Source organism: Durio zibethinus, chromosome 2 (assembly GCF_047325235.1).
Source record: "Durio zibethinus cultivar Kanyao isolate XHJ-2024 chromosome 2, ASM4732523v1, whole genome shotgun sequence".
In the NCBI taxonomy this organism is placed as follows: Eukaryota; Viridiplantae; Streptophyta; class Magnoliopsida; order Malvales; family Malvaceae; genus Durio; species Durio zibethinus.
Window position 1 is genome coordinate 31,725,967 of NC_143163.1, and position 72,089 is coordinate 31,798,055.

Below are 72,089 nucleotides of genomic sequence, written 5' to 3' on the forward strand. Positions count from 1 at the left end.
CCATTAGTCCTTCAAGAAAATATTTCTCCGCATCATATCCACCCTTATCATCATGCTATTAGGTGGAAGGTATGTCTTCAAAAACCAATTATGGGGGTTAAAAACCAACTCATCTACATATTCTTGGATTCACCATGTTCTCTCAGAAGTAGTTAGATGCATCTAAGTGTTAGCTGCAGCACATCCCCATCTTTACCAAGTCACCTCTTCTCGTTCATGCCATATCTATTGTTACATAAAACAAATGGTCAATACCTTATCTCTCAAAGCAATTATGCAAATTAACTTGAATATTTAATGTGTTTCATATTGATAATGAATAACACATAAATATATATTCACATTGGTATTGAATTATAAACTTATTTCATTATTTTAAGCTTTCATAAATGCAAATATGGAAGCTTTAAAAACATTCAAATTTGCATATTTAGAAACCTTTAAAATTTTAAAATTTACAAATCCGAAAACTTTCAAAAATTCTAAAAATGCATTTTCGAAACCTTTTGAAAATTTTTGGATATATAAATTTGGAAGCTTTAAAATCTTCCAAAACTGCAAATCTAAAAGTTACTAATTTCAGTAGTAATGTTACCCAAATTTACAAAAAGAAACAAGTAAAATAAAACAAAAAAAAAATTACCTCTAAGTTAAAGCTCAATTACTTGATTAACTCTAAATCTTAATGATTTTAGGAGATTTTTGTGTTAAAAATTGATAAGGAAAATTGATTTTAGGGTTTGAAATGGGTTTAAAGTGTGTTGAGTGTAAGGGAGGATGTTTATGAGAATTGTGGGTTTAGGATATGTTATGTAATAAGTAAAAATTTATTTTTTAAAATTTTTGAATTTAAGGTATATTTAATATTTAGGTGTATATAGTATTTATTTTGGTCTAAATAGAATTTCTTTTTGTTCTTTTTTGAGTTTTTTTTTCAATAAAATTTATGTTATATTAATATTATTTTAACTAAAAATAAATAATTACATAATTAATAAAAATATTAATTGATATGTTACTATCATTTTTATTAATTTTTAATTATTTATTAACAAAATTATTATTTGACATAAAAATAATTTTTTAATTATTTATTAATTTTATAAATACTAAATAATTAAAATTTTTTATTACATATAAAATTTAATATAATTTTTTTAATAGTAATTTTTTTATTTTCACTATAATTTACTTATCATTATTTTTACTTTTGTATTTAAATGTATATTTTATCATTGATTTTAATATCACCACTACAATAATTAATCTTATCTTTATTGTTATTTTTAATATCATCGTCTATTCAAATAAACTAAAAAAAATGAATTTAGGAAAAATAACCAAATAGAAAATAGAATTTAGGCTTCAAAAAACAATTTTTTTTTTTTTTTTGGTTTTGAAGACTTTAGACTTTGTAGGTAGTTTATTTGGCAGCTTACATGTCATGGCAATCACATTAATTTTATATCAATAATTTGGATAAAATTTGTTAGGCGACTATATTTAATATATTTAATAAATATTAATGATTTTAGTCAAACAAACTAAAATTCAATGTTTTGTTTGAAAATTGAATAATAATGTATTGATCCCGTATGAAATTTATCCCAAATTTTGTATACTTAATTACATTTTTTTTTAATAGAAATATTAAATTAAATATTTTTTAATACTTGAAGGCCGAGGAGAATAATCTTAAAAATTTTCTTGTTCTATCATCAACGTACCAAAATGCAAAAAATTTTACTAGTTAGAGAAATGCCTGACGATTAGATGGGTTGTGATTTTTCTTCTTTCAAATGCTAAGGCTATAGTCACGAATGAGTACCATTAGAATGGATGATAGTACAAGAAGTGGTATATGGACTAAAAAATGACATCTGGTATTTCAATTCCAGCCAGACTCACACTGTCATTTTGGTGATGGTTTGATTTTGTACTCCAAATTTTTTGTTCAATGGGCTACCGATGTAATGCAACTAACGTACCATCTGGCCCAATCTCATTTTCTGTGTGGAAACTGCGAACTGCAAACTACAAAACTGACTGCGTAGCAAGACTCAACGAAAAGTTTGTAGGGTCATTTCCTGCCTTGCAACACAAAGTACCAAAAATTGAGCCACAGAATCACAATTCACAATACGATATCACAGCATGGTAATCCAAGCTATGCCTATGGTTATGGTCATGTTTATGGTTATGTGTCCAAGCCCGTTGCCCAGTCTAGATTTTTCTTTATTAAGGGATGCCCTGACAAACATAAATAAACCCACTCCTATGAAATGCTGCAAAACCCCATGTCAATCTAAATGACAAAACTACCCTTGAAATTCTTTTTGGTCTCCTAGCCTTCTGCTTTTTGGAAGCTACCTGCCACCACCTCCCTTCATACCTCCTTCCATCAAAAAAGCAAAGCTTTCCCAATTCCTAGATATAAAAGAATTAATTGGAAACTCTCCAAGTTCTAAATGGGGTTCACTGGTACACACATTGGATCAACTTATTATATATGGGGTTCCAATAATGGCTGATTTTTCCAGTCCAGTTTCTGAGGTAGGTAAACTAAAACCTTGACTCAGTTAAAAGTGTTTGAAGAGTGTTTGCCTTGCGTTCTTGTTACACCAATCACTAGTACTTTTTTTTTATTACCAAGTCTTCTACCTAAGTAATTCTCATTGCTTGTATATCTTAATCAACGTTAGATTTTTTCCACGCATTTTTGGCTGAAATGAGCTGGGTTTGTTGTGGGTGCAAGAAATAACGTGCCCATTGCTTGTTCATTTTAGTTTATGAGCTGGGTTTAATTTAAAAGGAACCGAGAGAACATGGTTTCCTCTCCTGAGATTCCATATAGGTGACTAAAGTTTGTTTGATCCAAGAAGGTTGAAGGAACAGGTGTTTCTGGCATGCCCATTTCCTAAAATGCTTTGGATACAATCTCAAATGAAGCTAAAAGATGGTAGTTTGAGTTACCATCCTTACTCTCTACTTTCTTCTTATTCTTCTTCCTCCTCCCCTTCATTGCCATACGATAGTGGTTACCAAAAGCAACCAAACCCTCCATCATCATCATCATCATCAGCTAGTAAAATAAGCCCAGCTGTTTTGTTCATCATAGTTATTCTGGCTGTTATATTTTTCATATCTGGCCTTCTTCACTTGCTTGTCAGATTTCTCATGAAGCATAGGTCTCCCTCATCAGTATCTGAATCCAACAGATACCCAGAAATGTCAGGGTCTGATGCTTTCCAAAGACAGTTACAACAACTTTTCCATCTTCATGATTCAGGTCTAGATCAAGCTTTTATAGATGCTCTACCTGTGTTTCTTTATACGGAAATAATGGGGTTGAAAGAGCCATTTGATTGTGCAGTTTGTCTTTGTGAATTCTTGGAACAAGACAAATTGAGATTACTTCCTATGTGTAGTCATGCTTTTCACATAGACTGCATAGACACATGGTTGATGTCTAATTCTACCTGCCCTCTTTGTAGAGGAACCATTTTCTCACCTGGGCTTCCAATTGAAAATCCAGTTTTTGACTTTGAATATCCAAGGGAAGAAAATATGTTATCAGGCAATGGAGGAAGTGGGGTGTCGCGTGGTCCAAAACCAGCAGAGAATGACATTGGAAAGAGGGTGTTTTCTGTCAGATTAGGCAAATATAGAAGTTCAAATGATGGAATAGGAGAAGCAGAAGTAGGAGGAGAAGGAGAGACCAGTAGCAGTAATTTGGATGCGAGGAGATGTTACTCGATGGGGTCATACCAATATGTGGTTGCTGATTCAGACTTGCAAGTAGCTCTATGCCCCAGCAGAGGAGGCAACGATAGTGCTAGTATGAAGCTTGTGAAAGGAAGAGTTGGACAGAATGGGAATTCATCAAATGATACGGATGTAGAGGGAAAGAAAATTAACATGAGAAGTAAAGGTGAAAGCTTTTCTGTTTCCAAAATCTGGCAATGGTCTAAGAAAGGTAAATTCCCAAGTTCTTCAGATATTGGAGGCTCTTCCTCCGTTACTATTGGTTTGCCAAGGACTGATACTAGAACTCAGGTTACTTGAAGGTATTTACTGTTCCTTTGTACTTCATTATAGTGTTATATCATTCAATGAATCTACTTATTAAAAGCCTTTCCTTTCAAAGAAATTGATTCTTTGCTAGCGCAATGCAACTTATGTGCAAATATGCTTCTTTAATGTTCTTACTTGTATGGTTGTACAAACAAGTTCCTAGTTTATGGCAAATGGCAATGTCCTTGGTATTTTCAGTAAAATTCCATAAAGTGCCTAATCTTGAAGCCTTTGTTTTCATCCTGTGAACTGCACATATTGAAATGTTGATAAAGTGATTTCTACTTTTTACTCTAGCTCTCGATCACTCTCTGTCAACGATATAGACCAAAAAAGATTATAAAACTGAAAAAGAAAGATGGGAATCACTGTGAGGTCAAATCATGAACTGCTTTCTATGAGCATCTCTAGGGCCTTTTTTGTTTTGTATGACGAGGGCGGTGGGATCCCAAAAAAAGTGCTTTGAGGAACTCTTGTGTGTAGCCATTATTTGAAAAGCTGACATCAGACATGTCAGTGGATTGTGGGGTCATAAGAGTATTATCTCAATTAATAAAGTCCCAATCCCAAGCTTAATACATAGTAATTAAATTTCATTGAGTAAAATGTTCATTTAAAGCACCACCTAGTATGCAGGTGGCAGGGTTGCTGTGATACTTTCACACAAAAAGGGAAAATCATGCAGTTGGAAAAGAAGTATGTTTACCCCCCATATACCACCAAGGAACAGACTTGCCGATGATTAGAGAAGTAGAAGATAAAACTGCTTGAGTCAAATTATTGTTTTGTTCCAATAAATCATTAGATAGCCAATGGAGAACTGGCACATGACATGGAGTGCAGGAGTAGGAGTAAGATGCCAGCACGTGAGCCAAAAGTCAAATAAAGGGGATGTCATGAACAATGCATGACTGGCAGGCAGACATGAAGGATTTGGTAAGCTAAGACATCACAATAGTAACTCCATATGAACGAGAGAGAGAGAGAGAGATAAGCACAAAAGTCAAATCATAGCACGCTCAAGGTCAAGGGTTAGAGGGAGAAACCGATAGCAAGCAAGGATTATGGAGTTTTGTGTTGAATTTATTTAGTATTAAATATGTATAAAATATATAAATTATTGTATTATAATTTTTATAAATACATTAATTATAAAACATATTTTTTTATTAAATTCATATATAATATTTATCAAAATCTTAAATTACATTTTCTATTATTTTTATATTATGGAATCATATTTGAAATTATTATATCTAAATTCAAACTTTAATGAAAGAATGTAAATTCAAACTTTAATGAGAGAAAATTCAAACTTTAATGAAAGAATGTAAATTCAAACTTTAATGAGAGAATGCAAGGCTTATTATGTCGGTTATTAATAAAATGGATTTTAAATTAGTACTAGAAAAATTGATATCTTTTTAGCTCTACTTAGTATTTTGGACTTGAATTGAAGTTAAAGTTAGTGCATTTGCTTCTCCGGCGCGTGTTTTCCGGGAGATAAAAACGTCCCATGTGCAATTAAAAGAACAATTACAACAGTGCTTTAATTTGCTTCAAAATGCTCACTGCAATCTTCCCTTCCAAATTAAAATAGGAAACTAAATTCTACCTAAGCTCATACTAATCACCCGACTCTAAGAAATTCAAACGCTAAAAGTGATGTAAATGGCCAAAAATTTTTAAAAAAAAAAAAAGTTAGTTCTGCAGCTGTTACATTTTAAAAATTTATTAGAAATAATTTAGATTTACCAAAAAAACAATCAGGCAATACATCGCTAGAAGTAGAGAGAAAAATATTATCCTAACAATTCAAACTTGATGTAACAAACATTATCCCTCCCAAGATTTTGAGTTATGTCAATGACTTGGAACAAGAATAGAACAATACACATTAGAATATACTCATCAACCAGGCAGTGAGTTCATAAATCCGGTGCTTAAATTGCAACAACAGCATACTTTGTATTCCAAAAATATAACAATTTTCTCTTTTGTGGCTAAGGCAAAAATTCAATTCCCACGATTCCATACAGAAAGGGTTTATAATAATTTACATAAAATCACCTAAGGGGAGAAAATTTTTGAAGAATAGTGTGACTAACCCCATTTAACACAACACAAACCCCAACCAAAAATCTCATGCTATTCACTACACACTATACTCGCCCATCTCCCCACCCCCAGTACAAGAATTGAAACAAAAGATTGCACTATCACTACAAATTGTGAGAAGGAAGAAGTTTCTCAGAGATAAAAAGAGGAAAAGGTGGTACATGAACATCTTCAACATCTCTGTGGATCAATCAACCTCATAAATCGCGAGGGAAATTGTTGATTTGTCCTTCTTCCAAAACATCTTTATTGTTCATCTTGTAAGCTATCCTTATGCGCATCACCAACGATTTCTGAAAGTAAACCTCTGTTAAAGACCCTTGAAAGATGGGTAGCAGCAATGAAATGATTGACTAACCTAAAACTAAATAAATAAATTACATAGTGGCATACCACATTGAGAATTTCTTTCCAAACAAAGGTAGCAGGGTTAAATTAATTGTTACAGGTTACTGGTGAAATCGACCTCTGGTATCAGTTTTTATTGGATATTAGCAACCATGTCATTACAAGTTATTAGAATCTTTTCTTTTGCTTTCTTTCTTTCAATTTTTGAAGAACTCCCAGCACTAAACGGTGCTTTTCTTTTGCTTTCTTTCTTTCTTTCACTACAATTTTGCTACAGCTACCTCAAGGCTCCTGACATAAAATAACATTTTAGAATTTATCAGCAGGTCTTTCCTAGGTTCTTGATTTCCGCTTTTTAGGGAAAAAAGTAAAACCTAAAATCTAGGGAAATAAATTGTGATCACCCCCGAGCCTAAACCACCCTTGTCTTCTCCATAAAAGAGAAAAAAATGCACATACATTTCAACTCTTGGCTATAATGGAACTACATACAAGCATCACCAAACACATGATAAATCTAAAGACAAATACTTGTAAAAGTTAAATAGTGATAAAGAAATGAAATAAAGAAGCCCAAAGCATTAATAAAAAGTAATATGAAAACAGGCTTAGTCAAAGTAACACTTGATTCTACCAAGTGCTTAAACCCCTATGATCAAAAGTTAAAAGAAAAAAAGCTTTTAAATGATGAAAAACAAAATACCATCACAAAAAGCTGTAAGTGAAGGATGGCCGTCACAATTTGCCAGTTAGGACAGAGAGCACCACTAACAGTTTGGTAGAGCAACTTTAACAGACTAAAACAACTAGATAAGTGAGATAATTTACTAAAGCTTTCTCTTGTACTAAAGCTTTCTCTTGTACTAAAGCTTTCTCTTGCTAAGCCGTGAGAGTCAGAATGAGTAACATAAAGATTAATAAAACTCAGTACACATACCTTCCCTTGTTGGCTATTAGTGACTTTCAAATTTTGTGTGATGGACCCATTACCGCTTGCAGGCAAAGTATTGCTGCTAGCAGGATCCAAGTGCAGCTGAAGAAACTGCAGAGTTTAAATGCAGCAACTGCATCAGCATCGCACATAATTAAAGGAGAAGTATGCAAAATTCTAAATAATAAGATTTGCAAACTTCAATGGTTATTTTTAACGAACATTAACAATAATCTAAATTTTGTGAAATTAATGAAGCCTACAAAAAAAGCCTAAATAAAAGAAGTATTCTTGAGGCATGTAGAGAACCACTAGTAAGGACAGCCTTTAAGTTGCAAATTGCAAAGTTCTTTGATTTTCAGATAAATCCATGATAGATAAAGCAACAGAGAGAAAACTGATAATGCAAAATCCACCTCTAACAAATGGCACCAAAACCCACTTATAAATTTCTATACCATAAGTACAGCGAACTCAGTAAATGACCATCTTTAGTTACCTTTGGAACTGCTGCCTGGAAAAGAAAATCATTATAGACATTAGGTGACAGATTTGTAAAAGTAGCCTGGATCAACGTCATTTGTGGGTTTCCTGGTTGCTTTGAGAAGTTGAATGTCATCCTTAAGGAGCTGCTCTCATATGCAACTAAAGATGGATAAGCTGGACCATTTTCCTCTGCGCACAGAAAAGACGACTATAACTACTTTGGCAACTACAAGGCTACAACATCTGCCAAACAGAGTTCCAAACTTTAAAACTTACCATGCTTTTGAGGAATGGGGCCAAACCCATCCAATAAATCCATCATTGGAACAGGACTTGCGGGAGAAGTGGCATTTGCAGGAAGTGAGGAAAGCGATGCAAGGCCATTTAAATTGGCAAGTGGTGCTTTGTTGTCTTGACTGGAGGATAATATGTCAGATGCAGATGAGCTGCTTTGTGCAGGAGGTGATGTTCCAATTGACAAAAGATCCAGCAGAACATCTGTGCCAGCTTTTGGAGGCTGACTTGTGCCTAAAAAGTCAGAATAAAATCAGACTTTTTTAATCAACAGGAAAGAAGCGATCAGCACTGAAAATAATTCACTTAACTGTGATCACATTTAACATTTTTATGCCTGTGCAATACAAAGTTCTCTTTGGACAAAGATGGCCATAAAGCAACGACAAGGAAATAACTTATTTTCTTTTGACATTGTTACACTCTCAAGAATGTCAACTTATGTAATTATGCAATGCAACCATCATCACAACCATTATACATCCAAAACCAATTTGGAATTCATAATTATAAATATAGAAAATCAAATAAATAGCTATTTTGTAATGTTCTTCTATAGAACAATCCAAAATTTTGGCTTGTTACCACTAATTTAAATAAAGAGGTGTTTGCCTGAACAGTTGTCCCATATCATTATCAGATGTAGATGATCAATCCTCAACAAGTAAAAGATAAGTAAAAGGATAAATGGACTAAATATTGGGCTCTTGAACAGACTTATTACTCTGAAAACGCTAATTTCAGCACTAATGCTGCAAAAGCCCAAGAATCTTGAACAATAAGGTAATTCAATTGATGCAGAACACATATAATCTAATTGTGGGATTAGTTCACTTAGGCTTCGTTTGGTCAGTGCTTTTGCTTTTTGCTATTTGTTTCTTGTTTTCAGTTATTTTTAATTTTTGCTTTTCATTTCCTATTGAAAAAAAGCAAAAAGCAAATCATAAAAGCATCAACCAAACAGAGCCCTAAGATTTTATTTTGTTACTCTTATTGTATTTATGGGGCTAATTGTAATATCTTATATATCAAGGGTTATATTTGGAATTTTAGATTTATATTAGGGTTTAGTATCTTAGTGTAGTTTTCTTTATCCTATTAGATTTTGTTTACAAGTCAAGTTTATTAGTTTTTCAACTGACATAGGACAGCTTAGGGGGCTAGGGTTTTACAATAACGGTAATTTAAAATTCTTAAGAAAATAGGGAAAATTGAATAAAGAAAAGAAAAACAGAAAAGAATAGATAACCTAAGCTTCACATTTAGGGTTCCTTGATTGCATTACACAACCAAGAAGAAAGAAAACCTAAGCATCACACCTAGAGCTGATTGCATCACACAATCTGAATAGCAATAATGCTAAAAATATTCTCATAATCATAATCAGTCCTTTAAAAGAAAGAATATATTGATATTTATATAGGCTACTAGCCCACTACCAACCATATTCCTAAAAGAACCAGAACTCCTATCCTAAGTTGGACTTAAAAGGAAACACTTAAGACTCTTATAAACACAACCCTAATAAACTTGACTTATAAACAAAACCTAATAGGATAAAGAAAACTACACTAAGATACTAAACCCTAATATAAATGTAAAATACCAAATATAACCTAGATCTAGGCTCGACTCTATTAAGGAGTACTTTAATTGGTATGACATGTCAAGTGCTCGAAGAATTCTGTTTGCAAAGATGAAGTTTGTAAGGTTGGCAAAGATATGGTGGAATGGCACTGAAAGAAACGTAACCAGCTGGGACAGCTACAAAGCAGGACATGGGATGAGATGAAAGCCAACTATAACCATAGATCTATAAGATATTACAATTAGGCCCATAAATACAACAAGAGTGACAAAATAAAATCTTAACTAATCCCACAATTAGATTATTTGTGTTCTACATCTTCAAAATATAAGTGCATGCTCGAAAAAAAAAAATTCACTCAAATGTTTCTTACAGAAGCACCACTATGCATCTGAACTAACCTGATGGTGCAGAAGCTGGGGACAAATCAACCCCAAGGAGATCCATAAGAAAATCACCACCAGAAGAGCTAGGTGCAGCGGCATCATCTGAACTTAGGTCAAGTAAGTCTGCAATAGGAGCCGCAGCTGGTTTGGCAATTCCATTTTGAAGATTATGTGGTGCCCCAGTGGAAGTTGAAATAGCTGTATGCAAGGAGCCAGCCCTCCTTCCGCTGAAAGTTGCCTCATCCAAAACTGGCATCCTTTCAAGCAGTGCAGATCTGTACGAATTCATCCATCAGTTTTGTACTTCACAACTACGCTATGATCCTGCAACCTTCTAAAAGGTAATGCCATAAATCGTAAAACACAAAACAAATTTTAATCATACCTAATGTTCTGATGCTTCTGAAGAATACAATTAAATTCAATAGATCGTTGCTGCAACTCAAGCATAAGGCTTCGTTTATTCTGGACGATTATATCCTTGATCCTCCTGGAGATACCAATCAATGAAAATTGATCTTTTCCATGCCATATAAACAAATAAGAGAAATTCTTCAATTACTTCATGCAGAAATTTCACAATAATTAGGATGGTTAAACCAATTTGCCAAGAAATAGATTCAACTTAGGTCATGCTTAGATAGAGTTTGTAACTATATCAAGTGTATGCTTATAAAAGATTTTTTTTAACCCCTAGACCAAACTAAGCCGGTAGAAACATGGACCCATGAGGAATGAGTGTGATAAATGATAAAATGCATGTAGCAAAACATTACATACTCTGAACAAGAAGGAAAACGAGAAGAGAGCTTTAACAGAGCAATCAAAGCCATCGCCTTAGTAGTGAGATCCAAAGTATGACGCTTAATAGCAACCTCTACGGCATCCACAGTATCAGACTCTGTTACCTGGTTAGGAAATAAAAATTGACTGAAAATTTTCCAAACAGGATTGGAAGATTAGAGTGGTCTAAGCATTCAAATTATGTAATGCAGCCACTGGACAAAAAGAATAGGATCCTGCCATTAAGGACTTTCAGCTCATCATATATAAGGTTAAGAATCTCATTAGTTTAAAAATCATATTGGATGTATGTGATTCCACGACAAGACCCAGAGTAACAAAGAACTACATTGGATAACACCCATTATTACATCTGACTGCAAGCAAACTCAAATTATTTCAACCAGAAATAACATAAAAATACTTAAACAAAATGTTTTGAATAAAATCAGAAGGTACTTTGCAATGCCTTGTCAAAAGGGGAATCGAATGGCTCCTTGCCTATTTCTACATCTGCAAAATCACATTACCCATAAGCCCAAAATCAACTCCATACTTGCTGTAGATTATTTTAATTAATTTTATCTTTAAAATAGATTTATCCCTAGGTACCCAAACTGAATTTGATTGCTATAAATCAAACTTCAACAAGGAAGTAATTCAGTTATAACCACTCTAAAATAAAAATGAAAGTTCCACAAGAAAAATCTAGAAAATTCAGTATTTGATGAAGCAGGAAATTAGCTTTCATGTTCTCTACTGCCAGTTAAACAAACAACACAGTTACTGGTTCCGTTTACAACTTATCAATTATTTAAATTTAAATTAACAGCAACCATGTCATAAGTCTTGAAGTCATAAACTTACGAAAATCTTTGCAGAAAGGGATCCTAATCAACTTTCACCAATTAGAAGCTTCCTCTATACAAACTCAAGTTCATATAACACAGCCCACCACCCCGCTGTTTTCCCTCTTTTTTTAAAGATAAAGAAGTGCAACATGACTATAATGAGTGCATGCAAACTAATCTATGGATAAGGATGCACTTACAGTTATTGGTTCTTCAATATCAAGCATCCCAACATTATTCACCAACATGTCGCCATATTCACCAATACACCAAACAGCCACTCGAACAAGGGATTCCTAAGGAAAATATCAATTTGCATTTGAATAATTAAGCAGAAAAGAATGTAAAATTCAGGCATATAAAATCCAAAATAAACCAAAGAATACCTGTTCTGTTGATGTTTGGAATGCTCGGTACAATGCCCTGACTGTATATCCATGAAGGTCAGAAGCATTACTTATGAGAACGATAAGGGCATGCCAGACTTCATCTTTCACAAAATTTCCAGCCTACTAAGTGAAGGATAAAAATCAGTACTCCTGGAACAAAATAATTAATAGAAACGTTGAAAGAGCTAAGAAGATAAATAACAAATGCACCAGTTCCTGAATAATGAAAAAGGCTCATCCTCATTCCCTTTTTTCTCTCCTAACTAGAATTTTGTCCAGTAGAAATGAAAGTAAACATCCACCAGATGGAGATCCTCACACCAAGCAAAGGTTAAAAGAACAAGCACTCTATCACTTGAATGTTTGTGGCCAATGGCCCAATCTTTTCTTTTTTTAATTGACACTTTATTTTCATCAGTAAAAAGCAAAAACATTGACATATAGCAAAATGAAAATACAGTACCAGGTAAAATGAACCATTACTGGTTACACCTGAGTTCCCACACTTACTGAAAAATTATAATGGCTACTCTTCTCAGTTGCTCCCTTAACATGCAAATTGAGTAAAGGTTTCGCCAGAAACCAATTCCAGGTCCAAAAACCATTGCCCCAGCTACTTTTCCAGATCCAAACTGCTAGTCCTTAACAAGTTACTAGCAATTGAGGCGTGAAGTCTTATATGGATTTCATCAATCACACTCCTAATTCCTAATTGACTTAGAAAGGGTATCATAATCCCCCCCCCCCCCCCCAATCAAATCCTCGACATCCTCATTGTGGTCACGCTTCACAATCATAAACAAAACCAAAATGACCAAGATCATACCAGAACCCAAACTAACTTACAAGATGAGCTAATACAGATTGCAATGGCCCAGCAATTTTTCAGGCCTAAACCACCAATTCTCAATAGTCAAAAGCTTAAACTCAAGTTCTAGAGTAACTTGAGGCCTTATAGGTTTTCATCAATGATATTTATTTCTATCTGATGTGGAATGGAATATCTAACTTTCAGCCTTTGATAGTTCATTCACTCAAAGGCAACAAGCAGCAAAAGTCAAAGCTGAGACAGGTTGAATTACCAGATTTAACTTGAAAAATCAAGTGGGTGGACTTGTGCAGATTGACAGCAAACTTGTGGATCACTTCGCCAACATTACACAAAATAAAGTACTAATATAGTTAATTATTTATATGTACCACCACTTAGACGAAGCAAGAATGTATTTTTCTTTCATTGCAAGGATTTATACACAACAAGGTCATATGTTCAACAAAGAAGCTTTATAATCAAAAGTGTAAAGATGAAAACATGTTTTACACCATTGCTTAAGGGACTCGCATGCAAAACATAGGATCAAATCAAGGATTGGAATAATAAGCACATCAGTGAAACAAAAACATATGTTCTGCAACACCTACTGGGAACAAAGACTGCGATGGATGCAACTCAAACAAGAGAGAAAATAGTAGTGAAACAGAAACATGAACAGGAATGAATTCAGTGGAATACGACAAATAAAGCATCTTTACTCCAATCCTACAACAATGATATGAATGACAACATATACCTCAGAAAGAACCTTGAGCATCTGATCAATGTACCAAATCTTCTCAGGGGAAAACCTGAGGTGATAGAAATGATTGTTGATTAAAAAATGCTACAAATTAATTCCAAATGAATCTTTCAGCATCCCTCCCCCAGCTAACAGAAAAACTTGTCCAATAAACCAGAAGAAAATATCATTCAACATAAAAAGAACGACAAAGGGAACTTCAATAAATTTAATAAAGGTAGCAATCCATTAAAATCGACCATATGAAATCCATTGTATGAAATATTTGACTTCTCCAGGAGTGATAACCAATCCTAACTGTCCTAAAAAATGTGGTTGGAGGAAGGATTATACATGGAATATACAGCTAGATGCATCCATGTATGCATGTACATTCCAAGTACAAACATGATGCATGAAAATATTGAGCCAAGAAGACAGCATATACAAGAAAATTAAGAATAATATAGCATACATAAGAAAAGCTGAAGTAGCACTTCTTGTTTTACTAAAAAATAGCACAGCTTACTTTTCAACAAGGGAGCAAATCTTGGCAGTAAGATCTCCCTTAAATTCTTGATCGCTTACTTCCAAATATTCAATTAGCTCTTTTGTCAAAGGCTTCACATTGCTTTCATTCACTAGCAAGTATACAAGTTCAAGTGCCCTTTTCCGAATTGAAGCATCCGAATCCTGTAAAAAGAAAATGTCAAATCAAAAACTTCTTCAGTTGCAGAAAACTCACTTTTAGACAATAAAGGCACTTCAGAATCAAATCAGAGTCCACTTCAAAAGCAACTAAGAAAAAGCTAGAAACTCTTTTTTTATTGGTTAGAGTACCAAGGCTCAAACTTAGGATCTCTACCCAATTCCTAATCCACTCTACCCCTGAACCAATCCCAAGGGGTGATGCTGGAAATTACTATATCTTCAAAATTGAATCCCTATTTATCTGTCCAAATTTCAATCAAAATACAAGAAGGGTAACCAACCAAAAAAAATCATAACAGTCACATGTAAGACAAATATAGGGTTCCCTAAAAGGAAGAAGAAGAAGAAGAAGACGAAGAAGAAGAGAGAGAGAGAGAGATGACTACATGGTCATTATCCCTGAATGCAAAAATAAAAGATCAAGTCATATCTTTAATAAGAGTCTTATTCCCACAAGTATGGGGTTCACCAAAAGTAACAAATAAACAACAGAACCAGAGAAACAGGTTAGACAAAAGGAAAGCAAAAGCAAACTCCTTGACTGCTTCTTGAGCAAGAACTAAACCAGAAACCTATTGAAATCCTCAAACATGAAATTAAATATCCTCAGGCAGTAGCAAGAACTAAACCAGAAACCTATTAAAATCATCAAACATGAAATTAAATATCCTCAGGAAGTACCTTTACGCATTCCAAAATTGTTGCCCTATGCCTCTGGACTGCTTGAGCATCCACCACAATGGCCTTCATAAGCATGTTTAATGCAACATATCTGAAAAACATGCAAGGTTCAGTTTCATAATATAGTAGAGGAACAATGAAATAGTGTAGAAACAGATCGAGATCAGATTTGAAAGAAAATACCTGATATTGTTGTCACGATTTGACAAGAATCTTCCTAAGATATTGATAGCAAGCACACGTAAGCCACCATTATCTTCAATGCTCATGATAGTTTCAACACATTCATAAAGAATAGCATTTCCTGCATTTTTTTTTGACTCGGTTTTTGTTGCCACCTAAGAAAAAAAAATTGTGACCATACAGAAAAAATAAGTAAAAGAGAAACTCTTAACCTCATTAAGAAATGAAATAGTGTTGAAAACCAGGAAAAGAGTTCTCTGAAACAATTTTAGCTTCAACTTTCAATGCCAGAAATCAGATTTAGAAGCAATATCCAATATAACCCAAATGGTATACCATCTTTTCAATTAACAGGCTCCACGCAATTTCATTAAGGTTTTTCTCATTTGCAGGAGCAACATTTGAGTGGAATGCAAGGTTTATTTTCTAACAAGGACAGAACTTGTATTTTTTCATCTTGCAACACTATCTTAGATCATAGAAAGAAAGAACAAATCTCATTCCTCAATAAAGCAATCATTTGTTTTTTTACAACAGTTTTTCAGAACCTCTAATAAGAAAATTCAATATACCACTGACTAACTATGAGCATGCAAATGAAATTTACAGCCAAAGAACAAGATTTAAAACAGAAACATCAATCTAGTTACTAATTGGTGAGATAAACAATATATGGAATACACATTATACTTAAACACTTCTTTCAGGACTTTTAACATATTATGAATGAAAGATAGGTCACCAAAACAACGTCAAAAGTTCACAACTGACCTGGGCGAGTATGTCATTCATACAGTCACTAGCATCAGCATCTCCCTGGCCCAATATCCGCAGCAGCTTAAGCAATCTTATATGAAGGAAAGGATCTGTTATGCCAGCAATGTCATACTCAGGTGAATAGGGACTGTTTGCAATATCCCTCAGAGTTTTGACCAAACCTTCAATACACTTCTGCAGTGATGATAAAAGAAGCAATTATCACAATTAGAAAGCTGACCACATTATCCATTTTTGACAAGTTTCTTCCCACTAAAGTTTACAAATATGATTCAGCACAATATTTAAATGATATAGAAAAGGGCACAGTATTTAAATGATATAGAAAAGGGCCCTGTTCCGCATGACCCTAAAGGCCTAAACAAGTTCATAAGTCCTATAGAAACCAAACAGCAAAATTAGCCTGAAGCATCTTAGTGTCAAATAATGCAAAAGACAGCCAACAGTTTAGGGCAAAACACCAGTAAATCTGATCCATTTTCTCAATTCTTTAGATGATAAGTTCTCCCCAGCCAGAAACGGGAACAAAGGATTGATGGTAGACTGCTCTGCCCACATGGATGCTCCAAACAAACAAAAGCAGGAACTATATATTCACAAGAAATTTTATTCATTATAGCTTTTTTTTCACAGGTATTAAAATAATTCATATGCTCAATAGAGTGTTTGTTTTTCAGATACTATAGGTATATGCTTATAAAGCCATAACCAATTACCTTTCTAACATATTCAAGAGCTTCTGAACTGACTTTACATAGATCCATACAAAGTTGAACTCCTGTTATTAGGACACCATGATGCTTTTCTTTAAGTAGCGAAGAAGCAGGATTTATAAAATTTTCAGCCAAGTCCGGAACTTTCTTTATGATCCGTATGGAACACAATGCTGCCTACAAACAACAGATAGAGTCAAGAGGAGTCAAATATTGCAGTCAAAATGCTGAAGAAATGACAAATAACCTAAAAATTATCAAGTAATGTGCATGATGAGAATTCATAAACAAATGCCACTTAGCAGGGGGAAAAAGGAAAAGAAAAGCAGGAAGCCTGTTTAATCAAATCAATCCTCCAATAGAAAAATGACTAATTGTAGATGAATCAATTTAGTACATCAAAAAAATGCCTTCACAGGATGGCTGGCAACAGTCAATAGATGTCTTTCCCTGAAACCATCAAACAAGCAACTGAAGTTGACTTTCTTGGAGTCACTAAGACGTCAGATTCAAGGATTACTATATGTTGGCATTTTTCCCTTCAATGATTATATGCTGCAAATTCTTCTGGATAAGATATACGGGCAGAGAAATATCCAGATTTTGTAAAAGTAGCAGTCATATGAAGGTTGCAGAACATCATAAAACAAATATCACACTTCCATGAATTAGCAACATAATTACATTATACAGTTGAGGTCTCAGTCATGTGGCATGTGGTAATTATATCATGGATTCACATGAAAGTTTTAACCTTTGTATTGACAAAATTACAAAGGCATTACTGGAAACAACTAAAGAACACAAACCATTATGGTTGCAATGCCCAACAAAACAACCCAAAACTTTCCAACTCCTGTAGAAGAAAGGAGGATGGAGAAGTTGATATCTTTTAAGAGGAATAATCAGCATTGTTTAAGCATACAAAATTCACAAATCCTGGAATCGGCCTCGCTTTTCCTCCTTTACTTTAACATCTCATTGAAATCAGAATCTGTGGCCAACATGAACTTGAATATAGATAGGACACACTTACTTTCTTCCGGACATTTGGATCTCGAAACTGCAGCAATCTTTCTACTTCCGGTGCAAGATCACGAGCCATTTCTGCTGAACAAATATTTCCCAGAGCACAAAGAGCAAGTCCTACAATATACTGGTTTGAATGATTGAGATCTCTGCATATAAATTAAGGTTCCAGCAAAAGTAAAGTAAATATCTCCATTTTCTTATTTTTACCCTTCATAATACCAGCGTATCAGGGACAAAGTTATTCATTCAGAACAGAAATGGTAAAAGGGAAAAGGAAATAGGAACAAATTAAGCTTGAGAAAAGTCTAGTAGGATACTGCTTTAATGAGTTCGTGACCAACATCAACACTTCTTGTCTTTCATCAAGAAGCAACATAAGACCAAGATATCCAATCCTTTTCTCTGGAAATCCAGCAGATGCAATCAACTTCAGGCACTCCATTTGGCCAAAATGAGTGGGATATCCAAGCATGTGAATGAACATGAGCTTTGCCAGGTTACGGTGCCTATAATCTTGATCATTTTCATTAATTGCAGCACGAATAGCAGCACACTCTTTCCTTACAACAGCACGTTCTTCTGCTGCAGTTTTGCATGCACGTATAGCCCGTATCATGTCCCTGCATTGAAAAAGTAAGTTTGACCATTTTCAATTAATATGCATATAAACTAAAGTCAAGTCAATCATTTAGATTCATTAATATTACTTGGGGATAGAAAATGCACAAAATCTGTGTTACTTATCAATTTGATTCGTTTAACAAAAAATGAATTCATACCCATTGATAGGGAATCATTTAAGAAAGGGAAAAAGTATTCTTCGAAAACAGCTGTAGGTCCTGACTGAGAAGAAACTTTACAAACTAAAGGACGTGCAATGCATGGTCCCTTTTTCTTTTTCACTAAAAAAATTACATAAAACTAAGAGATAACTTCTTCCAATGAATATAAACAGTTCTTGTGAACAATGTCCTGAACATGAAATATTTACAGATGTGTAAGAGAGAGGAGACCATATATTCCTACTTACCAGCTTGTTCCTTTAAAGCACCACTTGATACTGATCACTCCTTATAGGAAGCACCTCAAGACAAAAGTTCTCTAACGACTAAAGACAAGGAGATTGAGATCTTCACACCCATAAAATATGGATGAAATCCAGAAAACTAATTCCAAGAACTTATTCAGAAATCCCATGACAGGGTATGGAGGTTATCATTCAGACCGGATTCTTTTGCTATCTCAAAATTTTTTTAATCATGATAAATCTATATAGAGACAAATACAACTACTCAGTTCCATTCCAATAGACACAGGCACCCTCTAGAATCAACAAACAGTCCCCCGAGGAAAAGTAAAAGAAAAGAAATTCAATTTTCCAATTGTTTCCTAAAAGTGTGATAAGTTCTACAAATCAGTTTGAACATATAACCACAAGAATTACAAGTACAACCATCTGACCAGGCCATTCAGATTGTACTTTGGTGACCATATTGAACAGGATATTTGCGTACTTGAACACCTTGGACTGTATGTTATATATTGAAATTACCATTCTCTCAAACTGTTGCTGCTAGTTACTCATGTTTAAAGGGTAATATATACATATACATATATATAATATATATTCCAAAATATGCTGCATAACTAACATATCTATAATGCAAGAAGTAGAGAAAGTAAGGTTTGTAGTACCAAACTGGTGGACATTTCGGTTTCCTCTCTAGAAAATGGTACGTTCTGGGACCAATGCTATTTGGCGCATCATTTCATATTATTAATATTCATGAATAAAATAGATCAAGATCAAGCTACTCTCAAACCAATTATTAAATGGATATGCTATAACTTCAGACATTTCTACATTTCCATCCATAGTTGCAAGTAATTCAAAGCATGTCAAAAAGAAAAGACAAAGCTAACTACACGAACCAAATTAACAAAACCAATAAAAAAAAAAAACTAGCAAACTCCACTTGGCTCTAAATTCAGACGCAATCATCTTTTAAGTAGCACAAACTACAACCAAACTTCCGAAATTTCAATCATGGCAATCAAACAACTGCAATTGAACAAAACCCCAACTGTTTCAATAATAAAACCAATCCATTCAAATTAAAAAAAAAAAAAATCACGTGTTCTTGATCTGATTTACAAATTAAAAGGAAAAGGGACGAATTGGTGCTTACCGTAGACGAGTTCCTGAAGAGAAAGGATTCATGATTGGTTACAGAGTTGAAACTTTTGTAGAGAGCTCAAATCAGATCCAATCAAATCAAAAGTAAATCAAATGCTGCAACTAAATCAATCACCGAATTAGCGCTATTCGGAATGAAATTGAATTATTTTTTCACAAATCTAAGAATCTGTAATTCAAGATCCAAACGTTGGAATACGGAGATCTGAGAAAGACAACCAAACAGAGATTTGGATCTGAGCGACAGAGAAAACAAAGTCTCTGTTTGCCTTTTCTTCTTTTTTTCCCAGTGACGATGAAAATGCTGGCTGGTTCTTTTGTCTTTGTAAAAACTAAACGCAACGAAACGGGGAACTGGGGAAGGAAAGACGGGAGCACTCAAATTTTCATTTGCGAGTGCTGAGTAGATCACCCCCGGTTAAAATGGATAAATGACTCCAGATCTGCTATTGGGTTAAATTTGCATGTTGGATCTTCGCCTTCTTGCGGTCACGTGTCAAGGAGCGATTTCATTGGCCAGTGAGAGATTTGTAAATAACGGCGACGGAAGGAAGTCGTTGTCTACTTATTAAACGTTTTCCCCTTTTTTTTTTTTTAATATTTTCTTATTGTTAAACACCCTCATTGCAGTCAATTTGATAAGCTTCACAAATCACAAGTGATGGGCTCGCAATTTTGGAAAATTATGGCTACCATCTCCAGATTTAACATTTTTTTTGCCTACTGCAAAAATAAGCATTATTTTTTGTAATAAAAACTGAGCATTATTTGTAATAATACTTAAATACACCTTGAACTTTTGCTAAAATTAAAAACTCTCAATTTTTATTGGATGAAATTAAAGTAATTAATTTTTATTTCGTTATAATTATATTCGTTAAATTTTAAAAATTGATGAATAAAAGCTAATTACCATATTTTTTTTAAATATAATTCCTTCACATATTTGACATTTATCTCATTTAAATAAATATTTTTTTATAAATTACATCATTCAATTAATAAGATTTTCAAAAAAAAAATAAATATTTTATATTGTTAAGATTTTAATTAAAATGTTCATGGATCAAATGGGGTTTGATGATCTTTTAGAAACCCTACTCATATTTTAAATATATATTAAAATATTTACAAAAATTAATATTTTAAAATTTTAAAATGTATTTAAAATTAAATAAAAAATAATTTAAAGAAAATCTTAGATCAAGCTCGAAATGAGCTCAAAAAATCATGTTTAGGATTTGATCTAATGAAACAATTCGTCAAATTCTAGTCATATATATATATATTATATAACAACTTACATAAACAAATTTATCACATAGGCGTCTATGCAAATAACTCTCTTAAATGACATATAAAAAAAAATTTTAAAAAATAAGATAATTTTTTTTAATTATAAATTAGATCATTTTAAATTTATTCATATATCAAAATTATTCAAATTATAGTAGAAAATTAAATCAATTTAGAGATATATTTTTTAAAATAAAAAACATAAAATATGTATTTTATTTTTTTAATAAATAATTTTAGTTGTTTACTAAATAATCTTATTTAATTATCAAAATCTTTCAAACATGTTTAAAATTTATGAAGATTAAGTTTATTTAAATCTTTCAATAAATTTTTATCTTGATTTAAAAATTATCTTTTTAAAAATTTGTGCAAGACATTAAAAATTCAAGCAACTTTATGTAAGATTATGAAAATTCAAAAAAATTTCATCTTAAATATTTCAATAATAAGATCATTAAAACCATTATATTCATTTGAACTATAATTATCAAATTTATAGTTCAAATAAATGCAAAAAAACTAATATTATCTTTATCACTTATTATATCCATTTTAAATTTTAAAAAAAATAATTTAAAAATTATCTATTTAATCATAATTATTACTAAAAAACTCTTCTACAAATATAATGTGTTATACATCAATTTTGTTATTGTTTCAGTAAATTTTTTTCAAGGCATATTCTATTAATTTTTTTTTTGTTTATAATTTTTTCCAAGATATATTTTATTGTTATTACAGTTTCATTTTTATGAAAAATAATCTTTTTTTTAATTTTTTTTTTCACATATTTTCTAGCATTTTTTATACTTTACATAATAATTTAGTCTAGATTACTAAAGTGAAAATATGTTAATACTTCTTTTATTATTTAATTTATCATTTAATAATATATATTTTTATTTTTTTAAGAAAAGTATAATTTATTTTTATTTGATATAATTTACAGGTGTATAAATATTATTATAAACAAAAATATTCAAAGGAAAGACATATTTTTTTCTTACTGTTTTCAAAAAGTTTTTTTTTTTTAATGGCAAGTTAATATATATATATATATATTATATTATGAGTTTTAAAAATTTAAATGTAATTTGAAAAGAAATTAATTTATATATTTATATATATTCATATTAAATAAATAAAATTATTTCATATACCGTTCATATTATAATCTAATTACAATATTATAAATCTCAAGCAATAAAATATTGATGACTTATTCATATTTTTAAATAAATTTCAAATTTTTTATATTTCCCAACATTATTTGTGATTTTATGCTTGTAAAATTGATATTTTATTATTTAATTATGTACTATTCAGTAGTTTAAATTATTATCGATAGTAAATTTGCTTTTATTCCACATGCAGATTTATATTTATATTCATTTAATAATTAATTTTTAAATACATTTAAATATGTGTTAATTCGTTAAATCAACTTGTAAAATAATAATAATAAAAAAAAGACCACCAATGCATTGGAATAGTAATATTATAATTTTTAATACCAAGCTTAACTTATTTTAAAAAAATCCATCACCAATTACTATATATATTTTTATAATTAAACATTCCTACGTTAAGTAGTAATCTTTTATTTTGTTTTAATTAAAGCATAAACTTAGCAACACTTTAAATATCTAATAGGCAGAAAAAAAAAAAGAAAAAAAAGAAAGTCTTGGTATTAAAATTTTGAGCTCATGGAGAGCTTGAGCTTTCCTTAAAAAGCCTGAAGCTAAACTTGGACCATTCTAAGCTCTCTAAATCCCAGTCCATAAAATTTATAATATTTAGCAATAGAAAAGCAAAAGCCATGAATTGAATTGAATCATAATTTTGTACTATTAACCCTATTAATTAAAAGAGAGAATCGGAGTTGTTTTCAAACATCTTTTTCTCTAAAATACAGATATTATACATTAAAATATTCAAGTGTTTTGCGGACTTGGGTACATCTCCAACCTTCAGGTCCAAATAAGACTGGGCTTGAGCCCATCCGGCCCTAACCTAATCCCCACACACCACCACCCCTCACCCTGACCGGTACTACTCAAATCTTTTCAGAAAGTAATACACTTAGGAAGCAGCTGAGTGATGAGTTGACCGGGAGGGATGATGATATTCTGAAGCAAGGAGGAAAACTTTCAATATTTTTTTACCAAGTGGGCCAATTCCATAAAGATCACTTTTTGGGCCAGCCATCAATATGCCCTGACCTAATATGCCCAATGAAACATATCAAGCCCAACACTTACAGCAAGCAATCTGATATGGTCCCAATTGCACCTGAATGTACGGTTGATAATTTAAAGTAAGTTAGGATGATAAAATATAAAAATATATAAAAAAATCTAAAACAATATAATTTTAAATTTTAAAAAATATATAAAATTGATAAAAATTAAACTATATACATTTTATATTTAATGTGTCAATATATATTTAAATAATATTTGATATATTATTAATATAAAATTTTTAATTTTATAAACGGTATTAAAGCATTAAGAGTTAATTTCATAAATATATCTTATAATTAAGGTTGAAATAAAAGTATCTTTGAAATTTAAAACGTAACATTTAATTATCTTATAATTTATTTTTTTATTTTTTTATAAAAAATTATTATCTTTTTTATTATTTTTTTATTTTTTTCATAAAAATTCATATTCATTATCTAAAAATTCATATTATCTCTCTAAAAATTCATTCTCTTTTTTTAAAACAAAACCAATTCTTTCTCTAACCAAATCAAACTCCTTTATCATTCTCCAACTTCTCTCTATTAGTTTTAAACTTAATAACAAAACCCAAAAATCAATTAACCACAGGATATATTTTTTAAAATTAACCCAAAAATTAATACATGTTTTATTTTTAATTCATTTTTAATTGTATAAAAATTGATACATATTTTATTTTTAATTTTTTATATTTTAAATATATCATAAAAAAACATATCATTATTTTAATGTCACCTAAAAAAATAATTTCTCCACAATTATATCATAATAATTCTTATATTTTACAACTATTTATTTAATATCAAATCAATTTTGATGACAATCATAGGTAGCGTAGAAAACACTTAAGCCCACAGAGATTTTTTTTTTTTTATGGTTAGGAATAACTACTTTTTCCACAAGGGTTTTTCACCCGATACTTCTTCCACAAGTTTAGAAAGCAAAAGCCCTTGACTTGCTATTGACCAAAAAAAGATTTAAAAACGCATCTTGCTTGCTTGCTTTTCACTGAAAACACTTGAAAAAAAAAATTATCATCGTCATCGTCGTGTTCATGGCTTCACTCTTCTCTTGGATCACTCTCTTCGTCCTATTCTGCTCAGGTAATAAAATATCAATTTCTCTGAATTTTTCCTTATTTAAACCGTTATTATTATCATTTTTTAAAGAAACTGTTATGTCTAATTTCTTTTACAGTTTCAAGCGAGCTAATACTGGAAGAGGGGTACACGGTGACCACAGTGATCGACGGCCACAAGCTTAACATAAATCCACACTCAGTCCTTGCGCGTCCTGGTTCCTCTGATCTGCTACTCCTTGATTTTTCCAATAGTCATCTCTACACTGTATCATTTCCCCTGTCCAACGGTATCTTATCATTTATCAAACTTTGTAAATAATATATTAGTATTTATAAATTATTTAAATTTAATTAAAATAAAATTTAAATTTAATTTAATTATTATTGAATCGAATTTGAATTTAAATAATTTAACTCATGATTAAATCGAATTCGAATATTTTTATATTCAATTTAAATAATTCGAGAATCTAATTTAATTTTTATATTTAAATATATTTTTATTACTTTAATTAATAAAATATAACGAATTTAAACTCAAACATAAATAATAAAATTTTTATCGAATATAAAATTTAAATTTATTTTTACGTATTAATTAAATTTAATTGAATAATTTAATTTTTATTTTAAATTAAAAAATAAAATTTAATTAAATTCAAGTTTAATTTCGAATTTCAAAATTCAATTCGAATTGGAACTTAAAAACAATTACACCTCTACCGCTTACTATTTAAAGGAAAAAGGAAACAATAGGTCTCCTGAGTATCTCAACACTAATTATTTCATTATTTGGTATTTATTATATATATATAATGCAGAAAGCGAGGTAAAACGGATATCATCAGAAGAAAAGCTGGGTTATCGGGATGGGAAATTGGGGCTGGCCCGGTTCAATAAACCGAGAAGCTTCGCAGTAGACGGCAAAGGCAACGTTTATGTCGCTGATAGGGGCAACCACGTCATTAGGAAAATCTCAACTTCAGGTTTCACTTGTCTTTTCCTTTTTTTATCCATAACTAGTGATGCCTTTTCTTGTTAATTAGATTTTTTTTTTTTTATTTCTTGGCACGATTGTTATTAAAAAAAAAAAATTTTTTAGGTACTGTGAGTACGATTGCCGGTGGTTTGTCAAAGGCAATAGGCAAAAAGGACGGGCCGGCACAAAACGCAACATTTGCAGACGATTTTGAGTTAGCTGTAGTTGCTGAGAGATGCATTTTACTGGTTGTGGATCACGGTAGTCAATCAGTTCGCTTGATTGATCTTAAGCCTGAGGATTGCACCACAACCTCTCCGTCCGCCCAAATTTTCGGTATCCATCTATTGTTTTAATTGATGCATGCACAGCATATGTACAGAAATTTACTTTCATAAAATTGCTTGCTAATTTCGTCTACAAGTTGATGTTATCAAACGCAACCTTTCAATATCGGGGATTCATGGACAATCAATTCCATGTTTTAAATTTTTTTTTTTTAGAAATTCATAGACATACGGTGTGGTCCTCTGTTGCTGACTCTTGTGCTTTTTACTAACATTGTTGTTTTCAATGACTAATAATTTGGGTTTGTTCTTTAGCTGCTAAATGTTTTTGTACTGCCAGCAGTTTGGTGGAGTTTTGTTTTCATTTACTTTTTTTTATTTAGGATGTTGTTGTCATGTATGGCTGGACGATGGCTTTTGGCTCCTTTCGGTTTATATGATTTTGGATTATTTGAGCTTGTAAGAAATACTGAGAAATCTTCTGTCATTGCATTGAGGTGGATAAAGAGATAGATTATGAATAGCTTAATATCTTCACTTCTTTTTTTAGCAGATATTTTAACACTCATGTCAAGATATACCAAAGGTTTGTGGTCAGTGAAATTTTTAAACCTTTCAACCTTCAAGGATTGCATATATTTAGTTGATGTAGATGCAAAAAGTATCTATGTTTGTATGCTATCTACATTCATGCCACGTGCACATTTGACATGCTGACACGTCCATGCTTCAAGAGATAGTAAACAAGTGAAATCCAAAGATCCTTTTGTTAAGTGTTCTGTGATATGATTTCGTTTTTTTTTTTTTTTTGTTTAACTGTAAAATGCATCTTGATTTTGTTGTTTACTGAAAAATGTGATTCCTCATCCTTTCTGTAAAGATATATGCTAGAGATGCTTATTCATCTTTGATGGTAGTGTCAGATGTGCATGATATATACTTGCAAATAAATTCACTCAGATGTAAATTTTTGTATTATACTTTAAAAAGATCAAATCTCAAATTGTACATCGGCTTATAACTTTTTCCTCTTTCGAACCACATGACTATAGCACTTTATCTTTTAATTATTTCTAGAGAACTATTGTTACAGGAATGGAAAGTCTGTTCCATCAATGAGAATTATTCTAACCTATAATGGATGTATTAATATCAGTCTTGCCCTTAACCTGAAAGGATAATAATTTATTGTTTGTATATTTTTATTTTTAAGGGCTGGGAGCAGTTACAGTCTGGACCCTAGGCCTGGGACTTTCATGTTTTCTAGGCTTATTTGTGGGGATTCTAGTTCGCCCTTATATCATCCCTCATGTAAGTATCACTTATGATTATGTTATATTCCACATATCACAAAAGGATTACTTATGCCTTTTCTGACCATACTTTGTAGACAGGGAGACTCCACCCTCATAAGATTCAGCAAGAAAGGGAAGCCTTGCCTGATCAATTTGGGGAAACAAGTAGCGATACTCTGCTTCGGCATCAGAAGCGCAATTGCTAACTTCAAACTTTATACACTTCTGCAGAAGCTCTTTTGTTTGTGCCTCTCTCATCTGTCTCTTATGTTTAGGTTTAATGTTGTAGAATCTCTTACTTCACAAGAGGTTTCTGTTTCTTTGCTTGATTCTGAGGTCAAAAAGTCGCAGATTGTTGCTGATCATTTGAAAGATTTGATCTGTTTTGATGGAAACCTGGAGTTGCCAAACACATCTAATGAAATTTTCAAGCAAGGAGATGGGAGTCAAAACGAAAGTAATGCTTTACCTGATTGCCAAGGAAGGATAGACACTTTGATCCACGCTAATGTTATGGGGTTTGCAAATGTAGCTGAAGAAAATATTGCACTAGTCCTGCCAGTTGTGAGCGGTAAAGGTTTAGTTAAGAGAAGATGAATGAAGTAGGGATGTTAATTATCTATATTAGATGCTTGCTTGCTTAGGTATGCTTAGGTATGTTAATAACTAAACATGGTCATTATCCTCAAATGAGAATCGGTGGTTATCTTTAATATGTAACTATCTAAACATGGTCATATCTTGATATTTTCCTTTAGTGCCAATAAAGTTAGTACGGTCTGATGTTGTTAACACAGGAAGTGCTCCTCTTCCTGGGAGTGTTTGCTTCTCTCATTGTAAATAATATTTGGTACCTATGCCCCTTAACTTTTTTATTCTTTTGTTTTTCCTTGTTGATCACTTGAGTGGAGGGAAAGTCAAATTCAGTTCTTTGAATTAGAAGCAAAATGTTGCCATTGTTGATTCAAGTAGACTGGTGTGGATGTTGACTCTGTTAATAGGCTATAGTTGTGTTCAACTCATAAATTTGTCTTTTTTTTATTTTCTTCTTTGAGTTTTGAACAAAATATGTGGGATAAACCTTTGACCTAAATACTAGCTGATCCGTAATTATTTGGTGCTTTGCTTTTATTCGCATGGTGTCCTTAGTAGTTACTGCCAAAATGCAGGTTCCATCCCGCAGGCTGCAATATTTAGGAGAGAACAAGTATACTGACCACCGTGTGTATAGGAAATATTCTTCATTTTCATTTCATTTTTGCAAATATAGTATAATAGTAATTAATCTAATTGGTATTTTCTAATTTTCTTTTTCAAAATTCATTTGGTGAATTGAAAATGGTAGTTCTTTTGGGGAGAAGAAATGGGAGAAGATTCCCGTTTAAATGTAAAATTCCATGAATGGTAAAAATTATTTTGAATGGGGGCTAAAAGTGCATTGAAAAGAATTTTCTGTGATGGTGGTTAGAAAAATAATTTTTTTTGTGAATCGTATATTGAAAATGTCATATTTGTGAATGATGATTAAAAATGTGTTAAAAATAATAGAAAAATTATTCTCAAATTCAAAAATGAAATGTACAAAAAGGGAGAAAGACACTTGTGAAAATTATATCTGTGAATGATAAGTGAGAGTATATTGAAAATAAATAGGAATTCAAGGTTCATATTAGTTGGCTAATGCATTAACCTTTTAGGTAGTATTTGATATTATTTTAAGATCATCATGATAATATAATCACTAAAATAATTTTATCATTTGTGATTTGAAATCACTTCATTTGATTAAAAATAATCAATTTTTAGTAATTAAAAATAATTGTATTTGGTATTATTAAAAATTAAATATTGTTCTGTTTAAAAGCATCAAAATAACTGTGTATTATATTAGATATACAAATTAATGATTTCAATGTTATTTAAAGATAATAATTTGTATATAAAATATTAGTAATATTTTATTTTCTTCATAATAATTTTAATCAAATTATTAAATTAAAGATATATTTATTTATAGTAAATTAGTTTTTATAGTATAAATTATGTAAAAAATATTTGAATTATAAAAAAACTAATATATTAAAATCAAAAAATTATATTATATATAAATTTTAAAAAGTTTAAAAAAATCACACAAGATATTTCTGAACTTGTTACAATGAATATTAGTTTGAAAATATAAAAATTATAATATAAAATAATTACAATTAATTTTAAGAAAAAATAAGTTGTTAATTCATATATTAGGGTCATGTTTTATACAAAGAATTATTAATAGGATAAAATGATAATCTTCTTATATCATGTTTAATTTGTATCTAGAGAGAGGGATATAGATTATAAGAAGGATTGATATTCTTTTGGTATATGATTATTCTTATTCAATCTTCTCAACTTCCTTAAATGAAAAAGATTATTTTTAATTTATGGGATTAAACTTACAAGTCCAATTATTCCCTTAGAAATTACATCAATAATTTAAATTATACAAACTTTGAGGAAGGATAATTTTAACAAATAAATAAATTATCATATCCTAATCCTTGTATACATCAAACACAAAATATAATGATTTTATTTAATCTAATTCTATTCATAATATCATCTTATTTTATCCTATCATAATCTTGTGTATCAAATATGACCTAAATGGGTAATATTGTTTATCATTAATTTTAAATATCACTTCAACCTGATAATAAAAGTTTCATACCCCTTTGAATGAAAAGTAGATCACTCTCCAAAGAGGTGATCTAATCACTCTTAGTGATATAAGATCATTGCCACATAGGATTACTAAAGGGGCATTTGGTTCGGGGAGTTTACACATTTTTCTCAGAATCTTACTATTGGATATTTAATTCCAACGTTTGGTTTAAGGTCATCTGATTTTAGAGAAATCTAACATTTTTCAAACAGTACCTAAAGCCTCGTAATTAAAAACCCATCTCTCCTTATGGTATTTTAGGATTCTAGAGGGAAAAATAATGTTATTTCCAAATTTGACTTGAATAAAAACACCTAAAATAGTCATTACTATTTTAAAAAGTATGTCTGAAAATAAATGCAAGATAATTGTAAGTTTATGTTGGTAAAAAATTTGGTTTATATATGGTGTTTGGCATAAAAATGCATTCAATAATCTCTTATAAAAAATCAAATAGGATTATTTAATGCGTTTTTAGCCAAAGATACCTTAAATAATCTCTAAAAATTTCTATGAGAGGATTATTAAAGGTATTTTTTGTCAAAAATACCTTGAATAATCCTTTACAAAAATGAGAATTAGGTTATTCAAGGTATTTTTGGCTAAAAACGCCAATAATCCCCTTCAATTTTTATTAGGGGATTATTCAAGGCATTTTTGCCTAGAAAATGCATTGAAAATTCCTTAATAAAAATTGAATGGAGATTAGTAAAGGCATTTTTAGCAAGAAATGTCTTAAATGATCATTATTTAAAAACTATTTTTTTTTTTTCATAAATCAAAGTGTTATGACATGATCTTTCTTTAGATACACCTATAAATAAATGATTAAGGCATTTGTATAAAAAAATCTTTCATTGGTTATCAATTGAGGCAGATTTTTCCAACAACCGCCTTCAATATTCTCATATTAAAATTTTGTTTTCCCTCTTGATGATTATGTTCTAATAATATGAATGTTCTAATATCTAATCATGAAGCAGAATAGAATATAACTATCAAATATGTCTTATTCATATTTTAATTACAAATACAATTGAAATTTATATTTCAACATATCTCAACTCATAGCATTTACTTTTTCCTATGAAAAATTTCAACTTTCTCATCTGTTATTTAATCTTCGTCTTATTAAGTTCATCGTCAATTTTTACACAAAACGGTGTGTATACTTTTTGATTGATAGTGTGTAATCTATGTTGCCTTCCAATGAACTTATATTTCCTTTTTTAGATGTCATTTAACTCTGGATTAAAGGCATTTATGATATATATTATATGTTTTCTGGTTAAATTAATTTAGCTCCTTCCAATCTTTTAATTTTTTTTTGTGATTTATATTTTATTTGATGATGTGGGGGGAATCCATCCATCATATGCCAAGATTTACTTTTCATTCAACATTTCAACTTTAACAAAAAAAATTTTTCTAAACAGTTATGGCTGATTTTTCAGTAAGGAAGATACAATTGGTTACATTGCTTGTAATGCAATTAAACTAGATTGAGACTTTGTTGTAATTGTTATGTTTTGTTGCTGTAACTTTATTAAAAATTAACGTAAGAAAACAACGTATACTATCTTTTGGTGAAACATCTTATGATAACCTATGTATTAGAGAGATAAATTTAAACACAATGGTCTTTGAGAACGATATACAATGTGTAGATCATATTAGAATGGACAGAAAAACTTTAGCAAAATTATGTCATTTGCTTAAAACAGAAGAGGGTTATAGTCATTTAGACATATGTCAATAGAAGAATTACTAATTAGCTTCTTCTACATTATTGTCCATCATACAAAAAATAAGATTACGAAGCATCAAGTAGTCAGATCTAGAGAGACAATTAGTAGACAATTTCATTATGTGTTAAATCTTATATTAAGATTGCATACTCTGTTGTTTAAAAAACTCTAACCCATACCAAAAAATTCAATAGATAATAGATAGAAATGGTTCAATGGTTGTTTGGGTGCCAATGTTTACGTAGTTGACCGGCCTAGATACAAGACAAGAAAAAATGAAATTACTTTCAATGTCCTTGGTGTTTGTACGCCAGATATGCAATTCATATATGCTTTACTGGGATGAGAAGGTTTTGTTATAAATGGTAGAATGTTAAGGGATGCCTTTACATGTAGAAATAGGTTGAAGATCCCACAAGGTATTATTGGTATTATGTTCGTGTAATGTTAATAACGACATTGCTCATTTCCATATTAGTAATGTTGTTGATCATTTTAATAGGTAATTACTATTTATTTATACCGTATATATAAATAAGAAAGGATTTTTGGCACCTTATAGAGGTCAACGATACCATCTTAATGATTGAAAGGCAGGACTCCAACCAACAATCCCATAGAAATATTTTAATATGAAACACTCTCAAGCAAGAAATTGTATCAAGAGGTGTTTTGGTATATTGAAAACTAGATGGGCAATTCTAAAAGAGAAGTCATTTTATTCAATTAAAACACAGTGTAGAATTATTTCTGCTTGTTGTCTTCTCTATAATTTCATTAAGTCTGATATGATTTTTGATCCTATTGAAGGGGATGTCACCGAAAAAAATATTTCCTAATCGGATGAATCCGATCATCAACATTTGATTATGCATGTTGAACCATTTCATTATTGGACTCGATTTAGAGATAATTTGGCTATTGATATGTTTTCGTATTGGTTAGAATCTGGAGGATAATAACATTATAGATATATTTTGTATTTTATTATTTGTTTATCCAAATGATTTTTATTTTATGTACCATATCGTTGATATTATCCAATAAATATTACAATTTGGAAAAGATATTGACTTTTTTTCTTTTGTATTCGTTTATTTCATTCCCTTAATTGTTTTTTATTTACTATATTGATATTGTTTCAAAATGTCTAACCATGTGATTAGAATTGAAATGTCGTCATTGCGTAACAATCCATCGTAATCCGTTCGACGTTCATCTAAAAGATGATTGGATAGTTCTAGCTTTAGTAACCATTCATGGACTAAAGAGAAGGATTTACATTTAGTTCAATACTTACATTCTTTGGCTGATGATCCTAGATGAAGAGCAGATAATGGAACATTTTGAGTTGGATATCAAAGTTATATTGAACAAATGCTGGAGTAAGTTATTCCTACTTCATAACTTAAAACCACCCCCACATCGAATCTAGAGTTAAACTGCTTAAGAGACAATATCATGTAATTTGTGATATAAAAAATTCTAATGGATTTGGATGGAATGATCAAGAAAAATATATCATAGCTAAGAAAAAAGTATTTAATGAGTGGGTTTGGGTAAGTTTTTTTTAGATGATATTATGGCTTATCTATCTTTTTTACATTTTTTCAATAACTTTTATTTGATTTGTCTTTTTTTGAAATTTTCCAATTACACCCATATGTTAGAGGGTTACGGAATAACGTTTCTCATTTTTTGATGATTTTAGAGTGATATTCAGATTTGATAGAGCAATCGATCTATGAGCTAAAATAGTAGCTGATGCAGTTGAATAACTAAATGTTAATGAGGATGTTTACTTCTCTCTTGAGTTTGATATCAATATAAAAGAAAATGAAGAGAGAGGAGACGATGAAGATAACATTGTATTTGCTGCTCTGAACAATGCTAGGATGACGTTGTCAGGTAAAAAGTATTGTAGGAGCGATGATGGAGCAATCGATGGGTTGGTGCATCACAATATTGGTACTTCATATGAAAAGGCTGTCAATGTTATAGAGGATATTTTAGTTTACTTTAAGAAAAAAGTTGAGCATACAAATAAAAAAAAAGTCATTTTTTAATGAAATTATGTAACTCAACGAATTCATGTCTAATGAAGTACTCACCGTTGGTGAGTATATGATGAAAAAAAATCACAAAATTGAGTTTTTTTTTACTATGCTGACTGTATTCAGAAGTAATTACATTAGGAAACAATTAAACAAATGTAATGCATATTACCCATCGTTTGACTTTTCTTTTCTTGGACACATGTAGATCGTATTACATGTTGTTTATAGATTCATTGTATAATTTTGGAAACTTTTTTCTTTAATAAAGGCAGGAAATGGAATGTTGTAAATAAGCAAATCACTACTTCGCATGTTAAACATTCTTTTATTTATATCGGATTCGTACTTGTGTGAATCAAATACGTCTTTATGATATTATGAATTATATTTTGAAATTTAAATTACGAATATTGTAGTATTTCAATATTATGCCACACATTCGAATTTATAACTAATAACGCTGCTATATAAAAATACTTTTATCAAATTATCGTACTTAATAAACATGTATTTATATAAGCTGCCACTTAATATAATACAAATATATACCAATAATTTTTAACCAATACCCCATTCAAAAATTAAAAATCATCCATTCAACATGGCATGTTAAAAACATTATAAACAATGTAATGCATATATTTACACCAAACCAATATTCTCCAACCTCAATGTGTAGTGAAAGATAATACATAATCAGACCACTCTTTATACACTTCATCAAGTTTGTCTTCTGTGAAACTTCATTTACTCTCTTACTATAAAAAAAATCATAAGTAAATGTTAATAAATGAGAACATAATTACACTTTTTTTAATAGAAAATATTACTATTGTATGGAATTAATATTAATCTTGAATGGTGTACTCATAAAATTATATAAAACTATCTCCTTCATAAAATGAAGGAATAATATCCATATTTAGTATATCCTGGTTAATGAAGTACCTAAAATGTAAATTTATTAGGTTTAAGAAACATTTATCTAAACAAACTTAGCATAAAATAATAAATTTCATATTTACCAGTAATGACACTTATTTTATCTTTACTTTCTTATCAACTACAAACATTCCCCTAAATTAAATAGAAAAATAATTGTTACTATGAAAATAAAAGTAATTATGAAGAAATACAAGATAATATAATAAAATGTCATACCTCTTTATAAAATTATGAATATCGAGTTTTGGCTTTGCCATTGGTTGAGTGGAATTAAATAAGTATGACGTAAAAGAATTAGTATCAATTACAATAAACTACCAATGATGACTATAAAATAATAAGAATGATATACTCATATTAGGTATCATTTCAGATTTGGATAAGGTTGAAATAATTAGTTGTATGAATATAACTCACGCAGCATTTTACATCACCAAAAAATAATCAACCTTTTTTTGTAAGCATCGACCCACATGACGACCACGAATAATGACAGTGCTACTCTGCTCACTAATCATATTTGGGTCAACAAATCTAAATCTATAGATCATTTATCTCACCTTGATCTTTTTATATGGAAAGTTACAAGATAATAATCAATAGTACTAGCTAGTAATACACCTTAATATAGATTAATAGATATTGACTTTGTATATCTAAATTTATATGTTAACCTTATATAGGTAACAATGTCAGCAGCTGATATTTCATCTAAGATAGAAAATACCTCAATCTCAGGCCTCTCAATGTAAAAAATCGATAGATGATCAAACAACTCATCCTCGAACTCAACGGTAATGAGGTTTCCTCCGAATAAATGATTAAGTGCAAATTAAATAATGTATCAATGACAACCTCAGCAAGGGTTAACCTCTAAGTCCCAACATCCTACTACAATAAATAATAAAATATAAATATTAAAACCAAATTAATAAATATAATATACAAATAAATATTAAAAAGTGAATAAAGAAAATCATACTCTATGGGTGATACTGGACGGGAAGTTTGCTGGTTGACTTGAAACGAAAGCTTATCCTTGCTGAATGTTGCTATCCGACTACCTTCTTAGCATGTCAGGTTGCATTACTACCAACATCGCTTTCAAAGCTACAAGTCATTATTGTTGATCATTTAGGTGTTGCTCATGGTCATCAAGTCTTACCTGTTGTTACTGAATGATTGTTTTATATTATGCATTCATCATTGGAGGGGTTTTGGGTTGATTACTGAAGAACTTTGATAGCAACACAAATCTATCAACTCCATAAACTCGATCATGTCTTTCTTTCACTCCTAATGCTAAAGACAAGGGATCTTTGCCATAACCAATTGGCAGTTCACCGGATTTAAATTTAGTAGCCAAATCATCCTGAAAGATAATAATAATATGAGGCATAAAAATAAAGTTAAACAAGTATATAGTAATGCATGCAAGCACAAAGCCAATCATATATGATAAAATGAGCAGTTATACATGCAATCTTTTTAGTCATTTTTTTTATTGTTTCATCTGCAAACAATCCATCCTTCTACATATGTCCTTGTTTTCACACATCGCATTTTAGAAACTTCGATGCTAAAGCTAGATGATTCCTAATAAATTAACAGTATATAAGAATCGGAATCTATTAAACGAATGTTCATAAGTATTCATTTAAAAGTATAAAACAAGTGTATTAACAGTTACAAGATTATACTTGACATTTGTATAACCCTTTTTCGATGTCCAATGGTGATATATTTGTTTGGCCCAAATGCTTTTTTATTGATCTTTAATTTTCTAGAAAAGAAAGAAATAAGACAAATAGCATATTAAGATATCGAATATATTAAATAAAATCTTATAAACAATTACATAATGGGTATGCATATCGAGAATTCTTTTGATAGTTGATCTCGAACAAAATGCGTCTAATCTTGATAACTGATAATATCAGTATATGACGATGAAGGATCAACTAACTTATCACTATTATCAGCAAATGATAAAATATATTTGGTTGTCAATTTGCATTTAAAGTCTCTTAATGCTTGCACAGTTGATTGCAATACAAGCTTTTTATACTCAATTGAGACATCAAACCGTTTCTAATAAATTTAAAACAATTACTATGAACATAATGAATTTCAATTAAATAATCACTTAACAAATTTATTAAAATAGTTGAACAAACATACTACAACCGACTCTCATATATAATCTTTTAGATCATCAGAAACTCATTGCCAATTAAGGTATATAATAAAAATGCTACTATGGACGACTGCTCCAATGTGACTAGCCAACTTGGCAGCTCCATCAGACACAGGCTGCCCACTTTGATTGAAGTTGACGTGAATTTTTGTGTTTGTCACTTAAATTTGTTTAGTTCGTAGCTTTATTTATTTTTTTTTCACTACAGGTGTGTCTTATTCAAGTTCAATAGCATAAGACATGTTTTTTTAAATCCATAATACCTGTGATTTCAATCATAATTATATGAAATACATCAAACTGTCTCTCTAAATTTCACACAATAATAAAATACAATCAATATCATACTACAGTTAATATGATTCTAATATACATAAAACATCCTCAAACCAATAAGATTTTATGGGTACAAGCCATATTATGATTCTCACCTTTTTAAAGTTTGTTATACTCTAGTTACCAATTAATATTTTGATCGTCAAGTCAATACTGATCATTAAATTGATAACCATGTTAACTGATCCAACACTCAAACACTTAATTAATGTTAAATAAGTCAATTAGCTATTTCATTATTAATTTTTATAGAAGATTAGATTAAAACACAATTATCTTATTTTGAACCCTCTTTTCATTCTAACTCAATCTTAAAGTGTTGGAGTTTGCTTGAAATCCTATTTTTGATACCCCTAATTTTTCATTTTCTTAAAGGTCACTTTAACCTCCAAATCATTCAATCGATTAAAAAATTGACAAAAATCTAATCACCAAATTTAAAAAACCATCAACAAAGTTTGAACTGTTATGACATTCTTGGAAATTCCCTATGCATACCTGTGTTTTTTCTATGTTTCTATGTGAAATAATAATTTCATACAAAACAAATGATAAGTAAAAAAATACACATAATTTTCATAATACCATTCAGCAAACCACAATATTATAACCAAACTACAAAGAAATACCATATATGCGATGAAGGGAAATTGGGTGACTAAGGTGATGGTGGAATGAATTAAAAAAAAAAGTTATATATATATAGTAAGGAACAAATAAAAAATATCTATATCGAAGAATATACATAACACAACAAATAAATAAAATACATACATATCGGTAAAAAAAAAGGTGTGACGGCATTAAGTTATTGATGGTTGGTAGCAACGAAAAAGATGAAGAAACCAAAAAGGCAAAGTAAATAGGTTGATGGTTTAGGGGTTGGTTGCAATGTAGATTTAGGTTTATCATTTTGTAATAGCTGTTTGGGTTTTCAAAGTTCAAGAATGAATTTAAAAAATGATCACTAAAGGCATTTTACCAAAAAAAAGCCCTGAGTAATCCCATTAAATTTTTTTGTAAGGGATTATTCAATATATTTACTAGGCAAAAATACCTTAAATAATCTCCTAGTAAAAAATTTTAATGAGATTATTGAAGGTATTTTTGACCAAAAATACCTTTAATAATCTTATTCAATTTATTGTATGGGATTGTTCGAAGTATTTTCTAACCAAAAACACCTTGAATAATCCATAAAAAAAATTACAAGGGGATTATTGAAGGTGTTTTTAGTTAGAAACGCCTTGAATAATCCAATTCAATTTTTTAAAGGGAATATTCAAGGCGTTTTTGGTCAAAAATACCTTAAATAATCCACCTATAAAAATTAACGGGGATTATTAAGGCTTCTTTGGTCAGAAATACCTTCAATAATTTCATTCAATTTTTTTAAAGAATTATTCAAGGTGTTTTTTGCTAAAAAATACCTTGAATAATCCATTCAAAAAAATTAACGAGGATTATTCAAGGCACCTTTGGTTAGAAATACCTTCAATAATCCTATTCAATTTTTTAAGGGATTATTCAAGGCATTTTTTGTCTAAAAACGTCTTGAAAGGGATGACCAGAAACACCTTGAATAATGCAATTCAATTTTTTAAGGGAATATCTAAGGTATTTTTTTATCAAAAATGTCTTGAATAATCCATTTATAAAAATTGACGGTGATTATTCAAGGTTTTTTTGTCAGAAAATATCTTAAATAATCCCTTACAAAAAATTAAATTGGGATTATTCCAGGTATTTCTGGCAAAAAACGCCTTGAATAATCCTCTAATAAAAAAATTGAAGGAGATTGTTGAAGGCGTTTTTTTAACAAAAACACTTTGAATAATCTCTTTTAATTTTTTAGAGGGAATTATTCAAGGCTTTTTTGTTCAAAAAACACATTCGATAATCTCTTCACAAAAATTTTTTGTAATGATTATTCAAGGCGTTTTCGAGCTTAAAACGCTATGAATAATCCCCTTCAATTAAAAATTGGATTATTTAAGTTTTCATCATATATTCCAAGAAGATTATAGTAATTATTCAGGATTTAATATATGTGAATTATTCCCAACCAAATGAATGAATTTGAACACAGAATGCCTTAAAAATTGGAAGAAAACCTTGGGTATCACATTTTTCTGGGGATCACACTTTTTTCTGAAATCTACGATTTCATGAACCAAATGCCACCTAAGTGGTTACCAAACATAGTGATTTAATCAACACGTGTAGATCATCATGCTTTTTTGAGTGATTACTCTATATCAAACACTATTTTAAGGTAATATTTTTGGTACGAAATGATTTTCTTAAAAATTATAGTGATTTATACATAGTAATTAAATTATTATGTTTGGTAAGTACTTAATGATCTTATTTGGTAGTAATCTTAGATAATTGAAAATGATTATATCACTTTCTTAGAGGATGATCTAATTTTTATCTAAAAAAGTGAAAAAATTTTATCATCGAGATAAAGTTCAAAAATAACTTGCAAACTAATATTTATTGTAATAAGTTCAAAAATAATTTATGTTTTCTTTTAATTTTTTATATTTTATACACAAAATATAATATTTTTTCTTTTGTTATGATTTTAATAGATTAGTTTTATTTTCTAATTCAAATATTTTTACATAATTTATACTATAAAAAATAGTTTATCTATTCATACATATATTTGTTAATTTAATAATTTAATTATATTTATTATAAAATAAATAAAATAGTACTAATATTTTATAAATGGTAAATAGCACCCGTAGTTCATAAATTTTAACTCAAATTTTATTTTGATCCATAATCCTTAAAAAGTTTTAATTGGATTCTTAATTATCCAAAATTATCTTATTTTAATCCTTCTATCTATAAAACCATCTAAATTAAAGGTAAATGTCATATGGATGGCATAGTTGGCATCTCACATGACAGATAGAGGGATAAAAATAGAATTTTGCTCAAAATTTAGGCCCAAGGATGTTACCATCTCTAGTTTTTTTTTTTTTTTTTTTAGTTATATATTTTGGATATATTTTATTAAATGTTAAATTTAAAATATTAGGTAAAAATTTTCAAATCATTTTAAAAAATTGATTTATTAATCTATTCATAATAATTTTCTTTTGAAAAAAAAATTATTTTGAGTCTATTCTTTATTAAAATTTTATATTTATAAAAAAATTTTAAAAATAGACAATCAAAATGGCACTTACCGCCTGTATAGTAAGAAGAAAAAATTGAGTTATTGAAAATAATATATTTTATTTTATGTAAATATAAAATTTTTAATAGAAAATATATTCAAAATAGATTTTTTTGGATAGAAAATAGATTAATAAATTTATTTTTAAAATGATATGAAATTTTTACCTAATATTTTAAAAGGATATTGAGTTTTTTATTTAATTTTTTAATTTGATATAGACATTTTTATTTAATTTTTTAAAATGATATAGAATTTTTTAAGAAAAAAAATGATTTTAACTGTATTTTAATTTTTATATATATATTTTTTATTAAAATAATATTTTATTGATAAATAATATTATAAGAAAAAATAAAAAAATTATTTTAAATTATAATATTTTATAACATATATATGAAATGTAAAAAATCAATTTTTTGAATTATTTATATTTATTCTTTTTTGTTTGTTATATAATATATTTTATAAAATATATTAGAAAAAGGAAAAGATATTTTTATGGAAAATAAATTTTTGATAGAAAATAACATTTTCTATTATGATTAAAAAATATTTTTTTAATATAACATAATTTTTTTATTTTTGAAATGTTATGGAAATTTTTTCGAAAAGATTTTAAAATTTTGAACTTACTTTTAATTTTTGAATATCTAGTTTAATCAAAAATAAAAAATATTTAACTACTAAATTATATTACAATAAAAATAAAAATATATTATTTTAAATTTAACAAATAAAAATATATTTGAAATAAAAAATTGAGATAGTAGCATGGTCCCTAAACTTTGAGAAAAATTTTACTTTAATCCCTCTATCTATCACATGAGATGCTTATTGATACTATTCACAGGACATCAACTGGCATTTATTATCAACTTATATGGTTCAGTAATTGAAAGGATCAAAATTAGTGCAACTTTGAGTAATTAAAAATTCAATTAGAATTTTTTAAAAATTATAATTCAATTAGAATTTTTTAAAAGTTATGGACCAAAATAGAATTTAACTTAAAATTTGGAGATTGTGAATGCTATTAACTCTTTTACAAATTATTGTCTTAGAAAAAATATTGAAATCATTAACTTATATAACTATTACAAGATTGTGGTTATTTTTGTGCTTTCAAATAAAATAATAATTAATTTTTAGTAATATAAATATAGTGATCTTTAATTCTTAATAATTAATTATTGTTAATCAAATAAATTAATTTCCAATCATGAATGATAAAATTATTTTGTTGATTAAATTATCATAATAATCTTAAAAATGATACCAAACACGATATAAGAAGTAACGTCAAATAAATATGTGATTCAAATTTTTATCTATACAATCTATTTTTCTATCTCCAAATGAAGAACTCTTTTGTACAAATAAAATAACAGAGAAAAGTTTACTAAAAGGAGTCCAAAATAAAATAGATGAAAAAAAAAAAAAAACAGAGAAAATTGACCCAAATGGAAAAATAAATAGATTTAAAGTTGGAAAGGGAATCATTAATATGACCTCCAATCTATGTGATTTCAGCTGTCTGATATATGGACTATCATAATTAAAAGTAAGAAGTAAAATGGTTTTGCAATAGCTGCCTGGGAATTTTTATAATTGGAGTTTTCTGTGTCAGTTGAAAAATGGTAAAGTGATAAAAAAATTATGAATAATGAAAGTAATAGTATAATATTTCCTTCATTATGCCATGATATAATATTCCCTTCCAAAAGGCTAAAGCATGATTATGGATCTTCAACGGTCTAAAGTAACATGATAGTGTTTATACATATTATAAATCTTTAAAAAGTTGCAATCACGTGCAGTGCAAATGCTTAGAAAGTATAGTAGCATTAATTTATCAGCCATATTTGGTAAGTTTAAGATTGATTAAATTCATTAATTAAATAGTTTAAAGCATGGTAGCATTTGTAAGGTATTTTTGATACAGCTCCCAGAAAAAGACTTGAATCAGAGATAAGAGAGTTTCAGGATATTTAATGCAAGCAGCCTTACAAAATTTAGGCCAGTTGACCTGACAGTGAAGCCCAACGCCTCCATGTAGCACTAAAGCTGCTCCACAGGCCACAGACACTCATTTCTCTGTGAACAAATCTTTAACTATCCTAAATTTTTAAGGACCAACATCATGCTGGAATGAGGTAATTACTCCAAAATCTATGTTGTGTTTAATAGTCACAACTGTAACCCAAATTTGATCGGAAGCGAAAATTGCGATGATCATACGTGTTGTCTCCGTAATTAACAGGCTTTATGACCACAGCTTCGTGCTTCTCATCTTGTTCTTGAACTGCCCCAAAAACAATCTCATTCGTTTTCTCATGGCTCTGCTCATAGTAAGTTTGCGGGGTAGATGACTGATAGCGATGATGATGTTGCTGTTTCTGCTGCTGCTGCTGCTGCATATTTGCATCCCATCCACTGTAGAAGGCCCGGCTTTGACGCAACTGATGGATCTTTTCTGCATCTTTGGACATAAAAGGGTATGTTTTCCGTGGAGTGGGGTTTCGGGTATCAATTGATGGGGGCTCATCTTCATCTGGTATCACAAAGCTCTCTTGTGCAGGCCAAGACATCGAGTGCTTCTGTTGTTGGTGCTGGCTCTGATATTGATAGCTTAGCGGCTTCTTTCTAAAACCAGGAAATACTCCTCCCAAAATTTCCAAAGCAGAAACACCACCATTGACAAAAAGCTTCCCAAGGGATCCAAAGAAGCCTTCTTCTTGCTTCTCTTGTTCATCTTCAGTTGGAATTAAAGGTGTCCTGACTGATTTCAGGGGTTTCTGATAAGGACTCAATACGGTAGCATTCACTTTAACTGAATCCTGATCCTTCATGACCAAAGTAACAAACATAAAAAAATTCACTATGTTTTAGAAGATTTTGCAACCTTAAGTTTAGATGAAAGTAATAATGCCATTTCAGAACAAGACAGCCCCATGAAGCAATTTCCAGCTGAAAAAAAGATGTTTGCTGTCCTCATCTAGGTTCAAGTTTTGATCTCTAGCATCTATTCTATTCTGTTATAGAACAAAACTTATGGTTGAGGAATACTTCTAAGATAATATTTTTACATACATGACTCAGCCAAAGCAAAAGTCAAGTTAAAATACCCCCGAAGAAAATCATAAGTAAAGAATTTGCATATAAATAATAACACTGAGCACTCACAATCTGGGATGATACAATGGTGCCCACTCTACGTTGCAGCAAAGCTAGCATGTAACCAAAGAAGCCAGCTGCAACAAGTACAGCAATTCCTACAACGACAGAAATTGTAATGTGTAAGCCTCCAATATCAGCAATTAATGAAGGTCAAATTCGAGTGGATTAATTTACCAAGAGGAAAACCACTTCCATACTGATATGCACAGTCATCAAAATGCAGTTGAATCTCTCTGATAGCTCGGTTGCCTCTATCTATCACGAGAAGGGAGCAACTGCTTCCAACATAGACCACATCAAAATCATTAGAAAACTTTGCATCTTCACTTGGTCCATCAACATGTCCCCCTCCCCGACTCCATTTCCCACCAGCAATTGTTGTAACACCTGAAGAAGAGTTCACTTGTATAAGCAATAATTGACAACCATCCCTATTTTGAGTAAGAATACTAATAGCATCCTCCAAACATAATAAGAGTTTACAAAAGTTTAACATAATGGCAACTGCTAAGCTTGCCAAAAAATGATCCCATTAATATTTTTAAGAAAAAGAACATACAATGGCAAATGTTTAGTACATAGAATAGTAGGGACATGGAGGTCAGAAGCAGGCAGCATAAAGGACCTAAAACTTATATACTTAAGTCAAAATAACAACTGAACTAAATATTTCTCTTTCAAAAAACTCAGTGATTATATCACTAACCTGCATCACTTATCTTCCTGATTGCCGTGTTCATGGTGTCTGCAATATAAATGTTCCCCCTGTCATCTACAGCTAGCCCTTTTGGATGGTTCATCCTTGCCTCTCTGGGCTTCCCATCTACATGTCCAGGGTGTCCCTCTGGGGATCCAGCAACCAACCTTGGTCTACTATCTGCAGTTCTCCCATGAATTTAAATGAAGGAATCACAAGAAAAGACTTGTTATGGACAAAATCAAACTAATAGCATGATCATAGAATTGCATCAGAGAATACTTATACCTTTACTCATGATCAATCTTAACAGAGGCTTTAAGCATGCACTAGAGTGAAAAAAGAGTTACATGGTAGAGTTGTCAAACAAATGGACAGACGGAAATTTACTTAAAATTTGTGATGAATAGGTAATGCATCAAAATAACCTAATAGGAATAAAACTGAGAAGGAGCACAATAAATTAAAAATGCCTATGATAAATACAAGATATTCTTGGTGTACAGCATTCCCAAGTTACTACGCTTAGCAAGAAAATCTTATAATTATCCAAATGAGAAGAAATCGTTTAATCATAGATCTTTTGGTTGCCATCTTATTTGCGGCAAAATGCAATACTAATATTGATAAAACATAGTAGGTACTACAACTACATCATTCTTCTAACTTCTAACTAATCAATATTTTAACGACTGGAATATTATCTGGATCAAAATTTGAAAAATTTCAAGTATAATAAGTGGATATGAATTGGAATTACATTAAAATAGTTTACACATGAAACAACTACCTCATGTGCTTATGTATACCAACTCAGCAGAAACATGCACTGTCCTTTATGTGGCAAGTCGTATGACAAGACTCGACTGCCAACAGATGTAAATACCTTATGTGTTTTCCATTAATAACAAGACTTAGAACAATCAGTACGCAAAGATCATACCAAAAAAAGCAAAGCGATTAGACAAACAAAGCAAACAATTTGAACTACTAAAGGCAAATGCAACAAAAATCAACAAAGCCAACCAATTGAATAATATTACAAGAAAGAAGCAACCCACTTACATAAAGATAAAGAAGCAGAAATCCGATAAAGGTTGCTATTGGCAGAGTCCAAAATCAGCAGCTCCCCACTAGGCAAAACCTCAACAGTGTGAGGCTCAATCCCAAGCTTACTTCCATCAAACACAGTCTCCACAGTGTATCCACCCTCAAACTTCATCATTGGACGGCCATTAATTGCTATACACACATTAATCCCATGAAGACCACCATATCAGATACCATGCTCCAAAGCCAAAAAAATTGAAAAAGAAAAAAAAATGTGGGTTCCAATAGTCAGAGATCCAAACCTGTTTTGGTGTTAGTTTTGAGTGACCATAACCATTTCATAGAAGCAGATAAAACATTAGAGAAAAACCCACTAACGATCTCTGCAATAACAAAATAAATAAAATGCATTTGTCATCAACGCAAGGATTAAGCTTTAAACTAAAAGCAGATCAAAACAAAAGAAAGCTTTTTTTTTATTATTCTTGAAGCTTACTCGCAGGTGAAGAAGTAGGAGGAGCTAAAGAGACTCCTCCAAGAAGAAGAAGCAAAAAAGCGACAACCAAAACCAGCCCAGTTTTGCCCATTGATACTTTCACACAAGAAAAATCAAACCCAATAAAGAGCTCTTAGATATGAAAAAAGATTCAAGCTTTACACATTGAGAAGAAACACAAAATCGTATTTGGAATCTGGGTCTTTTGGAGAAAAGTGAATGAACAAGTGTGAGCAAGAGTAAAACAGTGGGCTTTTTTAATGGGTTTTTCAATAACAAGGAAAAGATTTTCTTGGTTTTTTTGAGAGGGTGAGTGTATAAAGTGGAGTGAGTGTGGAGAGCAAGATGAAAGGGAAAGAGACAAGAAAAGAGAGAAAAAGCAAGGAGGAAAAAATATTAAAGCAAAAAAGAGCCAAAGGGGACTCACTGTGACAGTGAGAGAAAGAGAGAGAGAATCAAATGATGGGATTAAATGTTCAAGGGTTAAATGCTACAGTCTTCGTTTTCATAGAAGGTTTGGTAACAACGTTACAATTATTCCCTACCTAAATCCCCTGCTGTTTTCCATTTTTCTATTTTTAACGGGCATCTTTCCTCATACCATTGACGTCTCATGTTTCGCTTTCCCTCTTATAAAACTTTTTTCTCACTCAACTTTTTTCATGGAAATGGGTAATGAAATTTCATTTATAATTATGGCTTTTTTTTTTTAACATTGTGTGGAGTTCAAGAAAGAATAAAAAATAATATATATTTATTTGGTTTAAGTAATTTTGATGAAAAAAAATGAATGACCTTTTAAATTCATTTTATTTGGAAGCATTGCTAATAAGCCAAAGTAATTTTGCATCTAGATTTCCCATGGTTACCGTTTTCTATACATTGAAGCATCAAGTTGAGCATTCAATAATGCAGCAGCGAATGGAAAGGTGGGCCTCTAAAGGATACTGCAGTACTAACTAGTCAAATGTGGTTTTATACATGCCGGTGCCAGCTTTCAATCGGGTTATTAACAAGAAATTAGAAGAGAATAATGCTTACCGTCACTATTTATTATTGCATGATTACATGGTAATCTAAAAAATTCAAGCAAATTCACCCCGCCAAAGCCCTGTTAACTTTAATTCATATATTCACTAATGATCATCCATTACAATTTTTTTTTTTTTTTTTTTATATCGGAGCAGCCTAAATAATTAGAAATCCCCTTGTTTAGTTGGTGGTATTGTGGTCCAGCCAGCGGCATCTTATCTCATCCCATCTATTGCGCCGCTGAAATCACCTGACATGATTTTTGTTTTATAACCCAGATGATGAGAGTAAATAATGCTAGTTTAGTAGTTTCGGCCTTTAGGGGTGAAAAAACTACTAACAAAACTGGGCTGAGCAAGCCACCCAACCCATTGTCTGCTGAGCCACGAACAGGCTTGGTAAGAAAGTGGGGAAACTGAAAGTTAGGTTGGTGAGAGGAGACGGTTGCTGGACCTGACAATTGCTATCTCTGCACCCCCCCCCCCCCCCCCTTTGTAAGTTGTCAATTTTAATAATGCCATGTGAAATAAGGATGGATAGCTACCAATACCAAGTTGGACTCGGCCGTTTTTGCAGTGTTTTCAATAGAGAAATAGTAGTAGTAATAACGACGAGGTTCCTTCGCACTCGGGAGGCAGATCGGATTCCTCCCTCTAAAAGAAAGATTTCACTATTTCATAGATGCTATAAAATTTTAAGGCGTTCAAAATTTAATTTTAATTGAATTGATTGAATTTAATTAATTAATTGATTATCAAATTAATTTTAAACAATTATTAAAAATTTTGATTTTTGATTAATTTATTTCAAAAATCGAATTAATGATATATAATAGAATATAAATATAAATATATATGAAATAATAATTTTATTTTATAAATTATTAAAATATTAATTTAATAATTTAATATTTAAATATTTTATTCAATAATTTTATTTAATTTATTTCAAATATAACAAGTAAAGATTTTAAAATTTAATTTAATTTAAATATATTTTATTATTTGATTAATTAAAAAATAATTAAATTGATCGAATTAAATTTGATAAATTAATTTTTTAAACTAATAAATTTGATTTAATTAACAAAAATAAAATGATATAATTCTATTAATTTGATTTTGAGTAATTTAGTTATAAATTAATTGAACTAACGAAATAAATAATTTTAATAAAATTACTATAAATCTTAATAATTGAAAATTAATGTTTTTAATTAAATTTAATAAAAATAAATTAAAATAAAAAAATTGATGAAGGGCAAAATTTTTTAATAAAATTGACCAAAGATTACCATAAATCGGTAATCTGAGATAGACATTTGTTTCGGTGGTAACGTGATTACCACATTTTGCAGTAATCTTAGCCGCTTGATAAATTCAATCAACAATCAATATTACCAAGTGAACAATGCCAAATGCGATAATATTTTTTCAATTATCTAAAATTCCCAAAAATATTTTGGGATTACCATAAACCGAACGACCTCTAGTGGTACTCAAGCCTTTTATGTTAAAAAAAAAAAGAAAAAGAAAAAGAAAAAAAGCCAACCTCTAAAGGCTTTTCTCCCATACAAATCCAAACAGGTTTTGTAAATTGTTGGTATGAAAAAAAAATGGTGTGTGACTAACATTCTGGACCATCTAATGTGTGTGTTAAAGGATTTCATATATAAACCAATTGCAAATGGCATGCTGATGACGTCTTCTTCTTCAACAAATACTTAGTATTTTGCCCGCGTATTACAGCGGGACTGTTAGATAAATCACTCTTTGTTCATATTTATTTAAATGATTACATGCAAATATATTACATTGTAAGTTGTAATATAGTATAGAACAAATGTAAGATTTATAATCATGTTCATTATATTTATATATCAATTTATATTAATTGAATTTTTCATTTTTATCCATATTAATCCTATTATTGTTGATATAAAATATTTTTGTTTATTTATTACAACGAAACCTCTTTCCTTTCTTTTATTTTTTAATCTGTCTCCATCAAAAAAAAAAAAAAAAGCCAAGACATACGGTAAGCAGAACAATTCAATTGTGAATTGCCCTTCAATTAAAAATTGTACTTCCTTATGAATAACTTTAATAAAAAAAATTAATATAATATATATTCGCCTAAAATTCTTTCCTCTTCCTTCTTATTATCACCACAAATTATCATGGCTGATCATCAATGCATGGGCATGGGAGATGGCCCAGTTTTTCGTCTTTTAATGCAGGGTTGCCTAGAGGCGAAGAGAAAGAAGGAATAAAGCATAGCTGCCATTGTGCTGCTTGTTTGTCTTGACATTTCAAAGACAGAACAATTGCTACAGATAAATTATCAGGCATTTCCTTCTTTTTCTCCTTTATGCTATTCTCTTTGCTTTCCCCATTCTTCCCGATCATAATGATTCCCGAAAAGACTGGGCACCATTTTTCCATTTTCCATTTACAAAAGCAACCTCACCAATTACAATTCTGTATTTCTATTTCATCAATATATTTATTTTACCACACATTTACTTCACGAAATTAAATAGAACGAGAATAAAGTAAATATTTCATAAAAATAGAAAAGAAAGAAACTAAAATAAAAATAATAAAATAATGTCCGGTTCATTAAAATATAAGATAGCAAAGATTAATATTACTAAAATTATCATAATTAATTAATAAAAATTTTATATTTATATATTTTTTTTCTTCTTTCTTCCTTTACTCTCTTTTTTCCCATTTCTTCCTCATTTCCCTTTCTTTCCCTAAAAACTAAAAAATTCAGAACCTTTCCTTCTACAATCTCACTACCCTTGCGTCCTCCGCTGATCGATGCCAGCAGTCGCCACTTGTCGTTGTTACCAACGTCAATTTTTATCAAATTTCACCCACGTATTCATCTCGACCACCTTTTATGGGCATCAACTTGATTTTTTCAAAAATAGCTTACAAAACTCTAAAAATTCATTTAAATAGACGATAAAATTAGTTTCAATAAAATTGAAATGAGAGTAATTATTATAATAATAAAATTAAATATTTTAATTAAAAAATTAAAATTAATGATGAAATTTATATTTGAATATAAATATAATAATAGTAGTGAGATAAAATATAATGAAAAAAATAATTATTAAAAATATTAAATTAAAATTTATATATAATAAAAGTTTTAGTATATTTTTAACATTTATAAATTAATAATTAATTAAAAATTATTGTAATTACTTTTTATTAAATAATAATTTTATTAATAATTAATAATAATAATAATATATTTATAATTAAAAATATCAATATAAAAGTGTGTTATATTAATAAATTATTTTTTATATACATTATATTTTATTTGATAGTTTTAATGTCATTATTCAATAAAAAACATTAATACATGAGGATAAAATTGGACATAAGTAAATAAATATAAGAATAAAATTGGACTAAAAATAACATCTGAGGATATAATTGTCCAATAAGAGGTGTGGTGAACCATCACACCCCTCTCCTTTCAGTAAGAATTTCAACTCTGATGAGAAAATTTGGGTGCAAACGCACCATTTCTTTGTTTCCCAGACAACAAAACCAGTTCGATTGCACTAAAAAAGTGCCTAAACTCGTAGTGTTGGACGTCCAGTCTATTTCAAATTAAGCCTAAATCTTGTCTCTAAGCCCATGATTTTCACCTTAAAGAACACCATCCTCAGCCGCTCCAAACCACTTGAAATTGAGATATCTCTTATTTCACCTGGCTCTTTCACCTGTTAGGCATGACCCTCCAACCACCACCGGTCTCCTCCGTTCTCCTTCTCTCTCTCCATCACTTTGATTTTTTTTTCTTTTGTATTGGTTCTCTTGTGGAATGATGTTGTTTCTTATTTGCGATGATTTTCTAGCTATTAATGGTGGTCGGAATAATATCGCTGATTGAATTCTTTAGTTTTATGTTAAGAGTAAAATGGGAATGACATTTATTTTTCATTTTCTTGATTTGACAGAATCGCAAATAATAAAGGAGAAGAAGATTTGCAATTCCGATCAAACTTGGAATTCACTAGCGTCTCTAAATTTCCGTTACTTGCAATTTTTAAACCAAACAAATGAATAAGGGTCCGTTCAACCAAACATTCAGCTAGTGTTTGGGGCTTAACAGTAATTTTTTAGAAAGAGGCCCAAGGCACTTTCCTTTTCATTTTGAAGTACTCAATTTCAAGCTATAGCCTGTAGAGCCTAGGCGTGTTACATTACAACCCAAGCCCAAAACAAGATTAAGTTCATGTCAAAACAACCCATTCAATCTTCCCTCCACAAAAGTTTTTTATTTGAGATTGTTAGAATTGAATCTATCAACAAATCATATTATTGTTGGACCCTCACACAAATTTTCACTTCACGGTGTTGAAACAAAAGCGGTTAAGACCAATAAAGTTTTAATTCAAAGTTCAAAATACGGGGTTGAATATCTACTATGTGTCTTTACATCATTATCCTTGTTTAATAAAAGCTATTTGATGGAGCTCAACAAAGCACAAAAGCAGCAGCAGCAGCATAGGGTGGACTCAACGCATGATCAAAGATGGAAACCTCCAACTAACGGTCTCTATATGATGAATTTTGATGGTGCGGTGGACAAGGATCGAAAATTGTCAGGAATAGGACTGATAATCGGGGATGCAGAGAATCAAATCATGGGTGGATATAGTGACAGAGTGCAATGGATTGGAAATTCATTTACTGTTGAAGCACTTACTGCAACTTGGGAACTGGACTTTGCTAAAGAGATGGGTTTAAGCGAAATTATATTAGGAGATGCCTCATCAGTAATAGCGAAGCTGCAAACAAAGAGTGAAGATCTTTCTCGCATTGGTTCGATTGTTGAGGAAGGCAGAAATAAAGCAGTACAAGTTAAAAGTCTTGCAATATAAGACATACGAGGAAAATAGGAATGAAACCGCTCATAGGTTAGCAAAGCATGAACTACAGAATGATGAAGGAATGTAATTGGGTTGAGGAATTTTTGCGAACAATTGTAACAGCTGATGTATATTTGACACATAACTGAATGACAAGCAATTTGTTTTAAAAAAATTAAAGCTTGTTTCCTTGGTGTTTTTCCTTTTTCTTTGTTATTTTCAACTACTTTTTATTTTATACTTTTCATTTTTCATTGAAAAAGAAAAAAAAAAGAACCTAAATAAAACTATTTTTAGTTTACCAAAAACAAAAAGTTTTAACTATTTGCTATGTCAACTGCGCATGTTCTTTTAATGAACTTAATCAGACCCAACACGATTATAGTTTGTTTCCTTTCCAGAGTATGATTTGCTGTATCTTATATGAATTTAAGATGTTATAACTTATATTCATATTCTCTTTTTGTTTAAATTTTTTTTTTTTAAAAATACACTTATCATTAAGTAAATTATAAGATGCTTAAGACGCAAAAGTTCTGTTCCTCCGTACGAACCAAAAGAACCTTATTCTTCTTCTGCAACATGTGGAAGGCCAAAAGGTTAAATTAATTCATATTCCACCATTAGTCTAGTTTTTTTTTTTTCTCCATGTTTCCCCCTTCTTTACTTTCCCATCTTTCTTAAATCTTTTCGGAAAATTTTCAATTGATTTTCATTTTTAACAATGAAATAAAGAAATTGCTAACCGCAGCAGGCAGCATTGTGTGTCTTGAAATGTGAATGCTGACCGAGTTAAACTGAAATCAAATTGGCATTTTGTATTGGAGAGCAATGTATCTATACAATATCAACGGTGCCTCTAATCAATAAAACCACTATAAACAAGCGAGAACCGATCCCATTCGCTTTTTGTTGGCACCAGAAAATCCATATACAACGAATAAGCATTGTCAGGTACGTTGTGGCAGTTAATCTGCCATTCAGCTCCCAACCAAAAGAACAATCTCCAGAGCTGGTATCACATTTACAACTATATCTGGAAAGTACCAACAATGATTCAGATAATTTAACGATCCAGTTTTCCCTCATTCAAGGGAATCCCCCGAAGCAAATCGATCACTCCAATGTGTAAAATTGGTAAATTTGAGCCAGCCACCCTGCTTACGTCAATCAGAACTCTCAAAGGAAACCTGCATCTCAGGAAGGCACCAGGGCTTCGAAATTGTAGAAGTTGCAAGGCCTTGAAGCAATTTCAAAACGTCAGCAGCATCATCGAGGTAATACTTAGCTTTGCTAGGCTTTCGCCCAACAGTGCATGCAAAGATTTCTGGAGCCACAGGCAATGATGGATTAGAAACTGATGTTAATATGCTCTGAAACATATCTTCATCGGATTTATCATCACCAACACACATTACAAAATCAGGTGGTTTCCCACCATTGACCATTCTGAAGAGAACCTTTTCTGCAACCAGCCCTTTGCTTACTCCCTGAATGATAAAAGAACATTGCTGAGAAAGCTTGATTCAACTATGCTACAGACATAAATATGAGAAAGGGGAAAAAAAAAACAGGTGTCAGCATTTAGGAGGGAAAAATCACTTTTGTCATACCTGTGGTTTAACTTCAACAATATGCTGGCCTCTCTTAACAACTGCTGGTTCATTTGCAAGAACATTTTCCAGATGATCCAACAATTCCTTGGCTTGGCATGATCCAAAGTCAGGGTCTGCATCTTGATGGTGCCACACCAAAGCACTCTCCTTGGTCTCTATGCTGGAGCCATCTGTTGCCTCTCTATACAAGCTCATAACAGGTTCCACAATGTTTTTCCATTCAAGGTCAGCACCCACAGGGCTGGTTTCCCATTCAGAGTCTTTACTCCATCTGCAGGAGGAGAAAGGAAAATGAGCTCAGTTTATGTTAAGGCATTTAGATTCATTACTGGCTAAACATTCAAGACATGTTAATAAATGTACCTTATGAAGTACCCATGTTCAGCAGCTATTCCCAGCGTCTCACATGGAGCAAGCCAATCACTAAGTGAAGTTCTCCCTCTGCCACTGACAATAAACACAGTATTCTTAGGGTCATCAGAAAGGGTCTTAAGGATAGAGATAACTTCAGGGCTAGGAATTTTAATAATGGAAGCTTCAGGAACAACAGTGCCATCATAGTCCAAAAATATTGCTCTTCTATTTGTTCGTTTATATGCCGAAACAATGTGATCAATAGATAGCCTCCTAAAACTTGGAGAAAGAGACAGAACTCTGAAACCAAGACCCAAACCAATGCCCCAGCAACGTTTACTATAATGATCTTGGCATGCTCTATCCAAGTCCTGTGCAAAGCTGTGAGCCCAATAAGCCACATCATGAGTACTGACATAACGGTAGTGTTTCTCATGTCTCAATTGCTTCTCGGACTCAGGCATGGTAATTGCTGTATTTAAGGCCTCAGCCACAGCATCAATATCCCATGGATTTACCCTAATTGCTCCACTTAAAGAAGGTGAGCAACCAATGAACTCAGACACAACAAGCATGCTTGTTCGTGGAGAATCTGACTTTACAGCCAAAGCCTCATCCATGCAAGGAGTCCCCTGCCTACAAACAATATACTTGTAAGGAACCAAGTTCATCCCATCCCTCACAGCATTTACGATGCAACATTCTGCTAGTGCATAATAGGCAGATTTCTCATAACGGGGAACAGGACGATCAATCAAAATCACCGGCTGATAATTGGGTGAACCATAAACCTCATTGATCTTTTTAGCAGTCAGATAAGTCTCCTTCTTTGCTTCCTGGACATCCTTCCCAAAGCCCCTTGCAGGATTCACAATCTGAACCAGGACTATTTTACCCTGCAAGTCTGGATGCTGCTGTAAAAGCTGCTCTACAGCCAGTAGCTTCAGACTGATGCCTTTGAAAATGTCCATGTCATCTATGCCAAGAATCAATTCTTTCCCTTCAAACTGTTTCTGAATCTCTTTGACCTTGTTAGCAGTAGAGGGAAGACTCAACACTGATTCAAGTCTACCCATATGAACTCCTACTGGCAGTATTTTAATGAACACTGTGCGCCCAAAGTAATCAAGACCAATGTGTCCTCTTTTAGATTCATAATCAAGGCCCAGCATTCTACTGCAACAAGACAAGAAATGCCGTGCATAATCAAATGTATGAAAGCCAATTAGATCACAATTCAGCAGTCCCCTCAGTATTTCATCCCGAACAGGCAATGTTCGGTATATTTCTGATGAAGGAAATGGGCTGTGGAGGAAGAACCCAAGCTTAATTCTATGAAAGCGTTTCCTCAAAAATGTTGGAAGAACCATCAGGTGATAATCATGAACCCAGACACAGTCATCATCTGTGTTTATGACTCCCATAACCTTGTCAGCAAATATTTTATTTGCAGAAACATATGCCTGCCATAGAAAACGATCAAACCGATCACCATGGTCAGGACACAAGGGCAGCATGTAGTGGAAAATTGGCCACAACTGCTGTTTACAGAACCCAAGATAAAACTTCTTCTGCAAATCATGAGGTAGAAATGTAGGAACACAATTAAAATCCTCTAAAAGTTTTTGGGCAACTTCTTCCTGTTCACTGGGATCTATGTCAACCTTGAGAGATCCCACGTATATAACCTCCGTTTCAGGAGAAAACCCATCCTTTAGTTGTAGTAAAAGTGAATCCTCATCCAAGCTGAAGCGCCATTTAGAATTTTCAGCATCTCTTTTAGCATGCAAAGGTAACATATTTGCCACTATAATTTTACGTTCTCTACAACCAGATGAAGTAACATCTGAATCCCCATCATTACTGCTAAAGGAATCCAGGTCAGAGATGATCCCAGGAACAGTCATTACCCTAGGAAGAGCTCTCGGAGTTTGAGGAATATCAAGTAGGTCCCCAGAGGCTAAGTGTAAAAAATTTGCACATGATCTTGATGCCATTAAAGATTTTGTTTTACGAAAAAATGTCTACAGACCTACACACAGGAAAAAGATATACAAATCAATTGAGCTCATGCACATTAATCAAGCAAGCCTTGCAAAGCATTAAACGCCATGATTTCTTATGATTGCTTCGATCTTAAACAGAGTAATTATTTTTGCACTTTATAGGATATCAAAGGGGGATCATTCTTTCTAGATTTTTTTCTATAATTTTGACTTTTCACAATATTTTTCAACATTCTCTAGCTGATCATTCTTTTGCATATTCATATAACATGTTCAGTTAATAATAACACTAAAACAAAAAATAATGATAACAAAAAGTACAAAAGAAGCCTTAAGAATATTTAAATGGCAGTTTCCTTAGTCCACTTCCTAGCGGAAACAAGATCCGAAACCTTTCTTTGATCATAGGCAATTTTTCTACAAAAAAAATTTAATATATATTTTTTTAAAAAATAAAGGATAGAAGGAGTAGTGCCAATTTCATAACCAAAGAACGAACTGCAACAAAAAAAAAAAAAAAAAAACTAAGGTCACAGCCAAATTCAACGAATTAATATAGTAAAAAAAAAAAACAAAAATTAAAAAGTAATAACACAGTTCATAGTGGAAGTTACACGCCAAAACAAACACTGATCAACACTCAGCAGAACATAAATATTCTAATAATTGATCGAATATCTTATTATCATAGTATTAAAATCATAAAGACAAAACTGATCAACACTATCCTATTCCTCAGTTTAACGTAACCAAAATAAACGACATTAAAAAAGTGAAAATAAAAAAAGAGAAGAAGAAAAACACCGATTTGGTTTGTTTTCCGGCATTTTCTAAGCCACCAAACAAATGATAAGGAAAAGTCGAAGAAACTAATAGTGAGTCAAAAATAGATCAAGAAAAAAAGAGGGAGTTAACAAAACGACGGTGCAACGGTCAAAATTGTGGAAGGAGCTGCTTACCCGTACGTTGCGGCGGTTGAAAAAATTGCAGGCAATGAGAAGCGGTTTTGGTTTGAACGGAAATCGGAAAGTTCGTTAAATCTGAAGAAGATAAAGTAGAAAGAGAAAGAACGCGTGAGGAAAGAGGAAGGGAGAAAATGGAGGATGCGTTGGATTTTCAATACAAGAGAGAAAATTAAACAATGAATGAGAAAGTGAAAAAAAATGGAGAAAATATATACAGTATGTTTATATATATTTGTATATATATTTATTTTATATTGCTATTTGCTAATAGGATAATATCAAAGTTTGCCTTCTTTACCAGGGTTACTTTTTTAACCATGGTTTACTATTTTTGGTTTAAGCTGCTGTTTTTACATATATACCCTTTTATGTGAAACTTGTCAACAGCGATAAATTATTATTATAAATAAGTTTGTTAATTGATTTATTTATATTTATTTATTTCGTATTTAATGTCTTTAAAGTAAAAAAAATTTTATGTTAATATATTAAATATAACACATTTCTTTGTTTTTATAAAATTCATATAAAGATTTCGTTAAAATTTTAAATATAATTATTTATATATATTTATATTATTTTATATTATATCATTGTATTATATTTAAAATTATCATATCTAATCATATCATTTTGAAACTTAGTTTCGAAAATGAAATAAGTTTTTACATGGTCTAATATTATAAATTTATTAATAAAAATCATAAGTAATTAAATTATCCAAAAAAAATTAAGTAACTAATTAATTTCTTTTACTACTTTTATGATTTTAAGATTGTTTGTGGTCCAATTTTAAAATAAGAAAAAAGGGTAAAAAATTTTAAAAGGGTATTTTTAAGGATAATTGTATTGAGAATAACAAAAATTTTCATTAAATTTAATAAATTATTTATTTCATCATTTGTGTTTTCATAAAATGCAGGCATAATCAATGTATAGTTCGTCTAAATTATTTGAATTATTATTTAAAAGGAAACTTCGTTTCATTCACTACAAGTGGAGAATTTTTTTTCCTTATCTTTTGATGTTGTGACTAGTGGAGAATTATTTTAGAATTGATTTGTGGAATTGTTCGAGTGACCAAAGTCGTGTTGTTGATGACTACATATATAAGAATGATATAGTAGAATTTTTTGTGTTTTCTTAATGTAGTATTTCTTTTGGAAGAAAGAAAATTTTGACCTTACTTCTTCAACATCGATATTATGGAAATCAGCACCAACTTACCTATTGTGGGGTTGGGACCCCCGAGTTGGTGCTCTAATAAAATAATTATTAATATAATAATAATATTATTATTATTACAAATTTTAAAATCAAATAAAAATATACATAATTTATAATGAAATTTGGCAATTTATCAAAAAATTATTATAGGAACATTCAACATAAAAAAGTTTTCAAATAAAAGAAAAAGATTGCTCATTTTAAGTCATTCCCAAAGTTAAGCTATAATAATGAGGAAACAAGAAGTGTAAATTTAGGTATTGAATAAAAAATATTATCCTCCAAGGCACATTTTCACTTTGTCTAGCATACTTAATTTCTTATATTAAATTAATCGACAAAACTTAGGTCAAATGTGGAGGGATTAAGGCTAGGCACCTAAATGTTATTTATTTATTTTTGATGGATTCTAAATCCAAAAAAAACCCTACCTATTCTAGTGATTGGTAAAATAACATTATCCTTTGTGCATTGCAAATTTGGAATTTTCTTAGGATTGCTTTCAATATCTTAGTTAACAGATGCACTGTAGCAATTATTGGAATTTGGAAATTGGTATTTTAGTATGTTAAAAGTCTTATCATTCATGGCAAATTCTTATTTCAACTTAATATATATATATATAGCACTCAAAATTGATTTTAATGGTTGAGAGTGAAATTCTAAATTTCTAATATAAACACTTATATCCTAATATTATAATTTTTTATATTAAGCAATAGTAATATCATCAAGTAAAGACACTCAATAATTCTATTAATTTTTCTTATAAAAAAATTATTAACAAATTAGTTTACTTCAATTTCTAAACCAAATGTTCAATAATTTTTTGTTTTTTCTACTTATGATTGAGATTCAAAATCTAAAATTTTAATTTTAAAATTGATTTTAACATATTAAAATAAAAGTTCATTGGCTACAAGTTTTTTTATTTGACTTTATCACTTAATTTACGTTAATATTAGTGAATACTAATGCTGAAATGTGATCTAATTGCTTGTTCTCCCCCCCTATCCGTTCTTAAATATAAGTATTATTTCTTCATCTTTAAGGAAAAGACTCCTCAAATGTACTCATAGTTATGAATAAAGATTTAAGTAGATATTTCTAGGCTTTACAAAATATCACACATTTTTGCATAGAAATTGGGTGCATGCACCAGCCGACAGGTCTAAAGCACAATCTCGCAGTCCCATTCTTTTCCTCTTAATAACAAATTTATTATTAAAAAAAAAAAAAAAACTACAAATGGAAGGGAATATTCCTGGTCCAATTTCAAAATTGGAGATGGAGGTTATTGTTGTAAATTCGGCTCATGCCATGGGTAGTAAGCAAAAGGCAATTAATTAATTGTTAGAGGTTGGAACTTCGAAGTGGATGAGGTGAGCTGTTTGCTAATAAATGACAGCTTGAGCCTGCCTGCTTGCCTGCCTGCCTGTTTGTTGCCACAATATTTGTAATTATTTAAAAATTTAAAATTTAATAGTTTTTTTTTTAAATGAAAAAAAAAAAAAAAGACTTTGACTTCGAAGGGGAGAGTGTATGACTGCAGACAGCACGCCAATTGATGCATTTTCGTCGTAGCTGGCAATATGGATAAGCATTAGCATTAGCATTGCCCTTACCCACTTTAAAATTTAAAAATCTTGGCTCTCCTGTGCTGGGTGCTTGCTTCCTGCTTTTCTACCAAATATTGTTGGCCCCACACTATTTCTTCCCTTTTAGGCTTTGCCCCTAAGTTTTAAATTTCAAAATAAAAAATACTACCATTGAAGTGTCCACTGAATAATGTTATTTTATAGATAATCAAATAATTACATTCAAATATTTAATTTAATTGAATTATTGGTGCATATTTTTTTCCTAAAAAATAAAATTTTAAAATAAATAAAGGAAAAGTAGGGTAAGATAATTGAACAGTTAAAAATATTTAGTAATAATCTTTTATTTTATTTTATATCATTAAATTGTTCAATGATTGAATGATTCGTTACATTTTGAGTTAAATTTATTTGATAAAGCGGATGAAAAAGACTAAAAATAAAAAATTTATTAATTTAATAATTAAATTATAAAATAAAAAAGTGATAATAAATTTTAAGTATTGAATTAAGAAAATTTTTATCTTTATTTTTTTCATCATTTTTATTAGGCAAAAATTAAATAAAATTTATCAAGTTTGATCCTATTTATGAAAATATTTTATTATTTAATATTATTTTATTTTAATTAATTTTAAAATATAATTTAAAATTTTTTAAATATTTAATAATAAATTTAAATTAAACAAACTTAAAAAACAAAATAAGTGGAATCTTAGACATGGTTTAATAGATGTGAATCAAACCAAATCCGATTTATAAACACCTATATAAAAAAGATCCACATGATGGGTTTTTATTTAAAATTTTCATTGTCATAGAGAAGTTTAAGGGGATATAAGATTGAAGTGCCGTTTTCCTCTCAAGTTTTCTGTTCGGTATACCGACCCTCTTTTTCCTTTATTTTTTATGTTTTATTTTTTCAGAAATGTAAAGCACCTTCTCTTTCAAATAAAAGTAGTATGCACAACAACACGCTAGGTTACAGATAATTGGTTGAGTTATTTATTGATAAACGTCAAGCGCCATTTTTGTTTTGTTTTTGTTAAAATTTAAAGTAGTGTTTGATTTCAGAGTTATTTTTTATTTTTATTTTTTAAGAAAACAAAAAATATTAGTAAAAATATATTTGATAATTAAAAATAAAAATATTTTTTTAGAAAATAAAAATAAAAATAGATAAAATATGAAAACAAAAAAAAAAGATATTTTTTATTGTAAAAACAAGAGATATATATTATTTTTTTATTTATGTTTTTTAAGTTATCATATTTAAATACTTTTTAATATCATTAATTAGTAAATATATATTATATTTATAATTAAATGATAATAATAGTAATATTATTGAATATTTTATTTATTTTCTTATTTTTACATTTTACAAAATAATTTTTATTTTTGTTTATCATATATATCTTTTAAAAAACAAAAAATAAAACATAAAAAGTACTTTTTGAAAAAAAAAAGAAAAAAGAAAAAATATTTGCTCCAACCAAACGAAGCCTAAACTTTCACTACTCAAAACAAAAGCTCAATTTGGACAACTTTTCAATATTCCATGTTAGCAAATGTTATTGTTATAATTAGATATATCAATTTTATTCATATTTGAAGGGAAACTTAATTTTTAATCAAATAAAAATAAAAGATAGATATTACATTTTAAAGATTAAAATAAAAATAGATATAATTTTAAAATATTTATTGAATATAAAAATAATAATGGATAATATAATATGTTTCTCTTATTCTTATCAAACTATATATATATATATATATATAGATAAAATTTTATTTTAAATTAATTAGATTTAATATATTTTATTTAAAAATATATATTTATAAAAATTACACAAATATAAAAGAGAAAAATAAAAAAAAAGAAAATTTGTTTTTATTTTCTTTAAAAAAATTTACAAATAAGGGGATTATTTGTACCAATTAAATCCCCACAATAATGAGATGAGGTAGATTTAAATATTCATTGGATATAAGTATGATGATAAGTATAATATAAAAAAATTGAAATAGGGATAAAGAATGTTTTATTCGTTCATATCTTATTTATTGATATCTCTAATTATAATTTGTATATTTATGTTTTACTGATTTGTATTAAACATGTATAAAAATAAAAATTATCATATTATAATTTATGTTAGTAAGCTAAAATCAAAACATATTTTTTGTGTTTAGCTTAAGACATAATTTTTATCAAAATTTTAAATCATATTATTTTTTTATTTTTATATTATTTTTATAATATTATATTGTCTATAAAATTATCATATTTAATAAATACTAAAGTTCATGTTTTGTATGCCAAATTTACAAAAACGTCTATTATTATAATTCTAACATGCTACAAAATTGTTGTTCGAACATTTATTGTTGATGAGAATCACGTGTTATTACTAATTTTGTTTATGTTAGACTCAAGTGTCTTACCTAAAAAGGCAAACTTTACTTGGACGAAACTTCAACATTAATTGTTCGTGGATATCACCTACCCACTAACAATGAAACATTTTTTTATGCTAAATATAATAGCGGATTTAGAAAAATTTTTGGAATGTTGATTTATAATATATATAAAATATTATCAATATATTTATCAAATTTATTAATGAAAATAGTGTTTTAAAAAATATTGGAAGTGTCAGGGGAAATGTTTCTTTTATTTATTTTTTACTTTTTGATGTGTCAAGAAAAAAAAAATAGAGGTGTTCATTGTTCAAGACAAAAATATTTTAAAATTTTTAATTTTTAAGGTATCCATGCACCATTTGGATTCACCCTGGCCAAATGTATAATTAACAACAACTTTAAGAAGTGTTAAGTTTTAACTATATGTTAAGAAAGCCTTCACCTTTTTATTCTAATGACAAAGAAACCCTGAAAAATGCATGAAGGTTTTGTTTCAAATCAAGTCATCTTCTCATCTATCCCCAAATCTTGTATATATATAAAAATCTATATGATATGAATTGGCTATCATAAAATTTTTTTTTTATCTTATGCATTAATTAACTTACTCGATATATTTATTTAATAATTATAGATTATGACAGATTATACATGCGCTTGAAACAAATTTGATATATGAAAAGATGAATAACGCCTTTATATGTATAGTATGATTTTATGTTTAGTTAAATTATAAATTTCATCTTTGCACTTATTGAAATGATGAATTTTTGTCCCTTTTATTCTATTGTGAAGATTTGGGTTCATAAACTTTTATTAATGTGAATAGATTTAAATATTCGTATATTTATCTAATATAAAATATTAAAATTTATATATTTGTATAATATTTTATATGAAAATTATGTATTATAATTTGTATCGATACGAAAATATAAATTATATATTTTAATTTTTTTAAACTAATATATAATAATTATTAAAATTTTAAACTATATCATTTATATATTTTATTTTCATATAATATTTTAAATTAATAAAATTAAACATAAATTTTGATCCATCCATCAATAATTACGGTTAAATTAATAAGATTATTTTTTCTTAATGATATGTGGCAAGTTGGCTGATGCGACTATTTCTTAGAATACAAAATGAAAAAAAAATAGTAAATCAATAAATTTGATAAAATAATAAAATATAGAAATAGTAAAAAATCCAAAAGTTTACTAAAAATATGAGGATCAAACTTCTCAAAATAAAATAAGAGAGACTAAAATCCGTAATTTTGATAAGTACAAGATCAAATTATACTTAAACCTTTGACGTTTCTGACCAGCTTGCTGTATATGTAGAGAAATTTATCTCATGTTATGCCTTTAGTGGAGATCAATTAAATTGAAGAATTGTCATATTTTCACACATCTTATTAAAATATTTAAAATAAATTAAAAAATAATATGTAATAATATTATATTATCATTTTATAAAATCTATAAATCTTATTTACGATTTATAAAATAATAATAGGTAGCGTAAAAAGATTTTGCACTGAAAAAAAAGAGTCACAAAATTAACAAAATTTCTAAAGTAGCAACCATAACAAATAATACCTGTTTTTATGATTGCGGTTGAATATCTTTACAGCATTTTTGGTTCAATTTTGGACATTTTATTGTCAACGAAATTGATGTAATAGAGACCACTGGTTCGGGACGGCGCAACGCATTCTGAGACGTCAATAGTATAACCGTAATTCTGTCAAAGACAGAGCCTTTCCATTACAGATTAACAATTTTTTTTCCTTTGGAAGGAAAAAAATAAAAGAAAAAAAATTATTATCCATTTTTTCTCGTCCCAACCACCAGCCTACCTTTGAGTACGGACATTAAAACACGTGTAACACTCCCTTGCTTTCTCACGACGACCTAAACCTAAGTGGTACCCATCTCATCTGTCCACGTCGTCTCAATGCTGGAAATCGTAGTTATCCAGTTCCTAGCCCCTTCATGTGGTTAGCACGTGAGAGAAAAATGGGAAGGGTGAGTACTGAGGAGAAATCTAAAAATTTCGAAACGAGTGGGGCCCAAGATTATCCCATGGATTTGTGAAAAATTGAAAAAGCGGGGCCCATTTTGTCTCTATCCAAAACCCACCCGATGAGCGCTATTTTAGCAAAGAATGTTCCAAATGCATCGATTTTTTATAAATATTTTTAAAATTTATTAATATGACTTGGGATGCTTTCTTTTAAAAATGTTCAAACCCGTTTTATCATATAAATTTATCACCATCAAGTATAAGGAACCAGAATTAATTCCAAGTAATGATGCAACATTGACGATAGTAAAATAAATTAATGTTGTGAAATGGATAGAAATGGAAAGAGTGTTTCTCATATGTTTTCCAAGTTAATCAAATCCTCTTGTATATGAAACTGTAGCCGGCTTGGGCTACGCGTTGAAAGATATAATTTTGTCCTCTTAAATCTCATCTCATACTAATTCTTTCTATCTCAAAATTTTAAATTCTAATACCAATAACCAAATACAGCAAAAATTGTTGTGATTCATGCTTTTTGGAAGCACCTGCCCTAGATGATTTTACGCTATGGCGGTGGTTAATGGAGCTGTCACTTAGTACAACTTAGTGCTGGGATGCGCTCTCTTGGGGTCCTGTAATCTCATGATGAAATTCATTTTGATAAAATTAAAAATAATAATAAAAATAAAAATAATTATTATAATGATGAGATTAAATATTATATAATAAATTAAAATTAATAATAAAATATATATTTAAATATAATAATAATAATAATAATAAGATAAATTATAATAAAAAATAATCATTAAAGATATTAATTTAAAAATATATTAATAAATTATTTTAATTTATATTTTAATATTATTTAATATTTAATATATTAAAAATTTATTCAATCAAAATATTGATACATATTAAATTATATTAAAATAATAATTAAAATTTTAAGGATTAAAAATTATTTAAAATATTTAATATTTCACAAAAAAACTAATAACAGTTATAAATATAATATTCAAATAAAAATATATAACAAAATAAAAAAAATTCAAATATAAATAAAAAATAATTATTATTTAAACAAATCAAATTACATTTACATAGCTTAAAATAAAATTTAATAATACTAATTTGTTTTATTATTCATTTAGTTATCTATTTTAATTAATTATAAAAAAATGTTTTTAATATTTATTAGGAATTTATTTGTTTACAAAAATGAATTATTTGTTTATATATTTATTTATTAATAATTTTATTATATAATTATATAAATGATATATTTTATAATTATAAAATTTTTTTTAAAGAGATAAAAAGAATATAAAAAAGAGAACTGTAATTGAAAAAATAAATTTCAAAGGTCCAATGAAAAAAAAAAAAAAAGGACCAGCTCGATAAATTATGTTTCACGTAAAATGATTGTACAGTGGTTCCAGGCAAAATTCACGCATCACCGACACTGCAAGCTGATCCAAATCAAATGAAGCCTAAGGCCTCGATCGACGACTCCCCGATGCAGTATAGGGTGAATTTGGATTCCGTGTGGTGGGATCTATATATTTTTTTATCTATTGTATTGTTGGTTGCAGTTGAATAGTTTCTCACAATGCAATTAATTTCAATGTCTTTCTAATCTGACAAAAGAGAGAAAAGTTCAGTGATTTCGGTGATTCATTGAATCCTGGGTCAATTAGTTGCCTTACATAAGGCAGTTGATTGTTTTGAAAATTTTCAATTATGATTGTTGTTAGTATCGAATTTCGAGTTAATGGAAAAAATATTAAAATTATAAGAAAGAAAAAAAGTAATTAAAGATAAAAGTGGAGAATATCTTTTGTATTTGCATTTTATTGTTCAAATCAGAGTTAACTAAGAAAAACAAAAAAGAGAGTAAAATAGAGAGAGTAAAAGAAAGTAATATTTTTATATAATACTTGAGTGATCTTATTTATAAATGAAAGGTTAAAAGTTTACGGGATAAATTGACGATGTGATTGAGTTAACTTGATATTATATATGTCATGTTGCCCAAAAATTGAAAATACTTTTGATTATTTATTGACCGTTTTTAATGAGAGTTCAATAAAGAGTTGGAAGTTGCTTTTCCTCTACATCGAGAAGAGGGATGATCAAGGAAAGCTCGAGGTGTAAGAGATAATAAATAAGCCTACATTTTTTAAAATGATCTCGTTTCTTTAATAGTTGTTGACATAACTTCATAGGATAAAATTTTAAAGTTCACCCACAAGGAAAGTTGATTATTAATGCATATGAGTTGACCTCCCCCAATGTAGTCAATGAGATCAAGTATTAAGGTAGGCTTGAGGTAAACTCATAAAGTATTTACTTTTGTAAATTTTTTCCAACACTTAACTTATCTTGCAGAAACGTCTGATGCTACCAAGCCTTTTAAGAAAATTGATTTTGTTCGGTTTGCACATGTATTAGGGCCAAAGAAAAGAAAGAATAAATAGTTTAGCTTGGAGCATTTTCAAAGAGACATCAAAATAATATAACCATCTATTCCTTAACTGCTGCGCTCATCAGTTCAGGCATCTTTTGTTGCTAAAAACAAGTAAAAACAAAAGGTGATAGTAGGTCAGAAGCCCTTCCTCCAAAAAGGCAAAAGATCGAGCCCTCCCCCTCCAAGATAGCAGCATTCGACCTTTAGCCCTCATCGGAGCGTTTATCTGTTAGCTTGGAGTATGACTCCAATAAAAACCCTTTTGAGGGCTTTAAGGTGGTTAAAAAATTCATGAGGGTTACAGTCCCTAAGAAATGTACCTCTTTTAGCTTGATTTTTGCCTTACCTTATGTATTTTGTTATTTGCTAGAGTTTAAGATCAATTTTTCTTTTTTATAGTGTTTGAAAATCTTTCAATGTTTCCCTTTTAGTCGGCCAACCAAGGTCTACTTAGTGCTTACTGGACTCTAGCCTACTAATATAAAACTGAGCAAGACCTAATGAAGTATGCTTAGGATATTTATAGGAACAATAATGTCATTGCCAAGTTGAAAGGCAAAAATTCTAAGCTTACATATGAAAAAGAAAAGCTTAAAAAGAAATATGATGATTTTATTGCTCGGCTCAAAGATATACAAGTTTAGAAAGCCTAGGTTGAATCTTATTTAACAGTAATTTGAGCAAAAGCTTGATAAAGCCTAAACTAAAATTACAAGACTGAGATCAGAGCTGAATGCTATGAGGAAGGCTAAGGAAGAGGTTAAGAAGCAAGCAGTGGAAGAGTTTATGGAGTCCAAAAGGTATTATGACTTGTAGATTGAGTTTGCCAGGGAAAATGTCCTCAGTGTTTTTGATCTTGCATTGGATTAAGGGAAGTTCTTCCATCTTGACATTGATGTCTTTGCTATCATCATGAACAATATCAGGTGTAGATCACCATAAAGGTAGGCTGATAAGGATAGTAAAGAGGATGGTAAGAATGATGATGAGGATGCCATGCTCAACGTTGCTCTTAGGCTTGTGATTGCTAAACCAGAGGAGTAAAGAGGAGAAGAAGAGGCTGTTGCTGAGGAGGGAAGAGAATAGGAATGAAAAATAATTTATTTTTTCTATTTTTTTCTTTTTGTTGATTTTTTGTTTAAGTCTGAGGTCGAATTTTTTCTACGGGCCTTTGGTTAGATCACTATACTAAACTTCTGTCAGATCATACACTATTAAGAACATTCAACAAAATTTTTGTTAGCTTAATTTTTGTAATCACTCAATTAAAATTCTATCAATGTATCACTCAATTAAAATTTTGTCAAGAGGTGAATAGAAATATTTTTGCTCAAAGTTTTAGCTCTACATTTATTTTTTTACTTTATAGTTTACTTCAAAGATACCATCAGAATAACTGACTTGAAGATCTATTGAATTAACTTGATTGCTCAGCTTAGACAAGATGATGAGATCAGGCGATTAAATTTAATAAATTAACTTGAGAATCTAATTGAATGATTTAAAGTGTCAATTCAATTTAGGAATGTGACCAAGGTTCTAACTTAAACTTTAAATGTGTTTTTCGATATTCGTTTTACGATGATTGGATAATAAATTCAACAAGTACTAGTCGAACAACCTATTAGCTTGGCTATTGCTGTGGCACATCACCTGAACCATGGATTTTCATAATATACTAAATGTTGTTGATAGTTGGAACTTTTATTTAACAAATATCCTTCAAAATTACAAGTGTGAGCTCGGATATACATATTTTATTAGTAATAAATTTTAAGATTGTCTACATTCCATGTCTTCGAAATGGGATTGCCATTTATGTCTTACAATGCGTAGATTACATCATGGATAACTTCTTTAACAAGTAAAGGCCCTTTCAATTTGGGGCCAACATTTTACTTTAGTCGTTGACTCTTGAGGGTTCTAACTTTCTGAGTACTAGGTTACCCTTATTTATATTTTTACATTGGACCTTTTTATTGTAAAAATTAGCTATTTTCTATTGATAGATTGTTATTCTGGTCAAAGTTATATCTTTTTGTTCTTCAGCCAAATCCAAATTAGCCCTAACGGCCTCATTATTCCCTTCTTTAGACCAAGCTCAACTTGTAGGCTTGGGAGGCCAATCTTTATGGATACCATAGCTTTTGTCCCAAATGCTAGATGAAATGGTGTCTCTTTCGTAAGGACTTTAGTGGTAGTTTTGAGAGCCCATAATACATCGGATAGCTTGTTGGTGCATTTACCTTTGGCATTATCTAACCTTTTTTTAAGGGCTTCTAGTATAGTTTTATTAGTTGCTTTGGCTTGGCCATTAGACTGGAGGTGGGTAACCGAGGTGAACCTTAGGTCAATGTGGAGATTGGCATGCCATTCCTTAAACCTTAGGTTGTCAAATTGTTTTTCGTTATCCGTTATTATGGATTGAGGTAAACCAAATTTACATACTATGTTCTTTTAAACAAACTTTTCAACCTAAGCTTTTGTAGTGGTGGCTTAGGTCTTAGCTTCAAGCCATTTTGTGAAGTAGTCAACTATTACTATTAAAATCCTTATTTGCCCTATGGTTTGGTGAATGGGCTAAGGATGTCCATTCCCCATTGTATGAAAGGCTAAGAGCTGATAATGAAGACTAGTTTAATGGATATGAAGTGTTGTATGTGTGTGAATGTTTGGCATTTGTCACATTTCTTCACTAGATTGTTCTCATCTTTTCTAATAATCGACCAACAGTAACCCCATCTGAGTGCCTTATAAGTAAGTGGTTGAAGTTTGAGATAGTTGCCACAAATTTTGTCATGTATTATTTTGAATACGTAGTTTTACTCTTCCTCGTTTGCACATCTCATGTAAGACAAACTAAAAGATCTTTTATATATTTTTTCATTGATCATGGTGTATCGATGAGCTTTTCTTATTAGAGCTTTAACTTAGACCTTGTTTTAGGTAGTTTTCTTATTGTTAGGTATGTTTTGATTGGAGTCATCCATGATTCTTTCTCCTCAATTTGGCTGAATAGTTTTTCCTTAATGCACTTCTTTGCTAGCTCTTCCACTAGAACATAAGCTAAGTTTTCCACTATCATCCTTGTAGTTAGTTTATACAATGAGTCAGCTAGTGTGTTTTCCAACCTTGGTATTTTTTTGACCTTGGCCGTGGAGAATGCGATCAAGTAGGTTAGTGCTTTATCTAGGTACTTTCTTATTATTTCTTCTCTAGCTTTAAAGTTTTCATTTATTTGGTTGACTACTAGTTATGAACCGTTGTATACAATAATATTTTTCATGTTCAGCTAAACTGTCAATCTCAGATTGACAATTCGAGCCTCATATTGGACCTCATTATTTAAAGCTCGAAAACCAAAGTTTAAAAGTATAGACACCTAATTTTCTTAGGTCAATTTAACTTTAATCAATTTTTGCATTTGATCTGAATGATTTAATTTGGACTAATTTGAATATGATAATTGAATTGACGTGTTTCACGCTTATCTTGGAATAATTATTTTTGAATCATTGTTTCTAAATATTTTTTATGAATTAAAATCTAGTCCAATTTAAAATCCAAATCTTAAAGTCTAATTTGATTTAGTTTCAGGTTAAAATTCAATCACTTGGGCTTGAAGCCCTAATAGAGGTCCAAATCAATTTTTTAAAGCCAAACTTCAGTCTTAGGCCCAAATTATGTTTCGAGCCCAATTTCATTTATATTTTTATTTTTAATAAAAAAGTGAAACAATTAAAACAATAAGAAATGGTTGACAACCATTGGATTAGGGACAACAAGTTATCCAATTTTGGCCACAACAGTCCATAGCAAACCTCCACTACCCTGCAAATCAAACCTGTAACCAGCTTTTAAGACATAACAAAAATTCATAGATAAAATGGAGTACTTGGCCAAAGATAGGGGGGAATTTTTACAAAGAAAATGATAGAATACCAATTTCAATATGAAAAAAAGGTTTAAGTCCTCATCACACCCATAGACCGACCGTTATGGCTACAACCCTTCCATATGCAAAACAAGCCTATCCTCTACCTTCAAAACCTTTCATAGCCACTGCCTAAACTTTGAATCAGAAATCAACATCCATTCATGCCTTAAATCACCACAACAGCCTACCAAAATCCAACTAAAAACCACTATCCACCATCGGTAACCACTACCTCCATCACTATCCCAACTTTTAACAACCAAGCTATGCCGTTCACTATCATCGTTGCCCACACAGCCTTTCCACCACCAAAAAAACAAGCTTACTTCAATATAAAACCATCAAACTTAGAAAGTAAATAAAAAATGCAACTTGGCTAAAAGCCAAAAGCCAAAACATACAACAACCAACAACCTCTCAATGTTCACCGCTTTCCATAGCCTTGAACCTAAACAGCCCCCTTCCTTTAGCCATTTAACACCAATTATAGCTTCCCTTCACAACCAAAACACATGACCTAAGACCAACTCTCATTCATCAAACCTAATGAAAAAAAAACTACCACCATCCCCTTAAATTTTTCACCGTAAAAATAGCCAACAACACCTCAAAAAACCTCAATTCAATTAAGGACCTCCCAAAACAAAAAAACACAAGAAGGCCACATCTCATCCCCTCTATTTTTCCACCACAGAGACTAAAACCACTGGTAAAAAACACCAAAAAAAAAAACCTCAAACTCATTAAAAATCCAACCAAAAACCTATTACAACCAAAAATAAAAAAATAAAAAAATCATAATCCTTCTTGTGGGGAGGAACTACAACGTCAAATGACCTTATTCAACAAAAAAAAGTTAAATTCAAAAATAATAATAATAAAAAAAGAGATTGCTTGCTTCAGTTAGGAAAGAAAGAAAGAGAAATGAGAGGAAAAAGAAAAGAAAGAAAAAAAAAAGGAAAGGGAGAGATCGACGACTGAAGGGGCTTTTGACTCGGATTGTTGAACTATAAAAGAAGAAGAAAAAAATGAGAAAGAAAGAAAAGAAGAAGAAGAATAATAATAATAAAAAGGAAAGAGCTAGTAGGTCAATGGCATGGCATTTTTTGGGTTTAAAAAAGAGGCTAGTGTTTTTTTTTCCTAAGGAGAAGGTTTGTTTTGTTTTAAAAAAAGAGAAAATGAATTTAAAAAAAAAATTTTACGGTTAAAAAAAAGAGAGGAAAAAATAGAATTGAGTCAACCCATGATCTAATCTAGGCTCATTAGCCCTCAACCCAATTCATGAGCCTGGATCTAGCTCGATCCAAATCTATGGCCAAAAAATTCGACCTAAACATCTAATCTAGCCTAGTTGGCGATCTATTAGGCCTTATCTACTCCAACCATTGGCCCAGCTCTGGGGTCTGTTCATATTTGGGCCACTTGATTAGCCCACCAACCTAGCCCAAGTTGATTATCATCTGGATCAAGCTCAAATTGCTTGAAGTTCTTCAACCCAACATGTGATCTAAATCAAGCTTGAGTTGCAGTCCAACTACCTTTGGACCTTTCTTTTTAATTGGGTTTTGACCCATTTTACGGTAAACTCATTTTAATGTTGTTTAT

General features: G+C 30.2%; 5 protein-coding genes across 15 annotated transcripts; 2 read left to right on the forward strand and 3 right to left on the reverse strand.

Moving 5' to 3' along the window:
• Positions 1–1,939: 1,939 nt before the first annotated feature.
• LOC111317849 (RING/U-box superfamily protein) lies at positions 1,940–4,269 on the forward strand. The gene has a single exon (XM_022920319.2). It carries the CDS (start codon positions 2,923–2,925, stop codon positions 4,063–4,065), a length of 1,143 nt encoding a protein of 380 aa, XP_022776054.1. The 5' UTR covers positions 1,940–2,922; the 3' UTR covers positions 4,066–4,269.
• A 1,753-nt stretch (positions 4,270–6,022) lies between these two features.
• Positions 6,023–20,454, reverse strand: LOC111317850 (AP-1 complex subunit gamma-2-like). Of its 7 annotated transcripts, none has more exons than XR_016331940.1 (18): positions 20,091–20,454; positions 18,219–18,521; positions 17,906–18,047; positions 16,873–17,046; positions 16,151–16,330; positions 15,380–15,534; positions 15,197–15,287; positions 14,334–14,497; positions 13,820–13,874; positions 12,246–12,368; positions 12,060–12,155; positions 11,006–11,133; positions 10,611–10,715; positions 10,241–10,500; positions 8,234–8,485; positions 7,971–8,146; positions 7,478–7,604; positions 6,023–6,485 (listed from the first exon to the last, which is right to left on the reverse strand). XR_016331940.1 is itself a non-coding variant. In XM_022920320.2 (18 exons), exons 1-18 carry the CDS (start codon positions 20,120–20,122, stop codon positions 6,390–6,392), a joined length of 2,637 nt encoding a protein of 878 aa, XP_022776055.2. In that variant the 5' UTR covers positions 20,123–20,454; the 3' UTR covers positions 6,023–6,389. The 7 variants fall into 7 exon arrangements, 5 of the variants coding, with proteins under 5 accessions (XP_022776055.2, XP_089607655.1, XP_089607664.1 ...); XM_022920320.2 differs by having other exon boundaries at positions 7,478–7,582; XM_089751529.1 differs by having other exon boundaries at positions 6,023–7,367; positions 7,405–7,582.
• A 4,139-nt stretch (positions 20,455–24,593) lies between these two features.
• Positions 24,594–28,163, forward strand: LOC111317413 (NHL domain-containing protein). Of its 4 annotated transcripts, none has more exons than XM_022919840.2 (7): positions 24,594–24,749; positions 24,844–25,014; positions 25,549–25,713; positions 25,830–26,042; positions 27,207–27,304; positions 27,384–27,529; positions 27,640–27,779. In XM_022919840.2, the coding sequence occupies exons 1-6, from the start codon at positions 24,701–24,703 to the stop codon at positions 27,492–27,494; spliced, it is 807 nt and encodes a 268-aa protein (XP_022775575.2). In that variant the 5' UTR covers positions 24,594–24,700; the 3' UTR covers positions 27,495–27,529; positions 27,640–27,779. The 4 variants fall into 4 exon arrangements, with proteins under 4 accessions (XP_022775575.2, XP_022775573.1, XP_022775572.1 ...); XM_022919838.2 differs by having other exon boundaries at positions 27,388–27,529; XM_022919837.2 differs by having other exon boundaries at positions 27,388–28,163.
• A 14,162-nt stretch (positions 28,164–42,325) lies between these two features.
• On the reverse strand, positions 42,326–46,418 carry LOC111317852 (uncharacterized). The gene is made up of 7 exons (XM_022920327.2): positions 45,898–46,418; positions 45,704–45,784; positions 45,417–45,593; positions 44,361–44,531; positions 43,829–44,041; positions 43,661–43,749; positions 42,326–43,320 (listed from the first exon to the last, which is right to left on the reverse strand). The coding sequence occupies exons 1-7, from the start codon at positions 45,986–45,988 to the stop codon at positions 42,658–42,660; spliced, it is 1,485 nt and encodes a 494-aa protein (XP_022776062.2). The 5' UTR covers positions 45,989–46,418; the 3' UTR covers positions 42,326–42,657.
• Positions 46,419–52,627: 6,209 nt separating this feature from the next.
• On the reverse strand, positions 52,628–56,958 carry TPS9 (trehalose-phosphatase/synthase 9). 2 transcript variants are annotated; one of them, XM_022920326.2, is made up of 4 exons: positions 56,777–56,958; positions 53,815–55,837; positions 53,449–53,722; positions 52,628–53,325 (listed from the first exon to the last, which is right to left on the reverse strand). In XM_022920326.2, exons 2-4 carry the CDS (start codon positions 55,800–55,802, stop codon positions 53,002–53,004), a joined length of 2,586 nt encoding a protein of 861 aa, XP_022776061.2. In that variant the 5' UTR covers positions 55,803–55,837; positions 56,777–56,958; the 3' UTR covers positions 52,628–53,001. The 2 variants fall into 2 exon arrangements, with proteins under 2 accessions (XP_022776061.2, XP_022776060.2); XM_022920325.2 differs by having other exon boundaries at positions 56,771–56,958.
• Positions 56,959–72,089: the final 15,131 nt, after the last annotated feature.

What these genes read in the sequence shown, in the direction of transcription:
- LOC111317849 (XM_022920319.2), top strand. Translation starts at nt 2,923, where the DNA reads ATGCTTTGGATACAATCTCAAATGAAGCTAAAAGATGGTAGTTTGAGT.
- LOC111317850 (XM_089751529.1), bottom strand. Translation starts at nt 20,122, where the DNA reads ATGAATCCTTTCTCTTCAGGAACTCGTCTACG. An exon ending in CGTTTTCCTTCTTGTTCAGA is followed by an intron (nt 10,716 to 11,005) that starts GTATGTAATGTT and finishes TGGTATCTCCAG; the next exon opens with GAGGATCAAGGATATAATCG. An exon ending in CTTAGCAAGAGAAAGCTTTA is followed by an intron (nt 7,368 to 7,404) that starts GTACAAGAGAAA and finishes AGAAAGCTTTAG; the next exon opens with TAAATTATCTCACTTATCTA.
- LOC111317413 (XM_022919837.2), top strand. Translation starts at nt 24,701, where the DNA reads ATGGCTTCACTCTTCTCTTGGATCACTCTCTTCGTCCTATTCTGCTCA. An exon ending in ATCATTTCCCCTGTCCAACG is followed by an intron (nt 25,015 to 25,548) that starts GTATCTTATCAT and finishes TATATAATGCAG; the next exon opens with AAAGCGAGGTAAAACGGATA. An exon ending in GCCCTTATATCATCCCTCAT is followed by an intron (nt 27,305 to 27,387) that starts GTAAGTATCACT and finishes CTTTGTAGACAG; the next exon opens with GGAGACTCCACCCTCATAAG.
- LOC111317852 (XM_022920327.2), bottom strand. Translation starts at nt 45,988, where the DNA reads ATGGGCAAAACTGGGCTGGTTTTGGTTGTCGCTTTTTTGCTTCTTCTT. An exon ending in TCCTACTTCTTCACCTGCGA is followed by an intron (nt 45,785 to 45,897) that starts GTAAGCTTCAAG and finishes TTGTTATTGCAG; the next exon opens with AGATCGTTAGTGGGTTTTTC. An exon ending in TTCTGCTTCTTTATCTTTAT is followed by an intron (nt 44,532 to 45,416) that starts GTAAGTGGGTTG and finishes GGAGAACTGCAG; the next exon opens with ATAGTAGACCAAGGTTGGTT.
- TPS9 (XM_022920326.2), bottom strand. Translation starts at nt 55,802, where the DNA reads ATGGCATCAAGATCATGTGCAAATTTTTTACACTTAGCCTCTGGGGAC. An exon ending in GAACATGGGTACTTCATAAG is followed by an intron (nt 53,723 to 53,814) that starts GTACATTTATTA and finishes CTCCTCCTGCAG; the next exon opens with ATGGAGTAAAGACTCTGAAT. An exon ending in TTGTTGAAGTTAAACCACAG is followed by an intron (nt 53,326 to 53,448) that starts GTATGACAAAAG and finishes TTTATCATTCAG; the next exon opens with GGAGTAAGCAAAGGGCTGGT.